At 36.5% G+C, this 72089-nt stretch overlaps 1 protein-coding gene across 2 annotated transcripts; it reads right to left on the bottom strand.

The window, feature by feature from the left end:
- Nucleotides 1-16249: 16249 nt before the first annotated feature.
- Nucleotides 16250-56403, bottom strand: fign (fidgetin). Of its 2 annotated transcripts, XM_044132405.1 has the most exons (3): nucleotides 56266-56403; nucleotides 55360-55394; nucleotides 16250-25074 (listed from the first exon to the last, which is right to left on the bottom strand). In XM_044132405.1, the coding sequence occupies exons 2-3, from the start codon at nucleotides 55382-55384 to the stop codon at nucleotides 22853-22855; spliced, it is 2247 nt and encodes a 748-aa protein (XP_043988340.1). In that variant the 5' UTR covers nucleotides 55385-55394; nucleotides 56266-56403; the 3' UTR covers nucleotides 16250-22852. The 2 variants fall into 2 exon arrangements, with proteins under 2 accessions (XP_043988340.1, XP_043988341.1); XM_044132406.1 differs by lacking the exon at nucleotides 55360-55394 and having other exon boundaries at nucleotides 56266-56393.
- Between the last annotated feature and the right edge of the window lie 15686 nt (nucleotides 56404-72089).

The following is a 72089-nucleotide window of genomic DNA, read 5'->3' as shown; positions in this document are numbered from 1 at the left end:
ATTAGAATTAGACCGTTAGCTTTTCTGGTGCTAAAACATGATATTTCCCTTTTTATTTAGATTTGGGAAGTTTGAGCAAAGTTGCTCTAGCTTGAGTGTAAATTCGGTTTATTACTCATTTGAAAGAAAACAAAAATGCTTTTCAGGAAATTGGTCATACTCTGACATACAATATACAGTTATTTCTCCACTATCTTTACTGTACACATGATTCAATAATCTTCACATTTTGCCCGTTATTGAAGATCCACTGAAATAGACATTGAACAAAATGTTGTGGTCAGTTTAGCTGCCCCGCTTTTAAAAATCCTCACCACATGGGTTCCACATCATTGTTGACTGTGAATTTTGCATCCAGGCATCCTGCAGGTTAAGAGAGGTGACATGTATTTAAAAATGCAAAATGACATCTAATGTTTAGTCTGGCTCCTTGTTTTCCAAACCCAGGGGTGGATCTGACCATCTGCTCCCCTGGTCAGATGGAACTACGCTTTTGGCAGTGCTTAGAGCTATTTCATTGGCCTGCATCTCAAAGGACTCCCAGTATTATCAGATTTCTCTTCCCTTGAAAAACTGAGACAGTGGCACAGTAACAATACGCTTAGCAAAGGAAGGGGGTGGAGGATAAAATGAGTAGAATGGAGGCAGCGGGACAACAATAACAACAAGTTGTCTTGCTAGCAGCCAGAGACCGTCACATTACAGATGGAATCACTTCACAAACATGGAGAATTAATACCCTAATGAAGCTTCGAGTGGCCATTAGGTGTGTGTAATGTGACTCCAGGGGGCTTGGATAGATGTCCAGCAGCTTTAGGCCCTTATTTGCGCACAGTCACCTCAGCGGTAGCTTTTATTAGGGTAGCATTAGAGGAAAAGGGAGAATGCCACAGAAAGATAGCATTTTATTACTCTAGTTCCCAGGGAGCCATGCTCTACCTGTCACAGGCACACAATGCATGCTGTTTTAGTTCATTTTACAGCTAAATATCTCTGGTACAAATGTTTCTGTCTGTAGAACAACATTTGGGCTATTATCACCAAAGTGTTGCAGCGCTGCCTGGGGATGAGTTATTTGGTGTAATGCTTCAAACAGTGTGAAAGGATTTCTGTGGAGACAGCTGTGAATATGAATGTCATTCATATTTTTCATTCACATTAATATACTCAATTCTTCCCTTCTGTCTCCCCCACCCCTCTATTTCACTCCCCTGTTCTTTTGACAGTCCAATTGCAAACCTCTGCTTCTTTTTTCTTTCTTTCTTTATCTCCTTACAATTTCAAGGAATGAATTGCTCTCCACTGTCACTAGGCTCTAGCCAAGAATTCATTTTTAGTGGGTCAAATGTTTCAGAGTGTCATTTTTGACAGGAACCAACTACAGCCACTATGAACACAAGAACAGACATGGTTTGCTATTGTTTAATCTCTCCTTGCCTGTATCTATCCTCTTGTAATGTTTTACACATTGTGCCACAATACAAACATGAATGTTGATAGATTTTATAAGGAGCGATAAACATAAATCAACATAACATTAAAGTTTAGGAAAATGGATGAAGCAGTTTACAAAAAAATCCTAAAAGTGTGGCTTACACGTGTATTCAGATCCCTTTTGTCAACATTTTGTGAAACCATATTTAGTCACAATTACAAGAGTCGAGAAATGACCTCAAGATGGTTTGCATGACACTGCACGTCACCTTGATCAAACAGTCCATTAGTGCTGTGAGGATGGTTTTCATTAGCAGATATCATGAAACTGGTCAGAGTTGATAAGTAGACAAATGGATCTAAATACAAGAAAACCTATTGGAGTCTGCAAAATCTTGAGATGGGTGCAACGTCCTGCAGGCAAGAACAAAAATCATTTGGTGTTTAGTTCTCTCACTCAAAATCCAAATCAGAATCTCTGGCAAGACTTGGATGTTAACTGATCTGATTGATCCTACCTTATAGATCTCGAGCTAAAATGCAAAGGGTTAAGGAGAACATTTATGGTCTACATGTATAATGTTGGTAGCTATGTAGTCCAGAAGACTTGCAGTTTTACTGACAGTAAAAAAAACAACATTGTTTTGTGCTGCATTGAGCTGTATCCATTTCCCACCAATTCATGCCAACTTACTTGTTTGTGCTGAAGAAAAGCATTTACACAGGATGAAACTGCCACCACCACATTTCACCATTTGGATGGGAGGTTTTCATGGTGACCCGGAGTTCTGTTCTGCAAACATGCCTGCAACACTGTGACAGACATACCCCAAAAGACTACCAGATGTACAGTACTTGCACTGAAAGGTGTTTCTATAAAGAAGAGTACATATGCAATATCAAAAAGCATGTTTGAGTTTATGGTTGTAGTGTAATAAAACATGAAAAAGCTCACTGGGTATGAATACTTTTGCACAACACTGTTGACATAATGCAAAGCAACCAAGCTATACGGAATACTGGCACAAATTGTCAGCTTAGGAATCAATATTGAATTAAAACACTCCCCACTCATGAATACAAAAAATAAAGCACGAAAATGAGTAATGGTAAGGGGCTATTGGAGCTGCAGGACTCTACAGTCAGCTAATGAAGGTTATGTTGCATGGCAGAATTCAGTAATTGCAACGCACAAGTGAGGTATTAGACAGGATGTAGCTAATGGAAAACAATCACATTTAACATGGCTCCTTGGTTCTAGCTGTTCAATAAGTGAGCAGCAGGCTGGCTCTCAGAAAACAGGAGGCGGCGGCGGGGTGAGGCGAGTTCACACAGCACAGGGTTTTAATGTGATCGGACTATAACAGACAATCTATTTACAGTGTGCTCTGGGGAGCTAATAAACAAATGTTGAGTAATTTCAGCCAGCAGTAATTACCCTTGCAGCTGACAAGGAGAGTGTGATACTCTCTCCTTCACCTCCGGCTCAGTCCAGGAGGCTCTTTGGAGCTTGGTCCTCTTCTGCTCATAGATGTGGCTCCAGGCCAGCAGTCAAAAATACAGGATCATTTACAGTACGCTGCTTCTCTCTGGGCACCGGGGGTGTCAGATTCTACAAACTATTATGCTATTTTCTTCTTTGTTAAAGCCAGGCTGATGAGAATATGATTAAAACCTGATAATAAATGTAGAGCTTCACAATTTCTACATGGATGTGTTGCAGTTGTTTCCATATAATCCAATTATATTTAAACCCCTGTTACCGGTTTGAGAGCTAATTAACATTTTCACATTTGGTTTCAGTAGCGCTTCTCACTTCCTATAACCACACGCCTATGCACACTATTACCCCATTTAGAAAGCGTCAGACGAGGAGAACAAATATTAAGTTTAAGAAGGAAATGAATTAGTTTGCAGGTTAGATGGGTGCCAAGGCCAAAGTCATCTTCTTCCAGGGAGCTCAGACTTAATCCCTTGGTTACTGTGAAATAGATTTTTATGCAAATGTGTGTATTGATTGCTGCATCCTTCTTTGATGGGGAAAAGTGTGCGTAATTAGATAGAGATAATCATTATGGAATAATCTATAATGGATCTTGTTTACATCAGCATAGAAAAGATTATCTGCTGGACACAACTTCTTTAAGGGATAGATTACTGCAGGCCATTTTACCCTTTTGGGCACATTTAATATTTTTTTCTGCTGTTGTATTGCACAGTTTTGTTTTCTCTCTATGAAGAATATGTGACCAAAAAATGGATATATCCCTTTGCATATCTCTGTGCATTAGCTCAAACTGTCTGGTCTTCCTGAACAGTATGGCACAAACAATGCCAGATATCAGATCCCTGCATTCTGTCCAGAATAACAAAAAGGAGTGGAGCGGTGACGTGCACGGTCCAGTTTGAGGGGCTGACAGACGGATAGTGAGCCAGCCGGTCCCTTATCCTCAGACAGGCAGATGTCCCCTCTCCCTGCGTGGCCGGCTGCTGACCAGGGGAGAGCCAGGCGGCTGCTGAAATGAAGAAACTTGAGAGCTCCTCAGGGGGTGAGCTGGTCATTTGATGTCCAGCACAAGGGCAGGGTGTGATGCTGAATGAGCTGAGGGAGAGAGGCAGCCTCTGCAGTCTGTTACAAAGGCCTGCTCAGATGGGTGGGGAAGAAGGGAAAATACTGAGCACACACAGAGTGTTACTATATTCCGAGCATTTTGAACCTGATCACCAAGTAGGATATCTGGGGATCAGATTCATAAATGTCAACTTGCAAAAATGCTGACTTTAGGAGGAATTGCAACACATAAGCATTTTTTAGTAATTTCATGAACTGTAGGATTTTCTCAAAAATGTTGTATGACACTGGACAAGCCTGCTGCACATTTACAGATCTGTAGTAGTTCTTGCGGACTTGTTGAAAGCTTTGGTTACAGTTGGCCATTATATGTTTGAAACATCAACAATATTAATAAAAACACAGTTACTAGTTAAAACATGTGTCCAACACATTAAATTTGTCCTAACAATGTTAATTTACATTTATGGGTTCCTCAGGAATTAATTCTTAAACATTTCCTATTTTAATGAGTCTATATTGAAAGGCTGTACTCTGTACACTGAGTTAGAATGCCTGAGAAACAACCTTGCCTCTTCCTTACATATATGCCCTGCTTTGTACTTATTACATATAGTGAACTAACATAGGGGTCCTAAATCAAATTACACCTCATGCCATTGTAGGCTTGCTCTGAGTTAGTCACATGATTTAGAATTGAAAAATTTAACTTTATTACATTTTAATAAAATCCCAAAACTATCAATGAAGAAAAGTATGTCCTCAAAATTTATCTAAAGGGAAATTTCAGTCTTAATTTTAATGTCTTCTACAAGATTTTGAGAATTGCTGTTGGCCTAAACAACTGCAAATTGCTTGGGACACTGAGGTAATTATTTTGTCAATAAATACTGTTTCTTGCCTTTGCCTTTTTTGTCAGTTACTGATCACTGTATTGTCAAACAAAATTATTTTGCTTGGATTTGCAACCACAACATAGATCGTAATTAAAATATTTACTCAGAAAGCTGCTATTTACAAAAAAATTATTTAGTTTGTAATTTTTATATATATAAAAAAGAGAACAAAACACAGTGGTTTTTATGACAAAAGAAAAAAAGATAAAATATTCCTAAACATTGTAGGGCATTATTTGTAAAAAAAAAAAAAAAAAGGGTTCTTCAGAACTTGCACTATCAAAACAAAATTTAGTAGCATATAAATGTGTTATTTACTGAAGTGATTTCCAAGGACAGCAACATTGTCTTCATAAAATCTATAAAACAATTTTATAGATGGGTTTTTTGCATATATTTGTTAGCAATGTTTTTGATTGTGTTGTCCACAGTAAGTTATTATTGAGATGTAGATACCTTTGTACATTTAAATTCCTATTTAATTTGATCTTTTTTTTTGACAATTGTTACTCCAGCTAATAATGTTGAGATTTAGAATGTTTTAAGTACACCTAGACTCCACATCTTTCTGTTTAACTGTTTGTATATTTAAGAACTAAACTAAACTAAACTAAACTAAACTAGATTGTTCATTGCACACTAAAAACAATGATACTTACACAATCTACAACTGAAGTCCCATTGAAATACATAAAGTACAGTCACAGTGGCACTGTGGCGCCTTTCTCACCTGGCCTAGGTTCATTTTTTCAGGCAGCAAAGAGCCCCTTTGAAGGCTACAGAGACAAGATGAGAGGAATCCCTACCTGCAGAGGGATCAACTATGCTGAAGTGCCAGCACCACAGTCCTGTAATTAATCGCCAGCTATGGCAGCCTCAGTCTTACAGCTCTGCTCAACTTTTCCCTCACGACAAAACCTGCGGTCAAGAGATGTTAGGCAACATTAACTGTCTATACCATGTCCATTTTTCCTAGGGGAGGGGTGCATGTGTGTGGGTGTGGTGGTGGGTCTGTGGATAGCACTGCTGTGGGAGCTCAGCGAGGAGAGCGATGGTGCATAAGCCATGGCTCTGTACCTTTCATCTTGGAGGAGATTTGGAGAGGTTTCAGACCACAGAGACTTCTTAATTCTCACTAATTCATTTGCGTTCCAGATTCACTGGGCTAGGGATAACCTGAGAATGATAATGAACTCGCAAGGGGAGTGCATGGTCCCTTGTCTTTGAATGTGCCCAGAATAGACTCAGATAATCTTTCCCCGTGAATCTTTCTGGAGGAGAAGGATCCTGTTAGTAGTGATTGCTTGCCATGAGTTGTTCTCAGAATTGGGATATTTAGCTTGCCGACAAATAAATATGAGAACACCTATCTTTGCTTTTAGATCCAAATTATACTTTGAAATAAATATTTATTTGCAAGATGCATGATCTGCAATCAATAATTTCTACCCACTTGCTTATATAAAATCTAATTTTTCTCCTATAGAATTCAAGTTCTGTCTAAGCAACCATTATCATTACAAATGAGACAGTAGGCTATTTACATTTATGGATTGAAGTGCCTCATATTCAATGCAATACACATTAGGGACATGTGTTTAAGTCTTTACTGTTCTGAAGTTTTTGTACTGACAAACAAAATGTTAAAAGTTCTGAGCTTTCTGTTGATGCCAAAAGCATCGAAACAAAGAAAAATAAAAGAAGATAAAGTAATTTGAATGTTGGCACTCGCCTAACAAGATTTATTAGAAAATAGGCCTTAAAGTTTCAAAAAGATTTCACCCAAACTTGATAATTTACCTGGGGAGTTAACCAGGGCTGTTCATTTACTTTACTTTGCAATAATAAAACCTTCCAGCATCGACTGACAACAGAAGTGATTGGCAAGGCATGCAAACGAAAGTGAGCTTTTGTCTGGCATATCTAATTACAAATGTTAGAAGTTTTCATCCTTTGACATCTGTGAACCCTAAACCTCAATGGTATTAAACCATGCCTAAATGCAACCTGTTTTCTTTCAGCCCCAAGAAAGCCTGGCATAAATAATTATTTTGTTTTAGGTGTGAGTGCTACTTTATGGAGATAGTCAGTGCTGTACGCACCACTGCTCATGCAAAACCCGTCTGGTCACTGTCACATTGCATTCAGCACAGCGGCAGCAGCACAATGCAGGGCCAGGCAGGCCTAGGTTTCTAGGAGAAGTGATGCAGGACATAGCTGAACAGAATAAAAACAGTGTGATGGACATTGAGGCCTATCGAGTCTATCATATTACGCTGCAAGTCTTGAATGCATTTCTTAAAAAAGTATGTAACCTTAGGTACTGTCATATTCTAGAAACAAGCAGCATTCATTAAAACATGTTTATGCTTTGTTCCTTCTAAAAGCCATGAAAACATATTTTTGAGCTAAAACTCATCCTTTCACACTTGACATTCACAAGCAAACTCTGTTTGTCCTTTGCAGTCAGACTGACACCTGAACTGAAGGAATTTTCCATATGCTTCTTTATAGTAGGCTGACAATGAATAGAGAGATTTTCAAGAGATTTATAGGTCTGTGGAGTTCTGAGGGATAGATTGAAAACTCTTGTGGAAAAAAAAAAAGGAGGGAAAGCTGCCTTACTTCAGGGCCGGTCTCATCTTTGGTCAAACAGAAGTGAGCTTAATTTGTGGGCCTGCCTGGGGAATATCAAAGGAAAAAAAGCTTTGAGTGACGCCGAGCTTGAGCTCCCTGATGTTAGTGAGATGAATGAAAGCAGGGTCTGCAGGCTACAGGCCTTCTCACTCTCTCACATTAACAAAGGTTCTTTAAGTTTTCATCAGTCATTTTCTTTAATTGGGTAGAATGCAGTTAAATGCAAAACAGTGATGTAAAGAGCTGTGCAGGAGACGTTTCAAATAAAAACAGTTTTGTTCCGCAGCCAAAACTTGATCCAACAACTGCTTGTCAATATACCCATAAACATCAGTTATTTTTCTCTACAGACTTGCTGCACCAGTGCTTGTCATAGAAGGTGTGGTTGTTCTATGTGCAATTACAGATTGACACTAATTATCAAAGCTACATAAATCACTTTCGAAAATGCATTTGTCCCACATGTATCAAAAAGTATAAACATGATTGAAAAGTTGATTTATATCAGTATTTCTATTATATTATTTAAAGCTGGATAATTTAAAGATTCATTCATTTACACAGAATGTTAATTGGAAGTGTTTATTAGTGTTAATAAATTAATACATAGCAGATAAATTGTTAGAATGTAATAGATATTGCAGTTACTGTTGTTGACAATCATGGCTCAGGCTTCAAATTTATTTTTTCAGAAAATGACAATATGAAACAACACCTATAAAAACTGATTTTGAATACAGAAATGTAAACCAATTGTGCAGATTATATTCTTGGTTGGGTTTCTTTAGCTTGAATTACCCAAATGCAAAGTGGCATGAAAGTGAGCCTTTTGTTTTGCTGAGGTGTGAAGGAAGCACAGGATTCTTTAATAGAGAACTTAAGTTCATGTCCATTGTTTTTGTTCCATCTTCATCTTGATAATACTACAGGTAACCTTTGGATTATTCCAGTAAAATCATACAATTGTGTTGAAAGCTGGTACGTTTGGCTGTACAGGGAGATGTCATGTCCCGCTAATACAATACAGCAACATTTTCTTAAAATTTGTTTGCACTAAAACATCCTATTATTCACTGTGAAGTTTGGAGTTGATAAAAACGCAACAGACAAACACTAACAGATCTCACAGTTCCCCAGATCCAGTGTAGACACTTTTCTTGTATCTTCAGCAACTTTGATTTTGTGCCTCCTGAGTCTTTCTCTAATTTCTGGGATTTTTAGCAATAAGTTATGGGGGGAAATATTTCTCTCAATTATGTAACATTTCTGGGAAAGACATTCCCCCTAATACACATAACAGACATAGCATTTCTGTATTAAAAAGATCATTTTATTTGCATGTCATATTCAAATTTTCTGAGACACAACACTGTTGGGTTTAATTTACAGCAAGCACCAGAAATAAATGTTTGCCATAAATCGCTTTGTATGAAATGAATCTTGTACTTTTGTGTTTTAATTTCTGAAGTGAATTACCAAAAATAAAAAAAGCCTTCCAATGATATTGTTTTTCATAAGGTGCACCCACAGAAATCTGGGATTGTTTTTCTAGATGTCAAGCAGTTCTTTATTCGCTCATTAATTCTTCTGAATATGATAATCATTGATATAATAAAGCTCAAGTCAAAGAGGAGAAATAATAAAGTTCTAATCTGTGGTATCTTGTGGTAAATACAACAATTCAGTCTCTTTCCCTTTGAATGTTTTCAGACAGAGGACTTTCTGTGCTATGTATGGGCCTGGCTAACCCTGATAGGATGACCTAACATTTTGACAAGACAAAATATAAAGCTGCTCTTTATTCCGTGTATAACTCACTAGATGCGGGCATGGGAACTGCTTTAATCAATAGCAATGTGGGTGTACAGTATGATTTATTCCAAGCTTTGCTTTCTACACAAAGAGACCTCGAATATTGCCACAAGAACTGGCTGTAACGAGACCCACTCAATTTTCCCTGAAAGCTTGTGTTGCGATGGTTGTTGCAGTGGAGTATTTACAAGTGGTATCTTATGAGCCTCTGAGGCTTGCCAACTAGACAGATGATTAGGTATGGCAAACAAGCCTCATCACCAGCTAAAACTGATGACTCAATGCTGGATGACTGACAGCTCTCTTTGTAAGATAATGCACTGACAGTGTTGCACCAATCAAAACAGAGCCATGGCTGTGTGTAAAGAAAGGCATTTGTAATATCATTAAATCCAGATATGCCTCTCTTCACATCTGGCAGGCAGCCATGCGTGTGAAGGAAGGGGGTTAAGGGACAAGAAGAGCAAAGCAAAGCAGAAAAAAAAAAAACAACAAAAAAAGAAAAAGTACACCACTCGGGGCAATCATTCCTGGCAGTGTGCTGGAATCTGCAGTGTTTTTATTATTTTTGTGTAATTTCAATATGTTTCTCTGCACCTCAAGCTTGGGTTCAGTAACAGCTTACAGATTGCTTATGTCATACAATTTTTGACAAACTTCTCAATTACTTTTGACCCTCATCTTTAGCCATCTGCTTTATTCTCTCTCTTCCTTATAGTCTCATCAGTACTTTAACCAGTAGTAAATTTACGTAGTCAAAGGGATATGTTTGGACATTAAACTTAAAGTCATCTCTGACTTGTTTGTCTCTTCTCAGTTGTAAAAAAACAAAACAAAAACAACAACAACAAAACATGGCCACTAACCTTCATACAGTAGCTCATTTGTGAGTTCTGTAAATATGGATAATCTTGTAACATGGGTTTAACGTTCATTAAGCAGAAATTCAGTCTCTTTAATGTTCGGATTTAATTTTCACAAATAAGTCTGTATAACAATACCTGCTCCATAACATTTATCCATTGTGTTGAAAAATTAAGTTGATGGGAAAACATAGGGCAACATAGATCCATAAGCATTTTTAAAGTCAAACCTTATTTTTATTTGACTGACTGGCAAAACTTTGAAATCTAAAAAATTAAAACGCTTTTCGCCGTCCACGTTATTTTGTTTTTAAAGCGAATCTGTATTTTCAATAGAGCTTAACCTTTATGAATCAAAGTTAAATTTTCTTGTAATTGTTCATCACTTTGTTCACCAATCAGCAACCATGTAGCTGATTTAGCTCTTTGATGCTTGTGGTTGAGCAAGTTATATGCTCTTGCTAACAGCTACCGAGTTGTGAGAATAGAGATCAAAAGCAATGCACTGACAAACCATAAAAACAAATTCGAAATCCATTGTTAAGGTGCATCATTTGTTATTAGTTTATCATCGTAAGCAATTTTTTTTACCTTGAAAAAAATCTATTTATAACGGCTTCAGGAAGATAGATCACTTTCAGAGCCCACTTCAAAATGTTATTTTATAATATCATACTACAATGTGAGAGCTGCTGTTGCTGTTTAATCATCACATTCATTCATTTTAGCTTGGTTTTTGTAACTGTGGTGTGAGAAACCTGCTTATGGCCATTCAGATCAAAAGCATAATAGAGACCTCTTGAATTGTAAACTGACAATGTGGCATTAAGGAGTATCTTGTTTTATGATCCGGTGATCAGAGTAAACAACACGTTTCATATAACACTGTCAATCCACAGTTTGACATTTCCCTCTGATTTTCATATCTTTTCCTCAAATGACAGTCTGTGTAACATGTGGAGGCTTTAAAAATGCCATGGCTAATATGAAATCAATTTGCATTTCCCCAGTGCCTGGATAACATGGCCCTGTCAGAGGGCCCAGCAGATCTGTGGGAGATAATGACGTTTTAGAGGGTGACTTGCACAGTGGAAAAGGATGAAATTGAAAGAGTGACGCTCTGTGTTTCCCATGATTGCCTTGACAGGGGAACGAGTGGCTATTGGACATTTACTATTCTGTCTTTGCTCCCCATTAGGTCTTCTTGTACCCTGCCAGCGGTTAAGACAGTCTAAAGAGATTCACCAATCTGGCCAGCCAAAGCCTTCTTTGGTAAGGCTTTGGCTGTGGCAGTGTTTCAGAAATATCAGCTTTCATATGTTGGTGAATAATATACACACCACATGTTGCATTTCATTGGGACTTTCGCAGTTTATATGACGATATGGACCTGCTTATTTTCACCTCAATACATGATTAGGAAGACAAAGAGAAAAGTAAATTATACAAATAGTAATAATAAAAAAGTCTGCAAAGAATCTTACGGAAAAGCTGGGTTGAAGATCTTCTTGCCATCAGCTTCAATTCTCAGTTTCTCTGTCAGGTTCAAATTGAGACTGAAGCTAATTCTCTTCAAAATGTTTACATAAAAATTTAAAATTAAAAGATCACTTTAAGCTTAAATCTGCCAGTGTTATGAATATTTTTGTACTTAAATATATCTACTCATTTGTGGTGAGTAACAGTAAATTTCTGAAAGCTGAAACGGATGTGTATCTATCATCACATGTAGTTAGTCCAATATTAACATCCTTGATCAGTATATTGACGTTTAATAAACCGATGGCTGATGTATTATTGTTAATGTCATGAAAAGCATTATCCATCATTTACTATTGGCACTTTATCCTTCCAGAGAGCCTGTGCCTATTTTTAGCAGTCATTGGGCAGGACAGCAGGTTTCTACATGGAAAAACAAGGAAATACATGATAAACAACACAGTAAGTGTAAGGGAAGTTCAACATTTTCCATCAACTCTAAACCTAATTTATTTATTTTTTTATTTTTACAGTGAATGGAATCTAGAATAATTTGGAAAGTGGGGTATTTGTATGCCCCACTTGCATACAAATTCACACAAAAGACCTCAGCCAGACTTTGAAATCAAATTTCCTAGAATGACTCTGATGCTTTTTGCATTTTCTTAGTATTAATATTTGTTAGCCCACTTCTTAATTTTGGAATTAAGTAGATAGAGTGTAGCTCCTCAAAATAATAACAGCTTACATTGCCATTGAAAGAAAATTTGCTTAGAATATATACTTATATATTCTGAGATATATTGTTTTTTTCTGGCTCACAGTTTGACTTGTGAATTAATGTATATATATATATACTCTCTTTGTGCACCTCATTATTTTTTCAAATCAGTATTGAATTGCTTTGAATACCTGGGGACATAACAAGGTCACATCATAATAATCTTAGAGTGTATGATGCTGGGATCTCTGAAGAGCAAAATGTGATGTTTTTCTTCTTACTACAACAAATAAAAACAGCACACTTTGTAATCACAAGTGGCTCAGTAGGTCCAATGTCTATCTTTGACAAGGTGTTGTGTATATTTTTGTTGCACTGATTTATACTGGAATGTCGCAGGTATATAATGAGGGGTAGACTTGCAATCTTTGATAATGAGACATCGTGGCTCTAATCAACCTTATAAAAGTCTACTGGGGAGGAAAAAAGGGACTGTCACCCCAATAATAATTTTCAATTAATAAAAGCATCATTTTGCCTAGTCTCTCAGGATTGGGATAACTTAAGGGCCTACCTTCCCTTTTGGCTCCAAAACCATGTGAGACAAATATGTAGCTGATCGCAATTTTCCTCTCACACACACACACATACACACGCGCACGCCAACACGCACATGCGCAGACACACAAGACAAGAATTTATACTTGTCTGTATGGTTTGTTAGCACTCAGGAGATAAAACTTTACATGTTGCTCCCAATTAGCACAGCAGTGACCGTGCACTGTCTCCCGTGCTCAGCTTCCCTTCTGAAGAGGCTCTATTTATGTAAAGACTCACAAGGATGTGAGAATTGAGGCGAGAGAGAGGAGATATGGACTGTGTGAGATAGAGGGTGTGTGAGTGTGTGCGTAAAAGGGTGAGAAAGAGAGTAGTGAAAGAAAGCGATAGAGAGAGAAAAAGGGAGAATTCAAATGGCTTAAGCGTTCATTTTGAGTGGAGAGACAGGTCCTATTAACGTTTAACAGCGTTTGTGCAACTTGGTGCTGAGGTTATGATGCAAATGAGGAGGAATTAAAACTGGCCAGAGGTTTGTCATTGATGGATTGCAGTCTGGCAGTGCTCACACTTCCTAGTGTCCATCAGAAGCGATTACTGTGTAATTAAACCTTATTTCTGGACTCTCTAGTGCATAATTACTTTGTGAATGTAACCATCATCTAAAAGCTACAAAAAAATGCTTCACCATTAGTCTAGCAGTCAGTTTTGTGGGGCTTGTGTCAGATATAGCCATCAGACGGCGCAAAAGAACTGTCACTTTTAATAAGAGGCAAAAAATTAAATGAAACAGTATGCTTATTGCAGAAAAATTAGGCTTTCAAGAGTCCTTTCAGATATTTGCATAATTTATCCCCCTACCCAACTACCACCCCTGCCTAACCACAGATCCACACACTGCAAGCTTTAAGCAATTTCCTTCACATTTAAATAGATTGCACATTTAAGGCTACTTAAGGAAAATTATCACTTTGCATATTTTAATTGTTATGAAGGAAGTGATTTGAGAGAGGTCTGTGGCTCATCCTCTTGAGCCAAGCATTTGTGGAGCTGTCTGATTCGGCTGCTCAGCTCTGCGGCTCCACAGATAACCTCCGAGTTCACACACATCCACTCCAGTTTCATCAGAATGCAAATGAAGCCCAGAACACTGGGACAAGTGGATCTTTGATATTTACAAAATAGGCCACTAATAACTCAAGTGTAATTTGTTTGACTCAACTTTATTTTTCTCTTATCAGTCCTGATTTTATCTTCAGGTTGCTTTTCCCCTCTCTGTGTTGTTGAATGACTGTTTCCCTGGTTGGTCGGAAAAAGCAAAAGCATTTTCTATGCAATATTTTTTAGTCATGAATGGAGAAAGAATGCTCTGCTGTAGCTCATATCCACGATGAAGTGTTGTTTTACCTGTTTTGTTTTAATGTGTGTTGATCTTTATATCAGTCATTAGTACGCATCAGATTTGCTAAATGAACACATGAGGTTTTAGTTATATCTCATTGTCCCTTTCTGTATTTAAGCTTTTATTTAATCTCAAAATGATTAACTGAGATCAAAGATTTGTTTTACAGGAGACTCCTGGCCAAGATAGGCAACAGGGAAAAAAAAAACAAAAAAACAAAAAAAACACAATTTCACTAGTTAAATATTTTACATCTAACAATCAAAACTCTGCAGACATAAAAAAAACAAAAACATGAAAGATAATGAATAAAGACAAAAAACAACCTGGAATGTGTAAGAAATTACATAATGTAATGCAAAAAGTGCCTAAAATTAACTTTAGATGCCAAAGTTTTGAAGAAAACAATATACATTCCACATTATTATTTTATTAATTGGTTCGCATTTATTTTACTTGTTTATTTTTTAAAGGAAGTGGAAAAAATGGTCACAATGCGTTATACATCCATCCATCCATCCATCCATCCATCCATCCATCCATCCATCCATCCATCTTCTTCCGCTTATCCGGGGTCGGGTCGCGGGGGTAGCAGCTTCAGAAGGGAGGCACAGACTTCCTTCTCCCCAGCCACTTCTTCCAGCTCCTCCGGAGGAATCCCAAGGCGTTCCCAGGCCAGCCGAGAGACATAGTCCCTCCAGCGTGTCCTGGGTCTTCCCCGTTATACAATTTAGTTTTTCACTTTAGGTTGTTTTCTCCGTGGCCCATTAAATTATAGCAATTTTCTTGAGAATCAATTTTAAAATTGTTTGAATACAGAGAAAAATATTTTATTATAAAACGATTAGCAGTAAAATACAATATTTTTATGAAATTTACCTATGAAGCTTTACCAGAGTATTGGATTAAAAGCGTTATTACACATAATTGTATATATTATTTCAATTGATCAATAAAACACATTCGCTGTAAACCAGTTACAGCTAACTGAAACTGGTACACCTGCAACATTATGGATAAGAATATTACACAATACCACCTTTAAAAAGAAATTATAATCCAAAAACAAAATCAAAAATGTCTCTGTGGATAGTTGCTTAGCACAGTGCTGTATCAAAGCTTGTCAATAGAAAGTTGAGTGGAAGGAAAAGATGTTGTAGTGTGGCCATGAGACGATTGTGAACCAAAGCCATTTCAAATGTTTAGGTCAGATTCACAGGGTGTTAATCTGGATTCTTTCTCTGTTTTCCCCCTTTTTTGTACATGATGTCACTTATGCTTTACATATGAGTGTAAAGCATCCATCCATCCATCCATCCATCCATCCATCCATCCATCCATCCATCCATCCATCCATCCATCCATCCATCCATCCATCCATCCATTTATCCATCCGTCCCCTAGTGGGGGTGCTGGTGCCTGTCTCCAGTAGTCAATGGGTGAGACGTGAGGTACATCCTGGACAGGTTGCCAGTCCAGCTGTCTTCATTCCTTTAATTTAATTTTCCAGCAAATAGATTTATTAAAAATAATTTGATTTGCATTCAACAATCCACTAGTGGTTATTTAATGACTATTTTGAAGTGATGCTGCTCTTAAAGTGGAAAATGATCAGTCCATTTCAGGAATGGGAATCAAATTTCTTTTTAAAGTACCTAGTTTTTAACTTACTGATTTGTACATTTTACATGGATACATAAGTTTTATTTTTCCATGTTTGAAAAAAAGTATATTTAGCAGCTTTTATAATGATAAACTTTGACTTTATATAAACTAGGTTGCTCAGAAAGGAAACCAAGTAAGAGTTAGAGATTAAAACATCAGAAATTAAATGGTGACGTAAGTTACAAAACAAACCGGAGATCAGGCACAGAAAAAGAGAGCGAAAACAACTTTATTCAGTTTTTCAGTAACCTTTATGTACCGTGAAATTAAAATACAATTAAGTTGACTGTACTGTAAATATGGCAATACATACACACATATAAACAGTTACATGGTGCTTTTTTGTATGTATGCTGTATATCAGTAGCAAATGTACAATATATATACAGCTATGTGCAAGTTCATTTTCTGTACACATGTATGAAAAGTAAAAATTCAGAATGTTCACATGTTAACTTTGACTCCTCTCACTTGCATGTAGAATTGCCAGTGCACGTACATACACATTAACATGGCACTACACAGTCCACAGAGAATTGAAGCAACTCACTTTTATTTATTTATTTATTTTTTTAGGAACAGAGTTTGCGTTGAAAAAACTCGCAGAAAATACTGACAACAACACCTCAATGAGAAAGTGTTATCATAAATAAACTGTATATGTCAGAATGTGCAGGTAAGGTTCATCTTTGTCTTAAAGGTGCAGTTTTTTCTTCTTTTTTTTCCTCTGTGACTCGTACTTGACAGTGTAAAGACAGTCTTTTTGAGGTAGACTGCTCAGATTCAAGGGCAATCTTTTCTTCGTTTTTTTTTATTTTTTATTTTTTTAGAATTTTTAATTCACAAATGCATGACATTCAAAATGAAACAACATAAGTACTACAAGTACAATATGCAGCAATGAGGTAGAAATGGTTTTAAAGGATGCACAGCTATAAAACTAGGATGGGAAATACATTAGAAGCAATTCTCAACATTAAACTAATTACAGGAATACTGAAAGAAAGTGATTTAAGTCACCGAGTGTGTATCGCTTGGAAACTCGCTGTGCTTGTCAAAGGCCCTGCTCAAGTGTCATCTGTGATCACAGGTCCTTTCATTTTACCGCACTCCATAATGTAATGTATCTAGTTTTCTAAAGTTTTAAAGATCAAAAAACATGTGAAACATATATCAGACATTTTGAAATGTTTTTTTTTTTTTTTTCTTGCAAAAACGCAGAACTATTGTCAGATTGCTATTATATTTAATTTCATGCAAATGCAACATTAGGTATAAGAAAAACACAAAGCACATTAATGGAAATTAAACCAGATGCCGGCGTAGAGGGAGACACACAACCCTTTTTAACCACTGTTTGGCATTTAATCAAACTTAACTTTTGCTCTTTAGGATAATTTAGGATCACCAAACATTTCAATTTATTAGATCCCAAAATATTAAGGAAGACAGCTTATTTTTCAAATAAAGTGGTTTATAAGATAATTGTGCAACTTTACAATATTAGTAAAATATCTTTCTAGACTGAAAGACCATTCAGAGAGGAAATAAACCATTTGCCACTCCTGGTGCGAAGTACATGAGTGGGGGCATCGTACTGTGTTGGTATTTTGTAGCTGGGGGTAGTGGCACCCTAAAAAAAATCGGTGACATCATGAGTGAAGGATATTATGTATGAATATTATAAATGGACAATGACATCACCAACTCTAACCCTAAACACAAGGCCAAATTCCTTATGGAGCAATTTGAGAACGACAAAATCAAAATTTTGAAATGTCGATCAAAGAGATACTTCCTCAGACCCAGAGAAAATTTGTGGACACTGCTCATTACCTACTAAGCTGACTCAGTTACAGCAGTCCTGTCTGAAAGGAATAGGCCAAAATTTCATCAAACTGCTGTGAGAAACATGTGAATGGAAACCCAAGATGTTAGAACCAAGTCATACAGAATAAACAAATCTATGCAAAATAAATTAACGGTGGTGTGAAAAAGTAGTTTTCCCCTTCCTAATTTCCATTTTTTGCATGCTTGTCACACTCACGTGTTTCAGAACATCAAACAAATTTAGATATTAGTCAAAGACAACACAAGTAAACACAAAATGCAGTTTTTTAAATGATGAATTATGTGTATTAATAAAGGAGAAAAAATTTCTAAAGCTACATGGCCATGTGTGAAATATTTTCCATAATGATAAAGAACTTCATTTAAAGACTGTCTTTTGTGTTTATTTGTGTTGTTTTTGACTGATACTTAATTTGGTTTGATGTTATGAAACACTTCAAACATGCAAAAAAAAAAAAAAAAAAAGCAGGAAGGGGTCAAACACTTTTTCACACCACTGTATGTAAACTTAGAAATTTTAAAAAAAGTTAAGAAGAAAATATCTTTAAAAAATGTATTTCTCACTCTCATTATTCTGACATAAAATTAGCAATTAGTTTGATAAACCCAGATACCCAAAGAAAAGTTAAGTGTGATTTAATGTCAGACAGTGAAAATAGGTTGTGTCTTTTTATGCAGTGTATGTAAACTTCTTGTTTTTACTGGATGGGACCAGATCTTTAAATATCTATGATATCACCCGTGATTGATATATTTTACCACACATCTCTGATTCACCACTGAGCTCTTGAACCAGTAAGATGTGTGCTTGTTCATCCAACTCATGGTTTTAATTCCCAATTTTAAATGAAATAATAACCTCACCTATTATAGAGGGGAAGTTTGTATTTTTGGACATTTTCTGACTTATGTGCCATTCATGCGTTTCAGTTTGTGCTTAAATACAGAGCTGTAAACTGTGGATTGACATAGAGAGTTATGTTTTTAATAACCGTCACAAGTTTCCATTATTGATAGACATTGCTAAAAATTGTAGCATTTTTTGAGAATACACAAAGGTAACACTGAGAATTCAAGAACACTGATTCACAAATTATTAAAAAAAAAAGTCATATAGGTTCTCACCATATAGTTACATTTTCTTCTTTACATTTTCAAGCCCTTGCAAATCTTGGGATAAAATGACCCTTTTACTACTAGACTGTTCATAATGATCACGGGTCAATTTGTGACCACTACAAATCTTATTTAGGTAATGCTGTTTTAAAGCTACAAGTGGTAAGTCATTTTAAACAAAACCAATTAGAAATATTTGCATTCATACTACAGTATTGTAGAGTTATCATATAGATAGGATGTGTGTGGGCTACTGCAAGAAAAAGTGAACATATAAATTCAGTAAGTAATATTTACCAACAGGGGGTTTCAAAGAGTTGTTGTAGTTTAATCTAAAGTTGCATTCCATCAGGTTTAATAAGAGTCAGCCTGCTCAAATGGTGATGATTGTGAATAGAACATAAAACATCTTCATATTAAACATAATTGAATTTTAATTCTATGCAGGATTCAGGTGTATTCAGTGTTATGATGATTTATCTTCATTGTTCATGAAAACACAAAGATACAATCACAAATAAATCATCACCTTGGTTTCAGTGCATGGGTACAGAATATAGTAGTATCTTTAGTGGTGTAAAATGGGATGAAATGGAAATGAGGGTGCAAGCTGATGAGGAGGCAAACAGAAGAAAATAAAGGATTTTACAGGTTAAAAATAAAACAAGAAGTGATAAACTAACGTTCATCATCTAACTGGAACCATTGCCATCTGAATGTTTCAGGATGATTATGTGTCTACATGATTTCTGAAACAATTTTAACATGTGACTCTTCATGACATAAATCAAGAGAGTTTATTTGTGAAAATTTTGCAATGTGATTCTTAGCTCACAAAATGTGACTCAGCAGTAATCAGGACTCAAATAAATGACCCAGACCCTTAAAAATGAATGTAGGCACTCGATTCACACACATTTGTCTTTTCATATACAGACTTATAATATTACAGAGGACTAAAACTTGTGCAGTTTTAAATATAATGCAACAAAGATATTGTAACTGGGAATACAGATAAAGCATTCAACATAATGTAAAAGTAGAGTCAAGTATCAGTCTGGACTAAGGAATAACTTTCTCAAACTGTGCTTTTGTCGTGGAAAGTCCAGAGCTTGAGAAGATATTGGTTCCAGCCATGTTTCAATGAGAAAATGCTTAATATTTGATAGAAAATTTAAATTTGGTAAAGCATCAAGAAATATTGTATTAAGACACCTTCTTAGAAGAAAAAAAAAAGTCTGTCAGTGCCTCTGCAGTTTCTATATAAATACCCTGACCAGTGCTCTCTTCTTCTCCTCTGGCATGTTTCAGTGTTAGTGTTTTGCTCACATTATAATACATTCAATGCTTTTACTTGCCAATTAAGCTTTCACACGGACTCATATTTTGCTGGAAATGTACTATGGAAATTTATCTATTATTGGCAGAAAACAGTATAATAAGACAGCAACAGTTTAAAATAGGGGAGAAAAACAATAAGTGGCATTTTGTACAAAAACTATGTGAGATTAGAATATAAAGAATGCGACTAAATTAATGAATTTGAGATAAAGAAAGGTGTAAAATCACTTGTGTAAACTTCTTATTGAAAGACTTTAAGACAGAAAGTATGAACACAGAATCACTAGGGTTTCTGTAACATCTCCTTCTGACTTTGCAGGTTCAGGGGTAAAAAAATGTGCAGCAACAACACCAGGCACTGAAAATAGGATGATAAAACCAAATTGTCCTAAGGCAAAGGCATAGTGTGTCATTTAAAAAAAAAAAAAACAATCTATCAAAATGTAAAGCATATAGATTTTACACCAAAAATACTTTTAGTTTTTAGCTGGGCATCATCATGAAACAAGATGGGCAAGTTGTGACATTTTGATGTCACTGCGAATTTGTCTTTCAGAGATAAACATAACAAGGTACTAAGCAACTTACACTGTACATAATCCTTGCGTTTTCATGAATGATAAAACGGGAACAGGAGGGGGAAAACATAGCTTGGATCAGCTGTCTCGCGCAACCTCGAGATGTTTGTCTGCACTTTTAAATTTCTCTCGGCACAAGCTGAACACTTTAATCTCAAAGCTGGGACTTAAATAACGGGATCATTGTATCTGTTGTAAATGAGGGTTTCTGACTTTGCAGCTGGCAAGAAGTAAGAAAAAAATAATTCAAAAATGTAAAATGTATTAGCTCAAGGCTGCAATTTCACCCACACAAAGGGGCTGTTATTTCCAAAGGCAAACCCGTAATTGCAAAAACAAATTCTATTTAAAAAAATAAATAAAAGCTGAGAATTCTAAAAAAATTTACTTTTAAGGTTTGCAAATAAACCACAATTATCCCCTCATACATTCACTGCAGGAACCTCCTCGTCTTGAGATTCTTGAGTTATCAAAAGACCTTTTGCATTTTAATGACGCAATTTTAAATGTGAGGCAAATGTTTATCTCATGTAGTGTTTTAATACAAGCTTGAGAAGTACATATTACTAACACATTCCTGAGTTTTCAATTAGAAAACAGAAAATATGGTGCAATTTTTCTGTGTGAATTACTCTTAGTAAATAGCTGTAGAAATATTTTTAGGAATGTCACAACTAACAACCTCCAAACTTAAAGATGTGCAAAAAGCCTTAAAATAAATACATCTTGTTATGTAACTGCATAATCAAACACTGCACAATGTAGAAAAGTCCAACTGTTAATTTGAGTAAATTTATTTTGTCAGTCACTTTTAAGAAATTGTTGTTTTTAATAAAGTCCCAACCCTTATAGTGAGTTGGATCCCTAACAACAATTTTCTTCAAAAAGGATGAATATGTGGGGAAGCACCACAAGCCAAATGTGGCATATGGTGGAAAGCCTGCAATGCTTTGGATCCATGTTAAGGGTAACATAGTTAAGTACTAAATACCTTAAATGAACATTTGATTGACTCTGCCAGATTTTCACAGAACTACAGAGAAGAGCGGCCCAGGACAATGCAAGCAATAAAACAGGAGGAATCATAGTGCTCTCCTGTTGGCAAATTTGGTTAAAAAAGTAATATAAGATATAGGTTTAGGCATCAATAGCAGTGATGTTTTAACACTATTATTTCTTTTCATTAAATAAATGTGCTCAAAATATAGGGTGGCATCTGCAAAAATATTTCATTGTCATTTCAACCTCCTGCAATAAAAAAATATATTAATTTTAAAGCTTTTAACACATCTTTATCACAAATGCTAAAAGTTCTAGAGGGCATTCATTTAAACTGAAATCACATTTAACAATTTATCCTCAAACCTACTGCAACCAAATTTAAGTATTTAATGCAAATAAAATTTTAAAGATATGTGCATGTCCATTTTGATAAGATTAAATAAATTACATGCACATATAAAACCTGTGCAAGGTAACGACGCTCAGGGAAAATTCCGCCTATCAATTTAACTCAGCTGAAATTAACCACAACAGTTCACGGAGAGCACAAAACAGACAAAGCTGAACAACACTTTTGCAGTAAAAAACAAAGGTTTGTTTAACATTGTAAAGCTCTTTTATATAAGCACACCACCAATGAAGATTGTGAGGCAAAAAGAAACTTAAACAGCACCATCTCAGGCACTTGATAGCAACAAAATCTCAAAATCAGCATTATATCTATATATATTTGTATATTTATATACAAAAAAGTGGGGCATCCTTTCAAATTTACTTTATAATAAGCACATAACACTGTGTGATGTCCAGATTGCTTCCATAACTCTAGATAAAATGCTGATATCACCACTGTTTTCTTATTGTTTAAAAAGAACCAAACACTGCTTTTACCCAGCATATTTCAAGGAAACTGTGTGATTGGTTCCATTCATTGACTACAGCCAAACATTTTATTCCACTCAGTGTACACGTCAAGCTCTTTTTGTGATATGCTAGGCTGGAATTTGCAAAATACATTTTCAAAGTCTTGGTACGTGACTGGTCTCATCTGACTAGGGTGGATGTTGGGAAGGTCAGCCCCAGGAATGCCATGGAGAGAGCCAACAACAGCCTCTTGACACAGCTGGACTACATCCAGTCCAGAAAAACCCTCTGTCCTCTGAACCAATAATGAAATTTCTTTGTCACTGAGACAATAGTTGTGCTGCGAGAGAAGTTGGCTGATTATCTGATGGCGTGCGGTTCCATCAGGCAATGGGATGAGCAAACGCTTAGTAAAGTACCTCCGTAAGGTCTCGGGTATTTCTTCTGGCTTACTGGTGGAGCAGACCACGAGAACATGGTCCTCCGCAGAGGTCAGAATACCATCGAGCTGGATGAGGAGCTCAGCCTTGAGGTGATTTACAGGGCTCTCCTCAGTAAGCTGGCCAGACAACAGCATATCCACATCGCTGATTAGGACTACTGCTGGTTGGCGACAGCGTGCTACAAGGAAAGAAGCTTGGATAATCTTGCCTCCTTCTCCAAGCCACTTGGTCACCAGTGCTGAACCACTCAGCCGCAAAAAAGCGGCCCCCAGCTGGCTGGCCATGCAGCGCGCCAGTAGCGATTTACCAGTTCCCTGAGGTCCAAACAATAGCAGACTTCGAGGTAATGTGGAAAGTCCGCTAAACATGTCAGGTCTCAAAATAGGCCACAGTATCTCCTCTTTAATAGTTGATTTGGCCATATCCAGACCTGCAATGTCAGTCCAGTCTACTGGAGAGCCTTGTTGAAGGATTTCCGTGTTGACCATTTCCACCAGGTTGGAATCACTGTTCTTTAATTGTTCCTCTGCAGCATGGATGGACGAGGTAGCCGTTCCTAAATCAGGCCCTGAAAGGGAGTGGGAGAGGTGCTGTCTGTGCTCATCAGTTTGCTCGCTCATGATTGGAGACCCAAACTTGCTGTAGGGCTCGCCAGTTCTTAGATCTCCTGTAGAGTTTTTGGTTGATCCGTAAGATGGAGGAGTTAGCGCTCTGCCAGAGTGCACATTAAATTTTCTTTGTTGATCAGAGGCCAGTTGCTGTTTGGTTGGCTTAAAAGCTAAAGATGATGGGTCTGTGTTTCTTTCAAAGCCAGTGCCCCTGTTTGAGTCTGAGACACTGCTGTCTGCTACTCTGTACATAGGGCTCTGTGAGGAGCGCTGTTGGTTGTAGTTGAAATTACCATAGCCAGAGTCCACATCTCCATGTCCGCTCATGTAGAAAGCTTTTCGTTTTAATGAGTTGGACGAGCTGCCATTCAAAGGTGTAGGTGTGATTGGTGTGTGATTATGAGACTGGTAGGCGTATCCAGGCAAAGTGGAGGGAGGTATTGGAGTGGGAGCTGCAATGCCAGACGGTAGATAAGCAGAAGGTGGTGGTGGTGCTCCCCCAGGGCTATAACCAGGACCCACGGCAGTCTGTGAAGCATATCCTGTTGGAGGATAACTGTAGTTGGGAAGGTTGGGAGACCCAGCATTGTAGCTTGGCACTAAAGCAGGTGGAGGTGGTGGGGGTTGTAGAAGCCCAGCACTCTGGAGGGGAGAGGGGTGAGGGGAAGGGAGGGCGGGAGTGCTCTGGCTGCTATAGCTGGAATGCAGGTAAGAGCCATTGTAACTGGCAGTATATTCCTGAGAGGGGAGGCCCGAGTGAAGAGTGGTGGCTGGATGACTCCCACAGTTACTACTTGAGTAGCTAGGCTCAGACAAGCTGCTTGCCACCCCTGGGGAGCTTCCTATGCTTGCAGACACGTCTGTAGGGGGGAGGGCAGCTGTCATTCCAGCTTTGCTCACAGATATAACATCTGGAGCACAGTTCATTGGGTAAATCCCCTCCTGCCAGGACTCATTCTCCGACTTTCGTCCACTGGAGCTATCGGAGTAGGCACACAGCAGGGCTCTTTCATTTGGGCCTTCTAGGATCCCAGAGTACTTCTCTGCATATTTCTTGAGCAGATTGGAGGCAGTCAGTGCAGAGATGTCATCGTTTGCCCACGCATACTGGTATGTTCGCTGCAAGTGCCCCCGATAGGCCTCCACTTTGTGTGCTGGGGAGCGGGTAGTGGATGAGATGTCAAAGTGTTGTTCTGCCCATTGTGTGTGCTCCGGGGTCCACTGCATCTTTAGACCTAGACAGTATGCATAAGGAAGAAATATGTCAAAGTAAGCATTATTTTTTTTTTTACAAAGGGCATGAGTGGGTATGAGATTCTCACAGTATGATAACCTTCAGCAGAAATACCACAATTTATGATATTTTGATATTTAAGCAGAACGATAAAATGGAAATCTATAGATCATCAAATTAACGTGAAATAGAAAAAAACAACACTTATACCAACTGATGCATGTATCTATATTTAATAATTGTTCCTTTGATTTTGATGAATTTACCTAATACAGTTCTGGAAAAAAATATAGACTGCTGTTAATTTTCTTTTTTCTAAAATCAGGATATCTAACTGTATGATGGCCTTTCCATTCCAGTGTCTGTTGAACTATGCCAAATGCTGATATCTGAATCTTTCTAATTATTGTGTTGTTCAAAGATGGAATTGAAATTGCTTTTTGGTGTGTAAATAGTAGTCAGTAAAACATGAAAAACACTGCAGTCTCTGATTAATAAGTATATGGATAAATTAAATTTAGAAACAGTGTATTTTTAATGATTGTTGAGTATTTTACTATACAGTTAAGGCAGAGTATTAATACTCCCAGAAGGAGTAATCTTGAATTTGGTAAATAAATAAATAAATAAATAAATAAATAAATAAATAAATAAATAAATAAATAAATAAATAAAGAAATAAAGAAATAAAGAAAGAAAGAAAGAAAGAAAGAAAGAAAGAAAGAAAGAAAGAAAGAAAGAAAGAAAGAAAGAAAGAAAGAAAGAAAGAAAGAAAGAAAGAAAGAAAGAAAGAAAGAAAGAAAGAAAGAAAGAAAGAAAGAAATAGTTGATTTGTAATGCAAGAAGCGGTTTTTCAATTGATTATGAAGAGTATGAATAATTCTCAATGTGCCATTTTCAAATTAAATGGCTAATTAATAATATAGAAAACAATACTCATTTGACATTGTTTTATTATCTTTTGAGAAATGTGTATTTTATACCCTAGCCAAAACATGCTGCTTAGTTGTATGAGTATAATTAAAAATTGAAATGTGTATTGATAACGTTGGTCTCATTTGTTTTATATTGTACTTAATAAACAGTTTTATTAAACTGTTTCAATATTTAAATGGAAAAAAAAAAAAACTGTAGGTTGATAATTAGTAGCCTTTGTGCAGTAGAATCGTTCTTATAGTTTGTAGTTGCCTTTAACTTGCCAGCCATAGTTTTTGCTTTTTGAGATGAACAATTATTGCAAACAGCCAAACTAGTTGTTTTAGGGAAAATTGTAGCCTTCTTTACACAACTTGACCCACAATATGCAGCAACATATTTAGGAGGGTAGAACGTGGTTCTACTCCCAAGCCTATTTAACAATAAGACAATTAAAAAAAAAAAAGAAATATATTTTGTTTTTCCCAAGGTGTGGAGATTTAAACACTAAGAGCTGCTGGAGTGCATTAATTTTAAATCTACAGACAAACATACAAAATTAACTGGATGGTCAGCATGAGGATATTGGAGCCAACACCTGGTTACCATGGAATAATCTATCCAATGCAGAGCAGAATGACACAGACATTGCAGGTCAGTCTATAATCCAACTCTCATCTGAGGCATTCTGAGACAGTTTCAAATCTGCTTGGAGGAGAGCAGCAAAGCAATCTTCCTTGGCAGCGCTCTGTTGCTTTCATCACACAAAGCCCTCAGCCCAGCATGAATTACATCCACATCGAGTCTGCCTACTGCTTCCCACCCGACAGAGTGAAGAGGGAAAAAAAAAAAAACAAGCTTCACTTGTCTTTTTCTCCGCAGCTTCGCTCAGCCTCTCTATGAGGCCTAAAAGGGATTGAATGAGAGAAATAATGAAGTTAAATCCTTAAGTCGATTTGCAAATAATAATAAAAAAAATCCTTCTGGCTGTGCTTCTTTATTCTGGGATGATGGGGAAAGATTCTCTCAGAACATAGTTTGCGGGAGATTAATTCTCAGAACAATTTGAAATAGTGAGCAGAGTCTTGTGCATCTTTCATCAGCATTAAACTGAGTGAGATACGCAGACACATGAGAGAGAATGATCCAAACATGTCCCCTCTCTTTATTCTATTGACACCATGACGCTATAATTTATACTTCAGCGGGTTAAGCAGATATCAGAGGATTCAAACTAAAAAACAGCTAGTGTCCAGAGGCAGATTACAAACGCATGGTTTGTCTGTGAATTCCCTTCTGATTCCCTCCCAGCCATTTGCCAACCAGCCACACTAGACACCAGCAGCTAATTAGCAGGATGATGCTGCACTAATTGTGTTAATTTACAAGGTTTTAGTCAAAGAGATCTGTGCTGTGGCTCACATGGTTGTCAACCATCCAAGCTAATGACTGAAGGGAAATAAGCCTCAGGCAATAAGCTTGTGAGGAAAAATAAGGTGATCAAAATACAAAAAAAAAAAAAAAAAAAAAGAAAAAAAAATCCTAATGGATTGCAACTGAATGGAATTATTAAGAAAATATCATAATCTGTAAAACAAAATAATTAATATTATAAATGCATTTGTAACAAATTTATGATTTTTCCTTATACATAAACTAACAGTTAGAGATGCACCAATTAGGATTTTATCCATCCATCCATCCATCCATCCATCCATCCATCCATCCATCCATCCATCCATCCATCCATCCATCCATCCATCCATTTTCTGTAAACCCTAGTCCCTTAGAGGGGTCAGCAGGGGTCCAATTAGGATTTCCTGGCAGATATTGATTTCTGGTTTTCTTGGAGGGATAATCGGCTGATACCAATTTTGATGGATTCTTTTTTTTTTTTATTCCAAAGAACATAACACACAAAAGAAAGAAAAAAAAATGAATGCATAAAATAATGCTTATTGCATTGAAGTATATACCAAATCCCTTGTTAAGATTTTTCAGCCAAAACTGATCTAAACAACCAAAAAAAAGGTTTTTTATTGTTAGAGCCAATCTCGAATAGAACAAGTAGAGTTAAGTGTCTGGCTGATTGATTGGTGAAACTCTACTTCTCCTTTTAATTAGTATGTTTCAGAAATATTTATGTTAAACTGAACTATTTCTAAGTTAAATTTGATTAATTTAATATTATTTTTTTTCCTATGAAATAAAGAAAAGAACAAAAAAAAATCTTCCAATTAATGCAGAATTAAGGAAACAGCGATGAGTGCTGGATTGTCTGCCAAGAATCTAAAGCGGTGGTGACACTGCAGCGAGAGTAGTGGGATAATGGATTTTGTAAAAATCATTCAGTTGAGTTCCTTAACACTCAAGGCCCATTTTGTCAATAGCAAAATTGCACACAGCTAACACCGAGAGAGATTCTTCTATTACTGCAAATCCTCTCTGAACAATTTGCCACTTTGGACAAATCAAAGAGGAGCTACTCACAAAGTGTACTTGAGCTCACTGAACATCAGGTGTTTTATATAAAACGGAGAAAATCGAAGACAGTCAAAATAGAGCTTGCAGCTGAAAACAGACTTTCACTTTTTGTTAGCTTAAAAAAGATACTAATCAAGGTAACCAACTTAATGCAAAATATAAATACTGCACACACTCGTAGTGCACACATTTTATTTCTATGCAGTATTACACATTGAGGAAAAAATATTTTCAAATAAGATTTGCTGCATGAAAAGCACAAACTGTATATTACCTTATATATATTTTCCATCAAACCAGATGATATAAACTCTAAAAGAATTCTCCCACAAAAAATTACACAGAAATACTTCATATGTTGAAAAGTATACCGACACACACAACAATCTGGCGCTTTGGATACTAGAGTAAAATGTTGCCCTTTATTCTACCTGCACCTCAAAAGGAGGGAAAAGCATCTACAGTTTCCTTTGTTGTTCTCAAATAGCATAATTAGAGACCGTTCAACTAGAGGAATGTTCTCCATGCCTTAGGACACGAGCTCAAGTTCCACTGATCCACCAAAAAAAGCATCTTTGTTTTCCTTTTGAATTAGTCAATTCTTGGGTGTATTTAAATTCTGAGAAGCCTATTTTGCAAAAGTTTTTTTTTTCCAATTTTGGTCATGTTTTATAGGTGCCAAAGTCAAATAAACTGTCTTCTAATTTATGTGAAATCTAATTAAGAACCACACATTTCTGAAAGGCATAGTGACTTCTCATTATTGGTATGAGCTGGTATGAGATTCTCACTCTATGATAACACTGAGTAAGCATGAACACAGCTTCAGGGAATCTCAGTATATGTACAAAAACTTTTAACTGAAATGTATTAAAAGACTTGATTTTAATTATAAGAAAAACAAACAATTATTCCTGCTTCTTCTAAAATATTGACACATTGATTATTGCAGTTCTGACACCTATTTATATGAGTTATTCACTATTTTTATTTTATATATGCTTAAAGAAGTGTAAAGAATAAAAAATATGTAAACCTGGCTATTGCATGGAATATTTCGCCTCTTTTCCACTCTTCTTTTTATAAAGGAGCACTATAATCTACCAAACTGATATAAACTAGTTAATTAGTAGGACTATCTGCTCTGGTAGTTGACCATCCAGTCAACACACAGGCTGTTTGTAGAAGGCTTGCATAATCTATTACAAATTTAGTCATGGGACTTAGCAAATACCCACTTAGAAAAACTCTAGCTAAATATAAATTGTAAGCAATATACTCTATAAGTATAGTTATAGTTGGTGATGCTATAAACAAGCATCACCAACTACATTGGCTATGTTTTGTAGATGCCAAAATAGTTGGTGTTGCTTGCTGTATAGCGCTGCAGAACATGTCTAGAGGGCAGGAATACTGATAAATTCAATATGAGGATGTGCTGACATGGAAAAAAGTTGTTTTACTGACAGAAGAGTAATTGTAGCCTGATGCAAATAGAACTTTCCTGATAAACTATATTTGGTTTGTAAGGAACACATTTTTTAATTTATTCCAGTGTGTAAATAACCGACTAACTGAGATCCACATTTACAAATAACCTAGAGCAATATGATATTTAAACTCTTGCTTAAATTATTTACTTATTTATTGGAAGGGATATTGTCATGTCAACATTTGCCATCATTGTCACATACTAAATGTTTCCTAATATTTTGAACGTCTCCCCACACATTTTTTAAACTATAATTTAAAAATATTTCCCAGTGGGGTAATTTGCAACTGGAAATATGCATAAGGTGATGAACTTGCTTTTTTTTGTAAGAAATGGATTAGAGAAAATTCAGAACTCTCCACCACTCTTCCTGGCATCTCAATAAAAAGACTAAACTGTAGGAGGAGAATGACAGAAAATTTTAGGAGATTTGAAAATAATGATTGTACACTTTAACATCTCATCATTATACTCATCTCTATGACCAAAGAGTTATGTATTAATTACTGCACATAAATGTCTTGCTCTTCAACAAAAAGAAAAGAAAGCATTGATGGAAGGCATCTAGCAAGTGGTAATGCAATGGTGTCATTTGGTGCCGTGCTGTTTAATTTCTGGTTGAGTGATCGTTGTCGATGAAACAGGGACGCTGACCTTTTTGGTAACTATTAATTTGGTAAGCCCTATAGGCCGTTTTTAAGCAAACAAGGCTGGGGCCTCCACTCTGTCCATCCAATTTCCTAGTGCGTAAATTGGCCCACCGCTTGCACAATTCTCTATTCATTACAGTGCTGCTGAAAGGAAGCACAGAGGTGGCAGAGTGGTTTTCTTTTTCCCCTTTCTGTGCATTTGTGCACAGTTTGTGTGTACGAGCAATCGGGTGAGGAAGAGAGAAGCAGAATGGAAACGAAATGCCTTCCAGGAGGTTCCCAAGCATAAAGAGCTGGACCTTCCTTTCGTTCTGTTGCTCCGGAGGGGGCGGGAGGAGAGTAGAGTGGGTGGGTTGAGGATCGTGGTGGGGGAAGTAAAAGCTGTCGTAATTGAAACGCAGCCTAATCAGACTCATTACCATTTTTACCAATTTGCACCACCAAAGATGCTTATTAGGTAACTGTGTTTAATAAGCTGCTCTTTAGAAAACTCACTGTAATGAGCTCTTTAAAGTCAGACTTGAGCGTGATTACACACTGAAAGTGTTTTTGCAAAGCTGAAGCAGACTGGTGCACTAAACCATGTAGGATGTCATAATTAAGCAACACAATCTCAATGCTTCACACCAACAATAGCCGGTGCTAAAAAGTATTCATCGTTACTGATCATTACAATTCAAGGATTTTTATCACTGGATATAAACTTAATTATGGAGATGTTTACTTTTATTCTGCATAGACAGAGCTTTTTACTTGACAAGCACACAAATATAGCTGACAGCCAGCAATTATGTTTATAAATAAAAACACTCTCATGCTTACATTCACATTCACTAGAGATAGTCAGAGTAGGGATGGGACGAAACACTAATGCAATGTGAAATGGTAATCGGCACAGCTACGGACAGTCATTCATCTTACATATCAAGTTAAGACAATTTAAACTCAATTTAGGTCTCCGTGTGGCAGTAATTCTCTTCTTTGGATAGCAGGGTGCCATTTAACCCCTCATTTAGAAAAGACACATCTTCCTCTGTTACTGTCTTTTCCAGGTCTACTGTCCACACATTTTACAGATTGGCCACCCATGGCAGCAAATTACTGCTCTTCTCTAAATTCTTCAGAGTCCACTGATCCAAGCAGATGATATTATCATCAAAGGTGGAAAATGACCGTAGAAGAATGCTTTTAGGGATTCTAGGCACCAAGTTGAGCAAACGTCTTTCAGTGATGAGAGCTTTTGTTTGCAATCACAATGACAAACGCAGAAGGTGGATTTGAAATCTATAGCAACAGAGTCACACTAGCTATAGTTAGTCATTTCAATCAGCTGTTCTAAAAGACTTTAAAAAAATCTTCTAGAGTGATTTTCAGTGATAATCATCATTTTAAAATGGTGACCAATGGATTGAACATTCCTGTTAATTAATAGTTAATGATTATTCAAATTTGAAAAAGCATTATTAATTTATCAAACAATCTAGAGTCAAATACTTTATTTTATGTATATATTTCTAGAGGATTTAATGACAAGATCAACCTGGATGTCAAGGTAAGATATTCTAAGGTCTTGAACTATTATATATCTGATATTATATAAATCAGATATATGTAATATATCTGATTACATATAATCAGATATATTATATGTATATAATATATATATATATATATATATATATATAATTTAAATCTATTAAATCTAGTCTAAATTATTGCCCACGCCTGTTTGCAGACATTTGTATTAATAAAAGATGAAGACCTTCATTTTTTTAATAGTCTGATGTATAGATGTAAAAAAAAAAACAAAACACCTCTGTCATTTTCCTCAGCGAGATTTCCATTTACTCTGTTGGACAGCCTGCTGTAGTGACTTGCACAATGGACCTTGTCACTGCTGGCTGCACCCGTTAAAGCAAACAAATGCATAAGATGATTATGTTAGAAACATAATCACAAAGTCAACAGATTCTTCCACTTGTTATAGGACTGAATGTATATGGTAGAATTAAACCCCTTCCAGACTCACCAGTCCTGTTTAAAGTTTAATATCACATCAAAAGTTGCAATTTAAAGCATCTAAAATAAATCTAGCTTGGATCACAATTTGGACAAAGCATATGTTCTTAAAGTAAACTAGCTCCATGAGAAGCAAACTCACTTTTTCCTCCCTACACAAATTTACATATTCCTAAGCTAAGACAATTCAATTTATACACTGTATAGTCTGAAGATTTATTACTGAAGTCACAGCCTCATTACTTATAATCATGATATATAATTCTTACTTAAAATGATTCCTAAAGTTTTATCAAAAGAGTAATTTAACTTCAAACACATTTTATACCTTGCTTTTATCAATTCAATTGACCAACAGCAACCATATTGATGTAGCAGGAGTTATGTGAAGTTCAAATTACTGAGAGTTCCCCCATAAGTTCACTATTAATGTTCACTATTAAACCAGAGAAAGATATACTAGAAATCTTTTCTTTTAGTAAGGGTTTATATTTACTGACTCACTTGAATAAGTCAATAAATAGTTCAGGAGGAAACATGTGGATGCAAAGAGCTTAACAAATCATTGCACCAAACTCATAAGAGTATGGGTTCTGCAGGTTGTAGATTTATTCCAGTCATATTTCTTCAGGTACATGGAGGCCTTGTATAACAGAATTATTATTTATTTATATAGCTTTATTTAATTAAAGTGGTCATCTTATGGGTTTAGCAATTTTTTTTATGTTCTAAGTGTGATAGGCCTGTGCTTGTATTCACACAATTCATTTCATTTTATTTTCATAGTACAGCTCTAAGCTTAGATCTACAGCGTTCAGGTCAGCCAAATAAGAGGTTTTTGTCAATTTCCTACTTGTGAGGAGAAAAAAAAAGAAAATAGATTTAAGTAATTTCTCACCAGAAATGACAGCAACTATTTTGTTTTTGTCATACCTCTGTGATAAATTGTTTATATGCGTATGAACAATCTCCAAAAACAGTATTTTCTCAAAAATCATCTTATTTAATTATTTTTAGTGATTTGACACAACTTTTTTCCTCTATTCTGTATTTTCTGCTACCCTGTGAACAACAGCTTTACTGTTGTTAATGTATTGTCAGACACACTTTATGTGTGGTCAAAAAGCTTTGGGCTGCACAAGGTGAATAACACAGAAACCTGCCAGGCTCCCATTTGAACAGTTATTGTAACATTGGTACCAAGTCTGTTTCAGTTTAAAGCTCTTTGCTATTTCAGTCTTCAACAAGGGAGTCATTTTTAGAAAATTGTCATTATAAAAAAAAAAGGAAAAAAAATTACCAACTGCAATTTTGTTTTTGACTGCATACTGTTGTTCTGTGATGCATTGTTGTCCTGTTCAGGTTGTTCCTAGCAAGAGATAGGCACAAGTTCCCCTGTGACTCTGCAACAATGGACAGGCAAAAACCTGTATTGATGGATTATATTTTAGTTCAAATGTTATTTGTTTGAATGAAGTTGTTGAATCAGAATACTGATTCAACAGTATCAGTATTCTGATACTGTTGGAGAATACTAAAGGGGCACTATTATGTAATATCAACTTTTTTGAGCTTTACTTCATGTCACAATGTTATTCTGTCATCCAAAAACATACCTGGAGGGTTGCCTCAATTTTTTCATGCATGTTTGAGAAATACTTTAATCTCCTGTGGTAACCACTCAGCTGTGCAAAACGCCTGGGTGCACCCAGCACCACTTTCAAGATGCAGCTCCTCCTCTGAGCTGCAGCTTCCAAGCTTTCGTACTTCCGCTTCACAAACCACCCCTTCTCCGCGACTTCGCCACTCACAGCTCCTATAGATTAGACAGTGGCAATTAGCAAGCACCTGGTGGAACTGTGCATCACCTGACTGCATTGTATGAGCTACTTCTCAGTAACTCTGGTGAAAAAGATTTTACATGAGGACCACTGTTGTGATAACTTCCTAAAGGCAAAGTTTCAGAAAGAGAAGGAGTTTTTAAAGAGACAAATGCCCAATTTCAAGATGTTAAATTACAAAGTCAAATTTCTTTTAAGTCATATTTGATAAATATAGCATTTTTACAACAACTTAAGTTAACATAGTTACTTGATTGTGCAATAAAATGGAACTGTGCCTGTAAAATATATTATACTGTCCCTTCTGTATCTTAAAGAGGCTCTGGGTTTTGAATAAAACGTCTTATAGCAACTGCTTAAATCTTCATAAATAGCATTCTTTATCTGCTTATGATTCCAGGAACAGAATTTTGTATTTGACAATTCTAAATAATTCCTGCTACTGCATCATTGATATTAAATGTTTTCTGTTTTAATTGAGAGGTGACTAACAGAAATGTTTTTTTTTTGTTGTTGTTTTTTCTTACAATGTGTATGTGGTTTTGAATGTAAGGACATAAGACCTCTAAAATCTTTGCAGTGCCATTTCTCAAGGCTGCCTGTCACATAATTTTCCCTCTGAAAATACCCTGTCAAATCTTATGGGATGTGTTTCATTTATAGTAATAAGACATTCAATAAAACAAGCTGATATTTTACTGCTCTTTACTTTCATTAAAGAAGACAAAAGCATTGAAAAAGGTAATGTATTTTTTATATAATCTGCACATAAAACTGCTCCAACCATTTAAAAAGACACTAGCCAACTGTTCCCAGTGATCTTATATCACCAAGTCAAATACTGGAACATTAAATGCATCAAATGTAAAAACTCCATAATTGGTTCGCTGAACACATTAACCAATAGCTTGTATTTTGATGGTGTTGAACTGAATAAAACTCAGAAAAGATTTTAAATGATAATAATAAAATAAACATTTGTTTTGATATTTTTGTATTTCATATTTTTCAATATAAATTTAAAAACTTGAATATTTACAAAAAAAACTAATTTTATTTGTTTCTAGAACACTTTCAAAAAATACAAAAAACTAAACATAATACATTTCAAATAGAGTAGTGTAATGGTGTTACCAATAAACTTGACAGTAAAATTACTATTTTTCTAAGAAGGGTCCCTGAATAAATTCAGAGTAAAATTTTCGCCAAGGCTCCATTTTATGTCACATCAATTTTTTTTTTAAAAACAAATCTGCAATAAACTCCATTGGCTTTCCACAAGCTGTGTTTCTCATTTTGCCCACTAATTCAGTAAATTGTGAGGTTGAGCTGTCATTTCTTTTTCTCAGCTTAGCTCATTAAACTATGACTCTTCAGGCCAAAAGGCCCCAAAGGCAACATCTTCCATTACTGCCCTAAGTACAGCAAAATCTACACACATACTGAAAGAATGGACCCGGCACAGTGCAGTGGAACGTAAATTCAACTCCTGGAGACAGCCTTCAAAGTCTTACTGCAGTGCATAATATTTAGGAATACTGCAATGGCTTGTTAGCTAAAAGAACACAGGGATTTAATGCAAGCACTGGGTAAAACATATTTAACCTTGCAGCACAAACATAGTAAAAGCTGTAATTTTATAACCCTCTGTGTGCATAGTTACTTCACTTTTTGAGAGATTACACACTTCGAGAAAGAAGAGAAGAAGATTGTAACCCTACTATGAGGGTTCATTGACCAAAAGTTACTCGCTAACATCTTTATAACCCAAAGGTTCAGTTGCACCAACAGTTTTAAAGCTGCAGAGAGAGAGTCATGTGATTTTCACACCAGCAGGCCCGCTGGACATTCACAAATTATCCTGTTCACTGGACCAGGTTACAACTGTGATTAATTCCAACCATTAGACTTTATAACTGTAATAATCTGATTAAGAGAACACAGTGACATTATAAAAATGTCCTAATTCACAATATTGGGAAACTCTGTTTTTTACAAGAAAAAGAGCCACTCAAAATGGATCATAATCCTTCTCTATCTAATGACATTTGCTAGACTGATTTAAATATAAACAACTTGATTGCTACTAATTTTTAAGAATTTTTGTAATTCTATGATACCATGAGAATCACAAACTTGCCTATGTATTAAGGAAAACGGTAGTTACCTTATAGTTATATTTTGAAGTTACTGCTTAAGTTTCTGACTTTTAGTGAGTCTATAATAGACGGATTGTTGGAAATGAAAGAAAAATGTCTAGCTTCCACTTCAGGTCAATACTTCCTGACATTATCATATTTTCACATCTATTAATGACCAACAAGGAGCAAGTTTCTGATAGTAAAAGAAAATTTAAGCTTTTTATCCTTATGTCAGAAATTCATCACGTAGAAGGACCTGTAAGGTGATTTCATGAATTGATTCCACATCTGACCTTCAATAGCTAATTTTATTTAAACGCCATCAAGGCTATTTATTACTTCAGTAACAGTGTTCCATAATATAAAATTCTAACTAAATTCAAACTAAACCCTAATTGAAAATACCAGAGTGAGCAAAAATAGGCTGCTTGTCTGCAATCGCTGTCAGAGACATTGTGAAGCTTTTTGTGGTTTCGACTGCAAAGTCTCAAAGAAGGTCACTTTTCCAACACAGGGCAGACAAAAGGTGAAATGAGACAACTGAAGCAATCTTAGGTCAATATGAAATAGAAATCTCTCAGCTATACTGTAATAAAGTTACTGAAGTGAAGTAGTGAAGCCATAAAGGGGAACTTTTACAAGGAAAGAGCTGTCGAGAAGATTGGTTCGCCTACTGGCAAACACTGCCTTCAAGGAGCTAAACTGGCATGGCGAACACAGCACCAAGAAACTGAAGACAGCATTTCACTTTTAACAAAACATTTGGCTTTAAAACAAATGCAAAATTATTTTAACTAAGAAAAGCCCATGTAAATAAATTCTTTATACTGTATTAAAGTGGTCTTTAGGAGGTTAAAAATAAATAAGATGAAGAATCTTTACCTGCTTAACATTGTGATGCTTAGTGTGACTTTTCCTGACTCTGCTTTGGATGTTTTAGAACAGACAGAATTTTGGTAATTTAGAATGTTTATACTTTTATTTCAAAGTTCATCTTCCTGGTTGTGTTTTGGATAAAGAGTTTCACAGTATTTGTAGGAAAAGGCACTTAAGGCTTTATTTAATACAAGCAACAGTGTTGTATGCTTGATAGTTTTAATTTGAATTCCAAAGATAGAAAGAGAAAAAAGTAAATACCAGTGGTAAAAACATCTATCCAAATTAATAGATGGTGATGGCGTTTGTGCAATCCTGAAACTAGATATCTGTTTACTCATCTGCCACTTCTACTGTACGTCTCTTTGGCACCATTGCTGCCAGACACCAAAACACAAGCTAAACAGGAATGGGAAGTGACTGAGCTTACAAAGATCCAGTTTGACAGAGACAAAAAACTGTACACTCTAATTCTGTTGCTCAACAGACTCAGTCAAGTGTTCTCAAGCACTTTATGATGCCCATGTCCACTTAGAAAAAGGGCCAGGAATTCATAAATTCCCCCAAACTTTTAGCCATTAAATTCTAATTAAAGGAAATTAATTAGCATTGTGCTTAAAAAGCGAAAGCACGACAATTTGCCCCTTCCGTCATTACGATATACATTTTACATATATTGTTTTATGTATGGATGTTGTTACACTGGATAACAACATCCATATAATGAGGACACTGTTCGTTTTGGAAAGTTTTTCTGAATTTTCGTTGGCTGTTTTCATTCAGTCGATGGACCCTTGTCATTTCACCCACTTTGTTTGTTTGCAGTTTGGCTTGTTTTGTACCAATTAAGGATGTCTTATTAAACCTGAAAAAGGGCAACATGTCCCTGAGCAGACATCAGTGTATACCTGGAAGCAAAACTTCTTTGCTTTATACTTTGTCCCACTAATTTCTAAAACAATATGCTAAAGGTAGTATAAAATGTCAGCAGTGTAATGAAACCCTGATTTACAGAATGCTCTCTCAAACATATGCTGTGAGGTTACCTCAACTTCTATTACAAAAAAGAAATCCTAGAAAAAGGTCAAAGTGGATATTTTGAGTGCATTTAAGAATAATTATTATGTGTTACACCATGACCAGAGCTTATTTTCAACCTGTTGCAAACACAAGATCAATGAAAAACTATTGCTGGAAAACTGAATTACCTATTCCTTTACATAGTGTTGTAAGTACCATGTTACAGCAAGATGTCACAAAACATGTGTATAGTAAAAAAAAACAAAAAAAACTGTTCAACCTTAAAACTGGTCATGCCTTCAGTAAATTGATATGGAAAAAAATTTAAAAATAATAATAAAACTCAAAAATATATGTATTGCCATAGCTCTGACACTCATATGGTGGATACAAAGGGTTTCAAAGTTGTGATCCAGAGAAAATCATTGAACAAAAGTTGCATAAGTCATTGTGGTGACTGATGCAAGGACTAGTCACTCCACTCATTCAGCATTAGCTTCTGCCAGCCATATGAGCAGATAATGGTTTCAGAAATAATTTCAATGTGAATAGAAATATTCTGACAAAGGACAACGTTTCAACATTTGTAGTGCTTACTTTAAAAACAACAATTGGATAAAAACTCTGACACCAAACACAAAACTGTGGACACTTTTCAGTTTTTGTGTAATTCATCTCATAGCATTATCTTATATGGAAAAATTAATTGGAAGGTGATGCAGAAAGATAACTGACATAACAGGCGTAATGCACACATGACATGTAATAATCACTAGGGATGACCTAATTCAGTCCCAAGAACCTCCTCATGCTCTTGAATAATTTTTAAATTATTGATATTGGAGTAGCTGCCTGCAGTCATCTTTCTATGGTTTCTTGTTAGATGCACCACATACTCTTGAGGCCTAGGCACACTGCCTGCATGTAACTCTTCACATCCCAATCAGATTTTTATTTATTTATTTTTTTCACATAGGCTCCAACTCAATTGTTTCTCTACGGACCACTGGACTTGTGACATTAGATATTCACGCTATAGTATACAACAGAAATCCTTCAAGACTAAACACAAGTAGGTCAGAGAGTAAACTCAAAGCTACAATTGCTGCTCACAAAACACAAATAAGATTATCATTTTACCCTTTCATTTTTCCCCGCCTTTTGGAGCTGCTGGATGAATGTTATCTTAATGCTAAATGGCTAACACAGCTGGAATACAAAATGGTTGTCATCATCTACCAGATGTTTTAGTGAGTTTTAATGATTTTAGTATGTATACTTTGAGTTTGGTTGTGTGCTTGAAGTCGCTGCTCAACTGACAGCACACCAGACAGATTCCCAGGTTTTCCCCCAGTATATTTTAAGGCCTTACCTGTGTCCCCACCAAGCTAAGCATTGCTTATTTTTTAAAGTCATTTTAAAATATTTGCACTTTTTAAGACTTTATAGTTGGTGTTCAGGTATTAATCTTCCAATCTTTTAATAACACATATTTATCAAGTGATATTTAAAAATTTCCTGCCCACTTTAAACAGGGCCTCTGGATGAATGACTGCCCTAGCGCCCAATTACCAGGCTTAGCACGTTTTCGGGAGGGAATCTTGGATTCCTCATTGATCAAATAGTCATAGTTATCTTGTTATATATCTGGTTTATGCGGAGTAAACCAGAAATGTTATTTTAATTTAACTTTTACTGCTTTGTTTTGTTTGACCATCGTTTAAGTAAGCAATATAACTTTTCCCATTTTTAAGTTATGTCTAACATCTTCCAGCTCTATTGTGTTGATTGTTGTAACTGCAGGGTGAATCAAGTGCAAATCTTCTTTTATTTAGTCTGTAATAAATAAATGAACACAACGTAAGTCACGCATTCCCACTTGGCTGTATGTATTGCATGTATTGCAGGCCTTATACACACGCCACAGAAGCCCGAACTTGACTTGACCATCAAGCAAGTCATTTTGGCCTGACCCAGCCCCAATTTCGGGTCGAGCCCAGGCCATAAATCTAAACTCTAACTGTGAGAGGTTGAGAGGAAAAATGTTTTACTCTGCCTACATCCCCCAGAATGCCGGACAGTGAAATTCTAATAATTGTATTTTCATTGATATTGATGACATATCAACATATGTTACGAATTATTAGCTGTAAAAATGCAGAGATTGAGTAAAGACCTAAGATTGTGACTCATGAGAGCTGTGTAAGTGTTGCTATGATTAAAAAAGCTGATCAAGATTAAATCACTTTAAGTTTTCTCTGCATAGTGAAATACTTTCAGAACAATGACCAAACATTATGATGAAAAACACTTTCCAAAGCAAACTGTGGTAAATAGGAAGAGTCAGACTGAACCAACTTAAGGTGGAAGAGAATGGGGCATGCTGTGGCCCATTCTCATTTGGAGGCCTTGAGTTCTTGACGCAGCCGTCGAAGGTTCAATTCCCAGACCTGACAATATTTGCTGCATGTCTTTCCCCCTTTCCTGTCAGCCTACTTTCATATAAGGGACACTAGAGCCCACAAAAGACCCCCTGGTGGGGAGGAAAAAAAAGGTGGAAGAGAATGGGGATAGATAATATGAATTATTTATTTCTTTTAAATGTTAATTTCTAAAAAAAGTAAAAGGACCATAAACCGCCATAAACACTTCATTATTTTGTTTCGTTTAATAATACTTTTTTGACAAAAACTATGGGAGCAGTTTAATAAATGTTTAACTGATTAAGCAACCTGACCCAATTTCAATTGCAGATGGAAATTGCACAAAAAAGAAAAAATATACAAACTCAATACAGAAAGATTCCAAAGTTGAGAATCAAACCAAGCCCCCTTTCACTGTAAAACATCAGTGAAAACAGCTGGGCCACCACACTACCATTGGTTGGACTATGTTGAAAAAAATCCAGAGACAATTAAAAACTAGGATAGCAGAACACACAAGTTGCATTTGACCTTAGGAACTCCATAGTCTTAACAATACATTGTAAGGAGGCAAATCGTCCAGCTTTCTCGCTGGAATTGAAAATATCTGAAACCTCGGAAGAGGATGGAAAATAAAGAAATTGTTACTTTAAACAAAAGTAACAATTGTTTCATATTTTCACACAGCAGACCCTATTTCCAATCAAGAACATGACAACAGTTTTTTAATAAAGTTTGATGTGATTTTGAGAGTACATTGTAAAACTTGTACACAAATGTTACTAATTTGTTGTTCTGATTTGGTCTTGTGGTTTTTTCTAATTTTCCTGTTTCAGATTTTTTTTGTTGCTTTTTGTGTGCAGTTAATTTTGCCATTCAGGAAAAACACTTTTTTTAATCACATTAAATATTTTTGCAATTAGTGTCCTGGTGTGTTGTGTAAAAAGGAAGATGCATCTATTTCAGTTTTAATCTGGATTGTTGACATTTTAGCAGTAATACACAACTAAAATGTATCACTGCTATGGAGTGTGTCTGCGTGAGTTTGTCTCGTCACTGTTCTGAGGTTGACCCGACAAAGATCCAAGTAGGAATGAAAAGTTATCAATGAATGCTGCACAGTTTAAATGTGCAGGCTCCTCTCTGTTCACATTAACTTACCATTACATTAAGATTATCATTACACAAAAAAAAAAAAAAAATATGTAGTTTCACCTTTAATTTTTGCTTTTAGTGGCTACTTCAACTTTTCCTCACAGTGCAGACCTGGCTGGTTGCAGCATATTTAGTTATTAGCAAAACGTATATAGCTCAGTGGCATAACTGTTATCTACCTGCAGCATTATTTACCAATATGTTGGAGTCTGCAGAACAAAGCTAAATAAATAAATAAATAAAATAATAATAATCTATTTAATATAACAATTCTGGAAATTCCAGGAAATGTAAAAACATTTTTTTGAAAAGCAAAAAATATATGCAGCACTTACTATTTAAACTTTGTTGCAAAATGTATTTATATATGCTGTACAGCTGATGAAAACTGTACAAAGAGGACAATAAAAACTGTACGTCACTGTGAGGCAGCCAGAAAAGAGACCAGCGTCTTCAGAGAGTTCAGAGCCTTCACACAAATGAGAGATGTGCAAAGAAAATTATTCCGCAGCATTCCTTAATAGATTATGAAATGAAGGAAAGAAAAAGGGTCAATTTGTGTCACAAAGCAATTGTGAAAAATAAATGAGATAATTAACAGAAATCAAGAGAAGCACATATCAAATATGTCTGTTTTCTTTGTTCTACACAGCCTTTTTGTAATACCCATCCATTTCTCAGGTAAGACTCAAAGTCTCGCACAAAATTACAAGTAAAAGAACGGATTTCCTGCTTTTCATTATGTACAGTTCTTTAAGTGGTTTTAAAAACATGGCAGTTCCACAATGTGCTACATTTGCATGTTCAGAATTCAGCCAATTAAAAGCTAATTAATTAGACACAATTCTATTAAGAAACAAATCCTAGTCATCAATATACACAACCAAGGGTCACCCATTGCTTAAATGCGAATTGGCTCCTTGTAACACGTGGACTAAAGAATAGCACAATAGCACTATTGGAAGTCACAATAAACAGGGTGGCATGCATATATTTGTTGGAGCATGAACTCATCAGTGCTGATTGATTTTACTTCCATGGATAGAAAGCTGAGCCGTTGCTTCGACATACAGATCTCTATCAAGTGGCCGCTTCTAGGAAAGATCTTAATTCCCCCTGGTGATTGTCATGTTATGGTAAACACTCTTGTGAATTCTTCCTGAAAATCATCCTATTGTGTAAGAAAGAGAAGGCACACACACACTCAAATCCTGACAAAATTAGCCTGATATATTAGTTTTCAGCCAAAACCGTGCACTTCACTGTGCATTGTGTATTTTGGATTTGATGTTTGTATAACAGCAGAGATGAACTCATCACGTGTCAGTGCTCAATCTCACAAAAAAAAAAGCAATTTTGAGAACCTCTGATCTTACTGAATGTCTAATACATTGTTGAAGAATTTATTTTCATATGGAATATTTAGAAATATTTTTCTTAATAAACATTGACAATAAAAATATAAATATATATTTATATAGCTATGAATATATATATTTGATAATATATTAGTTTAGAAATGTAAAGTCTGTTTTAGGGCTGGTAGATAGGAGGAAGACAGGAAAGAAAAGTAATATCTAAATGAGCACATTTGGTCCTGCCTAAACCACACATTTAGGAATAAGAATAAGTGTAAACAATTGAAATGATCCCCAGATAAGTTGAGAGCTGTAAGCTGGGCGGAGGTCTCAACCACTTATAAATTGTTTGTTTGACATAGAAAGGCAAAAAAGAAAGGAACAGGGAAAATATGAACAATTTATAACTGCAGAAATACCATAGTGCTTTCAATAGCTGCAGATCTCAAAGTTACCATCTGTTTTGATGCTTCCCATTGGTGCCAAGGTAAATTTTGCAGTCTTATGTGCATTTGATCAGCAACAGCTACATTTTTGTTATTCTTATATTGTTAATTCTACATCAAAGTGTCTATGGAGTACAAAGTGCGCTTTTTGAGATACTTTTCATTTGTGAAAAAAAAAATCTAAGAATCTTGGAATTACACAAACATAAAGAAGACAATACAAAATATTCAAACTAGACTGGACTCTTGTCTAAAACATGCATGTTTTAAGGGTTTGATTGATGTAATGTAGATATTTTTACTGATCATTGAAAAGAGGCACAAATAACATTTGAAGTCCCATATTGGTACAAAGCCAAAGGTTAAATAAAAACAGATCAACTATTTTCATGCTGATTTCTAATAAGAAACAAATTTTTGTCTTTAAAGCAATTTTGATTTTAAAGCACGGAAGAAATTTTAGTTTCCAAATAATACTGAAAAATGTTCAGAATCTTTAACCCAATATCATGAATCATCTCATGTCATGAGCAACATGCAGTGTCAGACTCCTAATGCTTCATGGTGTCTCATTGCACGACTTGTATGTTTTCCTTACTCTAGCCTTGTGTCTGCCTTGCACTTGGCAGCTTTCCCCATGATACGCTGAATGTTTATAAAGGAAAGTGGGCAAACGGCCTCCTGGCAGAAAAATGGCAGAAAAAAAAAATCATTTATTCCTCTGTTTATTTCTTAGGTTTTTGCCTTTGTTACGAGTTAGGTGCTTACCGTTAAATAAACTGCTAAATAAATCTGCCTGTGGGCAGTGCATGCTCCCTTGATGAATTGTGAACAGCCAAACGGCGAACTGAAAGGATACTCATCCACTTTGTACAAGGCAATTCATGCAGCCTCGTTCATTTGGGTATGCATGAAGAAACAATATCCTACTGGGAGCACTCTGAGTTTCAAACACTCGGGGTCAACTGCACGAGCAGATTCCACATGTGTAGCCTGTGGCCGCTGAGGTTTGGAATCTACCTCCCTCCTGGCTGGGTGACGTTGCATGTTCTATTTCCAGACCAAGGGGTGAAGTGAGGCTGCAGGGAGTGTAACACTGACCTACATGACCTGTGGCCTAGAAAAGCAGCCTGAAGCACTGCACACTAAAAACTCCTCACTCCTTTTTATGCAGTCTTACAAAAGATTCAAAACCTTTTTTTTTTTTTTGGCGCATAGCATATGTCTTTTGATGCCAAATGATTTGCATCCTTTTTTTATTCACATCTTTGACTTGTCACTGCACACAGCCCAGTTGTCGGAACCCGATGCCCACTTGCTGAAGTCTCAAGTGGGAAGATGGAAAAGAAAGCCGAAGAGGAAAAACTGTTTTACTTTCAGGCCCAGTGTCTACAGGCCACATGTCTCCAGTCATCTGTCACTAGTTTACATACATACTATGACACTTCCCCTCTCAGTGGGAACCCGTTGTCACCACTCGCCCGCCAGCGAGGGCTTACTGGGTGCTAGATGGGTCTCCCCCAGGTACCTCGGGGGAGCCGCATTAGGCCTAACTGACAGACTGACAGCAGCACGCAGACACACATGCACACAGTCCATCCCTTTTTTCCTAACGGCGCTCCCTCCTCCTACAGCACAACAGCTCACATTCTCCCAAGGCACAGCACACTTTGCATAAAGCAGTGACTTTGCTTTACATCAATTTTTTTTCAGACTCAAAATTATTTTTCACCCCTCTAGCCTCTTCCTCTACGTGGAAGTTTTGAAATGAATAATGGAAACAACAGAGCTGAAGACTCATGGGATCCATTTAAAGATGTGGGAGAGGCGATGCAGTCAGGGTTTGGGCTTGCAAAAATATCACGCTCCGCGTAAATGAGTCTACAATTGTTCTGCGCTTTATAGAACGGCTGCTTTAAACCATGTGCAGAGCAAACAGTGCCGAGAATGATGTAGTATAAACACATTTTCCCCTAATAAAAGAGAATATTAGCAAGAGAAAAAACTAAATAAAAAACTAACTAAATGTAATTAAATTGTTTGACACAGTGAAAAAACAAAACAAAACTGTGACTTAACTGGCCAAGATGCACTGCAGAGCTGTCTTACTCTGCAGATTTAATGCTACATGCTGGAGAACACACAACATGCAGGACCGGTCAAGAGGACAAATGGATTTATTTTCTCCATGAAAGCGAGAGTTTAAGCTATGTTTAAGTCTTCTCAGCAAAAGCCACAACTTAGTATTTCCACCCCGGCTTCCCAGGTCCTTACAATGGAAGTCCACAGTAGCAGCTATAACGGGCCAACACAACTCCCTGAGATGATTTTCTGACCATGAACACAAAAGAAGTGTCGACCCTCACAAAACCCACTGATGACTTTAAACCCTCCAGTGCTCATTTGTGCCCCATTTTTTCCCCTCCATTAAATTAATTAAACATGGGGTGGACACTAAAAGAGATTATCAAAATGACATATTCGGAAATGATTCAAATACACAAAAAACCGCAGCACATCACCGGAGATGCAATAGTCGGAACCTGAAAAACACTATATTTCTCGGATCAGTCAACACAACTTATCTAACCACAATCAGACCTCAGAAACAATACTCTTCACTTTAAATGCTGTTACTGATAGAAGACCTGTCAACATTGATTTTTTTTATTTTTTATTTTTCCAGTTCTGTTGAGGTGTTTAAAAATGAAGCCAGAGGAAGCATGAACAGAGAAACAAGTTCTTTAAAGCAAAATACTATTGTATGTTACTCTGTAACTTATTTAGGTTATGAGCAAGAGAACAAATCTTTAAAGGGGACATTTTATAGCACAATCAAGTAACTATGTCGACATCAGTTGTTACAATATGACTCAAAATAAATTTTACTTTGTATTTTAATGCCTTGAAATGGGCCCTTTGTCTCTATAAAAACTCCTGCTCTTTTTGAAATTCCATCTTTAGGAAGCCATTACAACAGCACTCCTCGTTTAACCCTTTAACAACATTATTACTAGCATTGCACTAAGAAGTAGCTCCGATAATGAGCTCAGCTGATGCACAGCTCTACCAGTTGTTTGTTAATTGCTGCTGACTGGCTAGTCTGAAGGAACTGAGCAGGAGCATCGCGGGGGAGAGCCGCTCTGTGAGGCAGAAGCTCGGAAGCTAGGAAAGTACAACTCCGAAGACGAGCTGCGTGTCAAAGGCAGCACTGGTTCCACCCAGGCGTTTTGCACATCTGAACGGCTGCCAAGGGAAATTGAAGGATTTTTCAAACATGCATTAAAGGATCAAGGGAACACTCCAGGTATGTTTTTGATAAGGGAATAACATTGTAACATGATGTAAAGCTAAAAAAAGGTCAATTTGTACTCCTTCAAGCAGAGAACAGGAAGGCTAAATGGAGGACACAAAGGTTGCTCCATATAATTTTTAGACTCAATTTGTAGATGTTGCCAGACTTTTGGTAATATCAGTGAGTTCTTACCAAAAGTAATAACACAATGAGGTTTTCAGTCTGTTTTAAAACAAACTCTTAAGTGTATAATGCAAGTTTAGGTCAAATGTTTTTCTGTAGTCAGGTTTGTGTTTAATTACGGGACGTGGGAAAGTAAGCAAATAAAAAATGTCGTTGCATTTTTTTTTCATAAAGTTCCAAACAATTATCAAGACATCTTCTCAAAATAATTCAATATAAATCTCAAATATGTCTGCGTTCAATAAAAATTGAACACAGAACACAGAAAAACACAAAAATTACGTGATTTTATTCTCTACTTGTTTAGAATATCATGTCAGCTTGTATTTACATTTGGTACTCCCAACCCACTCACAGTGACCAATAAACAGACAAAAATCTCACATAGGGTTTGTACTGTATGCTTTTGGTTTGCTTGGAGTTTTCTGTCTGAAAAAGAACTAAAAACACCCAAGAAAGTTATGTTAAACAAACTTATGAACTGATTCATAACAGTTTAAACAAACTATTAACTGGATGTTAATGTACGCATTTGAAATCTTTAGGGAATCCACAGGGAACCTGCTCTTTTGACTGTGATAGGCTGCACTGACAGCAATGTTTGCTTCCCTTCTCCTTTTGTTTTAAAATAATTTTGAAAGCCTGTTTTATTGCAACTCCTGTCTTACATAGCACCATGATGTGGCCATAAATATTTAATAACATCACTGCAGGAAGGCAAGAAAAAAATTTTTTTGAACACTAATTGCATTTTCCCTTGTAACTCGGAAAGAGAAATTGGAATTGGTTTAAATTGGTACTGGCATGTCAAAGTTTTAAATAAATCCGAAATTGGCAAAAAAAAAAAAAAAAAAAAAAATCTTAGTGGGTCATCTTCATTTCTGAAACTTATTTACATATGGGTATACCTAACAAAAAGCAAAAAAAAATTTTTTCTTTCTTTATCTACATGCCCTACTGCCCAGCCTTTCTTCAGCACAGACTGGCATGGTCATGTCACCATGCCACTGTAGACACCAGCTGCCTCGCCATAGCCTGACACCTTAAACCTCCATGATGGCACACAGAAACACACACACACACACACACACACACACACCCACACCCCTCTATCCCTCCCTTTACACCCTCCAGGCATCCTCGTCCCCCTCCTCTCTACACCATCAGGCAAACCCCAACCCGTCCTCTCGTCGCTGGCACTTGAGGCTCCCTCTGCTCGCGCCTGGCACGGTGCCAACCTGTCAGCCACCCAACACCATAGAGGATGAATGAATCACTAAGAACTTTGAGAAAAGCACTGATCGCTCACATCTCATCTGATCAGCGCTTCAGCTAATTGTCTCAAATTGATATTTAAGACAATTAGCGGTGGAGAGGGGGAGCGGGGGGGTTAGAAATCGGAGGAAGAGAACGAGTCAAAAGATGAGCTTTTATATTCACACGCATGCTTTTGAATGTCGATGTTAAAGTTAATCCAAGCATGTATTTTAATACATGAATTATAAGAGTATAATAGACTATTACTAGAACCGCAAAGTGATTCAGTGTAATGTGAAAACAGTATATTCAAAGTGAGTTATTATTCCTGTCTAAATTTTAAAGGAATCAAAGACCGCTCTCTCAAGTGTCCTCATAAATAAAGGAGATACTTTGAAATAGATTAATTTAAATTTGCACAAAAGAACAGGTATGTTCAAAGAGTCCATATAAAAGCTAACTGGGCATGTTATGCAAGTCAAATTCCCCGCAAGTTTCCACTATATCGATTTATATTTTCAACTCCCACATCTCCTTTACAACCTCTTTGAACTGTGCCTGCACACTGCCGGTCAGCAGGCTGAAAGAAGGTTTCTATATTTATTTCCTCATGCAAAGCAAACAAATTTGGATGCTGTGGACAAGTGGTGGTCATGGAGGTGAAAAAAAAAAAAAACACCCCTCATCGGTCTCACTAAGTCGATGATGTTTTAAAAATATAGTTGGCAAGCTATGACTAAAATTAGAATGTAGTTATCCAATATTCCTTAATAAAAACAGTAGAACTCTAATATGTTGCATCTCTGTGCTTAAAGCTGTCAGTTTATGTTTTACATTTTGGTTTTAATGTTTTCTGTATTTATTGTGATATCATGAAATTGTGGTGCTTTTACTTAATGTTATAACATAAAAATCATCTGCTGCTAACAAATAAATTTCAATTAATATTTTTTTAACTCACTAATTGTACATGGTTTATATTCAGTTACCACATTAATCAGACAAAGAAGATAAAATAATTTTTCAATAACCCTCCTATGAAAGGCTTGCTTTTTCACAATATGAACAGTTTTTACGAAAAAAAAAAGAAGAAACACCTTGAAAGAAGGACAGGAACAGTGGCCTCTCCTCACCAAGGTTATTCAGTGATAAGCAACAGTACTCAGGCAGACAATGACAGCCCAAAGTGGGAGCTATTTTCAAAAGTCGCTAAATTGTAGAATTTGTTAATCATACTCTCAGAGTGTTGGGTCCTTGCACCCTAAGAGTGACAAGACGTTATCTGTTTAAAGACGAAAATTGTAGGTGTGGAATCAGATTTGGACATGTAGTTATTTCATACAGGTGAATAAAATGTTCATGCTGTCATCCTGAGCTGTCGACAGCTCCTGCATTCAGTTCACGCACATGCAACAACTTACAAATGGTCCTATCTGCCAAAATGTACAAACAGGGATTATAAAACTATTTAAATAGGATGTAATAAAAGGCTGCCATTGCAAATTATGAAATATCTAAAATAATCACTCTTAATTATACATTGAATACACATTTGAACTGCAGTTTTAAGCTAAATAAATACTTATAAATGCCCATTTATTTTGGTCACTTGACAAGAAAAGAAAAAATCTAGAACTTTGCATCACTAATTAAAATGTAAACAGTGTAATGAGGACATCAGTGATTTAGGCAAACGTCTCTCTGGCTGCCACAGGGGATATGATAATTACAGAGACAAATCTATGAATGCACATGAATCTCCTACAAGTCCAGATTAAAAGCCTTAGTGCTAAACCTAGTTTGGTACACCTGGGGATTGTCTATTCTAGCCAATCCCCAACAGGCTCTGAGCTGCCTCGTCTTCTTATGAGTGCAGAGACACCTCAAGTGAGGGAGATGAAACAAAGCCTCTGTTTCAGCATGTTGGAAAGGGGAAGGAACAAGGTGTTTGAGGCAACAAATGCAGCGCTTTGAGTAAATAATATGCCAGCCAATGGCCTGAATAAAGCAGCCCTGCCCATGCAACACACTTTGTGGTACTGTTGTTATAATCAGTTACACAATTAACCCTGTATTCTATAAGGATGCTGTTTTCTTTTAAATATGGGAAATATATGATCACATGTGTGGACTATTTTTTTAAGCAAAGGAAAGCAATGGTGACCATAGTTGAACTAGCTTGGGTCGGACATTATGCATAAAAGATTATAGAAGTTTAAAACAGTTAAACTTTTCCAAGACCTTTTAATGAGATGCCAGAAAAAGTGCCACAGTGATTAGAATGTCACCTTCCACACCCTTTCCTGTGTACTGCAGGTCAGCTGGCTTAGAAAAGGACTTGTATGCTTTTTCCTCACTTGCAAAGACAAATTGGGCTGTTTGGCCGACGTGGAAATCTCAACCTTAAGGAAAATGTCTACTTCCTCTCAGGAATTACAAAGAGGACTGCTGCCCACCAAGTATGGTAACTGCTAAAATAATATGCTAAACACAGCTTAAAATGTCAACTCTGCAAAAACTGTTTAACATTAACTGCTCTCACACATTCACACAGAACTGCTGCTGAATCATCTGCTGCTGTGCACTGCCAATAAGCTGGGTGAAAACATGCTAGTGCAAAAAGCCCTGTTTTGAAATATTTTGGGATGAGGTAACAATATATTAAACCTACAGCTGGTTAGCCACAAACACTATTGGATTACGCAGCTGCCTGTAGACAGACAACTCGAACAGATAGCACAGTAGTTTATCGGCTATCAGGTTGTCACATTTGTGTTATTTTGTTAAAAAAAATATCTAACTTAAAAACTACAAGTCATTTTAGCAAATATTACAACATTTTAGTTAAAGCCTGTTTGAAGAAAGTACAAATAGCCTGCAAATTACAGCATTATACATTTAAAAAGACAATATATTTTATCTTTACAACTTTATGAAAGTTTTCTTTTTAAAACACATTAAATAAGCCTGATATACTTCTTTTCTTCTTCTTCTCTTTTTTTTATTTTTTATTTTTTTTATTTTACATTTTTGAGTTTTTACCATGAAACTTTGGAATTTACACACTCTTATCCTAACTTAAAAATCTCACATATACCCCATTTCTAAATCAAATCAAATCAAATCAAACTTTATTTGTATAGCACATTTCAGCAGCAAGGCATTTCAATTTTTACTATATGATACAATAATATACAGCTCTAAAAATAAATTACAGTGGTTATTTCAAATTTCTGGTTTCCCCTATTTAATTTTTTTTAGATATGTGTTTCAATTAGATAATCATTTTTTAACTTTCACATAAAAATATAGAAATTTCTGGCTTTCATTTGCAGAAAATGGGAAAAACTATGGAAATCTAAAAAAAGCACACTGTTTTCAGAGGATCAAATAACAAAAGGAAACAAGTTCATATGAATTTCTAAACACAAAAGATATATTTTCATTTTGAGAGAGTTAAGAAATCAGTGTTCAGTGGAATAGCACAGATTTTCAGTCATATTTTCAATGTATTTTGGCAAACTGTCCATTTATTGTTAGCATTGCTGCTGGTTTCAGGTGACCACCTTGACTGTATGCCATTAAATAGGAAGACATGTGCTTGTAATGGAATTCAGCAAATACTGGAACGGAAAGGCTTTCATACACGTACTGTTGCTAAGTTCAGAAATTTGCAGCGTTCTCCTACTTTTTCATTTTTTTAGCTGGATTCTATAAAGTTCTAGCAGGCGGAACAGATTTTAGTGCTTTATTATCCAACCTACAATTACTTGCCCTGTAAAATCAATTACATTTAATTTGTAATTTCTTTTTACTATAAGGAATGAATTACACGACAGACTGGTAGCTACAAGCAGTCAAACGTAGGCACGTGCATTTAAAAATGTCTATGCCATATGCTGTCACTCAGAGGAAAAAAAAACAAGTCTGAGCAGACAGTCACTGTGTCTAAATGAGATGGTGGTAGGAGGAGGAGGGGAAGGAAAAGGGAGGATGTCAAGGATTCATGGTCCTTCATCTTTGCAGTAGAGCAAACACGTCCCTCAGTATAGCAACAGACAGCTGCCTCCACCTTCTAATGCAGTCCAACTTAAATCACTGCGAGAATTGTCAGTGTAGAGAGAAAACGCACAAAGATAACATAGCAGGCTGCCATGAGGGAAACGACAGAGATGTGGAAACAAGAAAAGGAGAGACATAGACAAAGAGAGAGGAGGGAGGGGAAACGTGTTGAAATACTGGAGTTTTTTTTTTTTTTTCTTAGTCTGACTCCTATGGGGTTTCTTGCTTTTTATACATAAAAAACAGCAAAGACACCACTTAACATATTTCTTTAAAGTTGACAATCCTGCTCTGATCAGATCTGATGTAGTCACTGACTACGAGGAGATTTTTGTTTGTAGTTACGGTTCTATAGATCCAAGTGTAAAGATTTAACATTTCCTCAATTTACAAAGCTTCTGCAATCAGCGATGTCAGTGTTAGCCTTTAATTGTTATTGTTGAAGTGTCAGGCCTGCTGTATACATTTTTTCCCTTAATTTTTAGGGACGTGAGATGCTGCGCACTTTAGAATATAGACAGAACACTTAGAGACGCTAAATTGCTTGGCAAGGGCATGTCAAGTTATCAATTCAAAGATTTATTTAGGACGCACATTTCTGACTTTTTCTGTTTGTACTTTGCTGCATCTGGAAATAATAGACAGAGGAAAGACTAACGTAATATTCTTGGTAGATAAATAAGCCCTTACTTGATTAAAAGTGAATGTTTAAAGTGTCAAATTTCACTTGAATATTTTACTTCCAATCTGACTATATAACACTGAACCAGAAAATCTTCTTTCAACAAGATTTTCTTTTGTTACTTCGACTGCCTAAAAGTAAAACAAATATCTTTACCTTGTTAATAATAGCCATCACTCTTTACAAGAAAATGTGACAAACATTGAAAAGGGTGACAGAAACATGGGGGGGTTCAGCATCTGTTGCCGGCGGTTTTTTCCTCTAAGGGTCATGTCAAGCAGAAGCTGGAATTGTTAACGCAGATGTTGTCTTTTCAGAAATAAACATCGCTGCCAGCGTTCTTTTTGTGCACATCCGAGGTGTCTGGGGTTAAGTAAGGATCTGCAAGAATCGCCCAACGCTCTGCAGGAGCTCCAGCGTGGAACCCTTCAGGAGATTGAACTCTGAAATATATGCTCAGACGCTTCTTAATTATTAGGGGTCAAATACTGAGGAGTGTGAGAAATGCCAGATTATATTTAACATGCAGAGATATTTAAAAAAATCTTGTATTGCTTTTTTTGTTGTTGTTTTTTTTCAGAAAACAATACTTGTCTCAAGATTTGATGAGAAACTGGAAAGTTGAAATACATCTGTTCCCATACTTTTGTTTTAATTAATTAATCCACAGAAAATCAAAAAATAGTAAATCTGCAGAGTACAGGAGGACAAACTAAAATATAAACAGGAACACATATGTTCCTACTGTCTTAGGAGCTAGTATCAAAATTCAGTTCAATAAAAAATACTAATCACACATGCATGGCAAAACACAAATAGGACGATACATTCAAAATACAAGCAACCAAATTTAATATCCACTTTACAAAAACAAATTACAACAAAACACTTACACATAATGAATGTGATGGTAATGTACTTTTTTAACCACCGAATGACAGATGCTGGAATGTAGTTTTTTTTTTTCTTTTTTTGAAGAGGAATGAAAACACACTTCAGCTCACTGATGGCAATGTTTAATTTCCTCTCAGAGCAAAACATGCAAATGAACTGCAAGAACACAATTAAGTGAGTTGTTCATAACTGGGAGGTGGAGAAAAGGTTCACACAGGACAAAGTGTTTGCAGGGGGAGAGAATTCGCACAACTTGTTACGTACCTCTCTCCCCCCACACACACATACACACGCACCCACTACCAGACTTTGTGTCCATTTACTGGCTTGTCACAAATAATTACTGCTGGAACAAAGAATGAGAACTATTCCTGACATATGAAGCGATATGTTTGAGCAGATCAGATTTTATTTCGACTTGTGTTTGAAAGACTGCTGAAAACAGTCGTCCCTTGCTTAAAAGTCAACTGTACTGTCATTTTTACTGTCATTTTTCTGTGTGTATGATAACTAATTAAACTGAAGTACAATAATTGCATATTGATAACTGTGAAATTGTAACAGTAAGTCTACACTCCATATAACGAGCCTAAATATTCAAATAGATTCTGAGCTTTTCAGTGTCATTAAACTGGTAAAATATGTATTAGGAACTAGGATAAACAATATATGATATTTATAGCATAAAGATGTGAAAGCAATCTGCTAGTAAAATCATAAAAATAATTTGGATTTAAAATGTGTTTATTAATGCAAATTTATTAGGTACTAGAAATGCATTCATGTTTTTAGATTTATGCATGCATGAAGGTTTCAAAAGTTGCACAGCACTTCCAGAAACTACAAGCAAAATTAAAATGAAGGTAACTGCTTCTGTGAACTCAAATTGAAATAGCTGAAAACGCTATTTGTCTGAAATCAATAACACACCATCCTCTGATATCAACTCTGTATTAAAGAAACTTAGTAGGATGAATCATGCACACAAAAAGACAATAAAAATACTGCAATGACAGCTTTTCTCCTCCCAAAATATAACAAATAACAAAGAAATATAACAATGAAGATAATTGCAAATTGAACATAGGCCTACCATAAATACTGCTGCTAGTGATCATGTCTTCAAGCCTAAAAACAAAAGGAGAGGGGGAAAAAACAGCAGAATCGGAATTTTCACGAGGTGGAATTCCAAAGGTTGCTTCTCATTACAGCCACTTTCTTCCTTAAGCTATCAGATTTCACAACTTTAAAAAAGAAAAAAAGAAGAAAAAAAAAAAGAAAAAAAAAAAGGCTCCGTTGTTGTTTGTTTCCTTAGGCGATCATTTTAGCCGAATAATTAAGGTTAAGCTAAAAGAAAAAAAATGAAATAAATTAAATAAATTTTTAAAAAAATCCCGTGGACAGAGACGCGAGTGTATGAGCTGTCACTTCTTGCGCTCAGTTGAAACTAGAGAATAGGAAGCATGTGAGGCACTGTAGATGACATAAAACACACATTCTTCAAGCCGCCCATTAAGAGGAAGAGGCTAAAGCAGCGTGAAGCCCCCCTCCTCCCTTTACGTTTAAAATAGATTACTTGCCAGCAGTTGTCCCACTAAGAGCGCAATGACAGCCCATCTTTCTATTAACCTCCCGCTGCAGTTGCAGTGGCCACTTTTATTCAGGCTGACATGCAAAAACTTCCCAATGCAGGAAAGTTATTTAGTAAAAGAAAGCCTGGAACCAGCCCTCAAACTACGCAGAGTGCCGCGGCAATAACAAAGTAGGTTCTAACTTCAAAATTATGTACCTCGCTTTTTTCTAATGGGTGCCATTTCGTGTGGGAAATAATAGTAAAAAAAAAAAAAAAAATTAAACACGCAGCATGAGCGTCCGCAGACGGACAGCGCTGCAGACCGTGCCTCTGATGCGCGGCACGGTCTCTCAGCGCTTCCACGGAGCTGCTCAGTTTCTCTTTCTATAATTTGTTCGCATCACTGGCAGACGGAGCGGGACTCACCTGTGTGAGGTGACAGGGCAGTCACAGCTTACGGGACCATCGATACGCGGAACGCAGGGACGAACACGGGATTCGCCGCGATCAAGCGAAGCTGCTCTCGATTTGAAACCATTCCAAGTTAGTCAGGGAAAGACTGACCACAGCCTCTGCCATGTTGGAATTCCAAATCCTGGACAGCTGCTCCACTGACTGAAGGCAGCACGCCGCGCCACTGCGCATGTTCCGTCCGGTGAGAGCCAAATTCAAAGAAAGTCACCCCCAATGGACAGCAGCTAAATATATTCAACAGTCCGTGCGTGTTGTAGTAATTTGATTTTGTGCGTCAGAAAACTAAAAAGGGGTTATTAGATTTTTCTAATAATATAGATCTTTATATATATATATATATATATATATATATATATATATATATATATATATATATATATATATATATATATATATATATATATATATATATATATATATATATATATACTTAAATGTCTTTGGATTATATTTTCAAATTTAAACAAATAAAAGCACCATCAAAAAGTTTTCCTCTCATATCTTGCCACCCTCCACATTTTACATACTCTTTTTTGTGTATGTTTGTAAAAATTGTTCACAAACTGTAAAGAAGTCAGGGCAACAGAACAACTGTACAATCAAACACAATCTTTCAGACATTGCTCACTACAAAATGCTTCACCTCATGACTTCACAGCCCAAAAGCTGATTTTGATGTGGGCTGCATAGACAGTACACATGTAGAGAAATATAACCTATTTGTTACTTATGCTTTGAACAAGTGTTGGAATTTCACACATGGAGTCAATGGGAATTTGCCACTGTTGTGTTGAGGTGGTGCCCACTGATAAATGCTGAGAATATGGTGAATAGGTGATGTGCTTTGTGTGGAACAGCACTCCATTTTAACCAATCCAAAAAATCGCAGATGTCTTCATGTGTTAAAGGGCACTACAATACAAGAATGTCAGTGGCTGTTCGTATTTTAAAGGAGGGTTTTCAATATTGACCTCACAATTTGATTTATAATGTTACAAGAGACCTCTTTGTCCAAATTCATCAAAATTACTAATATGTATATGATAAGAAAATTAAGTAAGTGGGACAATGAATCGAGGTTCATATAGAAAACAGTATATCCTACATTCAAAGCAATTGTTATTTACAGAGTGTTAAAAAAAATTGTGTTGTTTTTCATTTTTCTTTGCTAACAGGAAAAAGAAAATCCAAAATGAATGTCCTGCCTATTTGTTTTTGACTTCTCAGCAGAAGCATAACATGTCCTGATTAAGAGTTACTTTAGAATATTCAAAGTGAGGTTCCGTCAAAAGTTTGTCAGCTGTAAACTATTTTGGGATATTCATTAATATCCTTACTCTGTTACTTATCTGCCTGATATCCAGCAAATATGGTGACTCTGACTTTCAACCCTGATGCCACAGAATGCTTTTGGACATGCTCAAAAGTCAGTGCCTGCCAAACGTACTTGCGACTGGAGATTAAATGATCGATGCTTACGTAATGCATTAATTTTAAACATGTCCTTGCTCAAGAACAACTGATTCAAATGATTGTGTTCCCTCCTTGGCGTGCCTCCTAGTGTTGGAAAAGCCTGTTAATCACTCATTCATATATATCTGGTGTGTAGCAACAGGGAAACACCTAAACATGCAGGACAGCAGCAGCCCATGGGGACCACGGTGGGGGACAGTGGTCAGATACACAGCAAATGTATACAGGAACATTACTTAACAAAACCTAAAGAAAAACAAGACATCCAACAAATTATATGTTCAGGCAAAACATTAACATGTACCCCCCACTCGTGAAAAGTATGATTTTGACCTGGTGTTGGTTAATTAAAACCCAGAGTTTTTGTTACAGAGTGAGATATATATATATATTGTTTTATTATACTCATACCTTAATAATGATCATTATTGTGATGAATCTCTTTATTTTACTGAATACCTTGAAAGAGACAGCTGGTCCCTTTAATACATTAGGGAGACCAAAGAGACCCTGGTTTGACACATTATGTGAGGTTTGGCCCCAAAAGTTGCATTATGCTTCTTCATCTCCATACCCAAGGCTCTGGAAAAGATTCATTGATTCAGCCTTCAGCGCTCCCTTGGCTGCAACATGCTAATTCCATCTGCCCTAACTCTTTGGAGAAATCATAAGGCAGGACAGGGAGCAGCCACTGAACCTCACCTGGAAATGACACTTTCAACACATCCACTCAAGTCGTATTTTAAAGTACCAGGCAATTAATATTAGTAAGCTCTACAACAAAGAGACAGGAAGAGTGAGGGAACAGTTATTCTGCTGCTGGGCATTAGAAGACGCCAGCATTCATCAGATAATTCACATGCTCACATGGCTCAAGTAGAAGTGAGCGTCCGAGCTTGCAAAGGAACAGCCTGTGAAAATTTCTGTGTGCTGTGAAGGTCACAGGGAAAACAACAGCAGTGCATTTCCAGGTGTAGCCACGTCCATTGTCTCCTTCCTCATATGGGCATGTTCAGTCTGTGCCTTTGTCCTTGTGTCAGCAGGCAGGACATTCTAAATTATTTTGCTCAGCTGCCTCCCTGAACTCTTGCTACAGCACGTTAATACACACATCATGCAGACCCCGCACACACACACTCACACACAGCAACACGCCAACTCACACGCACACACACAGCCATAGGGAGCATAGTTCATGTCCATCACATTCTGGAATTTTTGACACATGCCAAAACCTTCAGAAAAAATGACATATTTCAACTTTTTGTTCTGTTGTCTTTATGATTTAAGATCAACATTTTTTTTCTTTTGGTCTTTGGTAATAAAAATTAACAGAATTGAAATTCAGCCCTTGAAGGACAGAAAGAAAACAACTGAATATATGTGCTTTCCTGTTGCTCACCCAGCAAAACTGTTCATTTCCCCCGGAAAGAAGCTAGGGGCCTACAAGGCATGTGACTTACTTTTTCCTTTTTTTTTTTTTTGACCCTTCTGCCTACTGAATCCTATTTCACGTGGGATCACTTCAGCAGCGTTGCCGGGCAGTGAAGAACTGACTCCGGAGAAACCATCAGCAGGCAGCGGAGCAGGCAGCGGAGCAGGCAGCGGAGCATGCATCTTCACGTAACCGTTTTTATTCCCCTGATCAGTGGTTTGTCGAGGTATTGACTGATCCTCAGCATAATCACAGCAGCTACACTTGCATCATGTTTCATAACAAATAAAAACATGTTGAGTTCTTGGCCTGGTCCTGAAACCTATAATGCTTTTTCATCTTGGGCCTGTGTTTATATTCTCCGTCATTACACAAGTTAATCAAATTCGATTTGGGGACTTTGATGGAGTGATGCTGTAAACAATATAATTTGCTGAGGTGCTGTACTGCATCTCTGGGCCATCAGAGTCAATGATTTCTCATCAGGAATAAAGATTGTTGAGCTCAAATGCACACTTGCTCTAGTCGAGTCACAACCATAAAACAATTTGCCTGAAGAGTACCAGATATTATGGTGAATAAAAGACAATCAAAATGCAATCATTTACAGACCAGATGTCGCTGATAGTTCTTCAAATGTTTGAGTCCTTGCACTAGTAAAATAAAATTTATGTGAAACATTATTCATTACCTGTTTGTAAATGTAATGTAGTAGATTAATTTAAGCAATACTAGACTAACTCTGGAATAAATCCTGCTTGCAAGCTGAGTTTCTTCAGTAGTTGATGCCACTGAAAGGTGCATCTGAAATGTGGTGATTACCGAAAAGAATTAACATGACTTCTGTTAGAACACATGTAAGATGTTTATATCAGCTAGCTTGACAATTTAGCAGCAGTGTTAATGCTAAATTCATATTTTCTAGCTAAATTTCTTAACTCATGCACTCAAAAGTATGCAGGCAATATTTCCCTGTCGCCACATTCTCTGGACAACATGTAGCAACAAATGCCTTTTTGTGAAGCGTCTAGCAGCAGTGTTTCTTATGATAGGGAAAATCTTATGCATGTTTAAAACTTGTTTGCACTAAAGGCAACCACTGTGAAACTCTCTCCTTATTACTCTGAAGTATTGGTTATTGATCAATTTGTGCTGATTTTGAATGCATGTTGAAGAATTTTTTTCTGCAATATGTAATGTCAGATACATGCTGTAATCCTTTTTTATGAACTGATTGCTCAAGTCCACATACAACATAATTGTCAGATAATAATTAATTTTATTGAATTCATTCTGAATTTATGTTTAAGTGAATTATTATGATCCAAAAATACTGATAGAGATCTGTGTAAATAAAATGCGTGCCAACTGTCACATCATTATTATGGGATAAATGTTAACCATTTAGTTAAATCAGTGTGCATATACTCTAGCTGAAATTCTGATAGGGAGCATCTTGAAGTGAATAGAGCCCACAAGAGAATAAGCTACTAAATCTCGCAATAAAGGCAATGTGATTTACAGTAAATTCCACAAGGCTGACAGTGCCACAGCTGAGGGCATAAACACTCCTTTCAGCTCTGTGCCTTAGTTCTGTCTGCTGTGAACTACAATCATGCAGGCATGCTGCTCAGTGGCAGTGACTTTGATAAATCACCAGGAAGTCCTGCTGTTGGCTTAAAACTAGCACTTGTTCAGTTGCAATTCTGCATTTGTCCCTCTTTAATGTTTATGGAAGTAGCTTTAGCAGTAATCTGTCAGTGATTGATTAGGTGGGGCTAAATCCCTTCTCCGTTCTCCTCCACCAGCTCGCTGTTCTGCTCCGGCTGTGTATTTACAGAAAGATGACTGTGTTGAGAAGGAGGCTGCTTATGTACCTGCAATGTAAACATAGTTACTTCCACTTGGGTGACTACAAGCTCAAGGATGACCACCAGTAAAGCTAGAAACAAGCAGTGACATGTGTTATTGTTGCCAAATTCATGCGCTAGTGGATAAAGAAATAGGCTTATAGACCTATGACAAAGTTGCTTTGGGAATAAATCTTGTTTAAAGCTGTCATCCATGTTTGGCACAACAGAAAAAGATCTGCTGATGTCTGAATGCAACACAATCGCTGTTTTGCTTGTGACGCATCTAAAAAAGCAGAATTGTAACAGTCTTATATGTAAGCATTAGAACATATTTATTTTCTTTGTGACTCAAGAGGTTGAAAAAGCAATTTAGAAAGGGTGTTGAGTATTGATCACACTTACCAGCAATCCATTTTAATTAAATATTAAGAGTGTTGTATTGATAACAACCGAACAGCAGTTGCTTTTCTTGATCAAAATTGGACAAACTGGGAAAAAAGAAGAGAGGCTTTAATACATGTAGTTATACTTGAAGTATGAACGCAAGCATGTGTTATATCTGATGCATTTTCTATTCATTCAATACTTTAGTTATTTTTAAAAGACGGTCTGAGTATGAACATGAATTTTAATGGAGATACTTAAATGGTAATTATTCCACTCAGGCTCAAACGTAGGTAACAAATGGAATTCAATCAGTGTCCGTGCATAATGATGGTCATTAGGAGAAAGAAAATAATAATGACATCCTTTCTGCATTAAACCTGCAGACACTTTACACAATGATCCCGCAGCCATTATTGATCTCCATGGAGATAAGCAATTGTCACTTTTCAACATTGTGCTTGGATGTTAAATACAGCTCATTTTGTTTTTCTGCAAACTATTTCAGCCAACACCAAATTTTCATTTAATTTACTTCACTGTGTGAAATCCTTGTCTTGTATGACATGATTGAAATTTAGGTTCATTGTCATAGCTGCCTCCCCCCCTGCTTTTCCCCTTGTTTTTTATAAAGCGTGTGTAAAATGAACATTGTACTTAAATGTGGCTAGACCGGTACTGCGAATGTGATTGTAAATATGTGAATATGTGCATGCAGATGCTAAACTGCAGTCAATCTAAAATGTACACCACTAAAAGCAAGAGTTATTTTTTCTTACTCTGCTAGATGTTTGCTATATGCTCGATACAATGCTCCTCATAAAACACAATCAGTTTTCATATTAGATAAAGATTGTAACAGTTGTGTACACATATTGTACAGTAGGCAGCATGCATCGAGTTGTATCCAAGACGACCACTTGGTTGAATAATTAAATAAGATCTCCAATCAAATGATCCATGATTTGCATGCCTTCTGTTGCCAACAAGCTCCATCTGTTTGGTTTTTGAGAGCTCTGACACAGTGGCTCGAGTGAGTGAAACAGCAATAATGTAATTGTGAATGTGACAGATACACCAGATGATGCCGAGACTGTTTGGAAGTCTGCTCCAAGGCATACTGTACAGCATGGTGTCATATGGTCGGCAAGAAAGCATGACAAAAACACTTTTGAGAAGACTCCGTTTTGTCTTCTGATTGTGAATAACTTTGAGAAGCTGCCACTATAATTCAGTCCAAATAACACATAAATCACTTGTATTTAATGCTCGCACCTAATGCGGGCATTATTACAAAGTTGCATTTTAACTGAGTAGAAAACTTGAGATTGGATTGTGAAGGACAATAGTAGCATGCATAGTTTGGCTCAGTGCCAGTGGACAGTGCAGAGCTGCAGTCAGCAGCAGGTTGAGTCCAAGTCCAAGTCCACATCAGGAGAGACAGACTCTGCTGCTTTGACGGATCTGTCATAGCAGCCATGGTGTGTCCTCTGCAGGAATTCAGATATTACCCACTATTAAAACATTTTTCTACCAGGTATGCCTTTTGTCTGTCTTCACTTATTTCTCTTCAGTTCTAATCAGTTCAGAAGACATATAAAATCACATTAACATTAAAACAGCTTGTTAGCACTCTGTCAAAAAAGTAAATTAGTGTGATTTTAACCCTAAAGAATTCCCCAGCAAGAGTTAATTTAAATCTAAAGACTTCAGTGCGTTGCAGATGACCTACACTGTAAGGTCACTTACATTATGTGTATAATTTTACTGAGGCTGATTAGTTAACAGTTAAACAACATTTTAAAAATGGTCAAAGATGAAGACATTAAAAGCCAGTAAGATACAATTTTCTACAGTTGTGTGCCTTTGATATTGAAGCACATCTGCTTATTTAAACAAGTGATGCCAGGGTCATTCAATTAATGCCTCTCCCTTTTTATCAGCTTCACTGGCTCCACAGTAACTGAGTGCCTCTTCGCCCATCACACTTAAGTGCTTTTGTGTTTATGTAAAAGCCCACTGCCATCACACTGTGGAATTTTTTTAACAAGTTCATGAACATGGATTTAAATAATTGGATGTCTTAAAAAAAGCATGTTCATTTTTGTTTCCTACTTTTGTGCAATACATATGGTATTTGTTTTATCAATGTATTGAATGAGAAAGTATGCAGCTGCAACATGGGAGCACACATGAGTGTTTAACTATGCTGAATTCAACATCATAGAGCAAAAACATTAATAATAATTAAAAAAATTATATATAGCTTTCAGAAATGTGTGATTGCATTTCCTCTGCTTATCTATTTTTTCCCTCTTTGCTTTAACAAGTTTCCAGTGTTAATGATACACTTAACATCCCTTCGGATTTTTCTGGTTGTTATCTGGTAATAATTTAAATTTGGAAAACATGTTTTTTGTTTTTTTATTCCATCATAGGTTATGTAATCTGCCTTGCATTAAATCCCCTATAAATTCAAAACTGTACTCATGTTCATATGAACATGAATACAATATTGCCTTTCTGTCCTTCTGATGCTTCAGTGCAAGTCATTTGATCACCACCTTAGCCAGGTTGTCACAGATTTGTTTCTACATGACTTTGTCCCTTAATCAAACGCTATTCTGTGCAGACATTGTCTACTTCAATAAAGACTCACTTCCCTCTGCATGTTGAATGCTTAGAAAGGCAGTATCATGGAAAATCAGCTTTACATAATGTTATGAGCATTGCCTTGATTCTTTGATGCAGGTTTGAGAAATAATTTAATCTCCCATGGCAACTACTCAGCTGTGCAAAATGCCTGGCTAGTCCAAGAGCAGGGGTGGGCACTCCTGGTCCTCGAGTGCCGGTGTCCTGCAACTCTTATGTCACCCTGGTCCAACACACCTGAATCCAATAGCTGAATCACCTCCCACGTACAGTCAGGTTCCCCAGAGTCCTGCTAATGACTCTGGATTATTTGACTCAGGTGTGTTGAAGTAGAGATACATCTAAAAGTTGCAGGACACCGGCCCTCGAGGACCAGGAGTGCCCACCCCTGTCCTAGAGCCACCTTCAAGACAAAGCTCCTCTTTGGAGTTCCAGTTTCTAAGTTTCTAAGCTTCCAACCTTCCACCTCACACAGGAGCTCTGCCACTCAGCTCCTCCAGACTAGTTAGCAGCAATTAGCACACACCTGGCAGAACTGCACATTTAATGAGCTCATTATATGAGCTACCAGTGCAACGCTGGTGAAAACTTTGTTATAAAGTTAATAGAGGAGTGATGTTGTGAAGACTTCCTGAAGGTGTAGTTTCAGAAAGAGCAGGAGTTTTCAAAGAGGCAGGCAAGGAGTTAAATTGTAAAGTCAAATGTCTTATAAATCACATTTGACTTATATAGCATTTTTATCATAACTGAAGGTAACATCGTTACTTGATTGTTCTATAAAATGGCAGTATGTGCCTAGAAATCAAATAGTACTGCACCTTGGCAGGGAAGTTATCTCTCTATTCTGATAAATAATATGATACAATATCGGTTTGAACTGATAAACGTGGCACATTCAGGCTTGGGGTAATGACTAAAAAGCTTGACTAAAATCTCAATTTTAATTTAGCTAATAATACGTAAAATAAATAAATGTACATGTTACAACAACATCATTGTATTCAGGATTACTCACTACTTAAGCGGGCCTTTTGACATTAAGAAGCCTTGTAAAGTTTTGTTCTGCTATAATGTAATCACATGCAAACTAAGTAACAAGTAGGTATATATTTTCTTCATTAGCATATTCTCATCAACACAGAAATAGACAGGTGTATGACACTGAAAAGAAAAATTATAAAATACTAATTTTCACACCAAGTGGTTTGTGGACAGAAACTTTGGCCATGAGGATTAACAATGAAGATTATATTTTTCTGCAAGTGGTCAGATATTTCAAATTAATTGTAGTTAGAGAATGAGTTTGACGACTCTGAGGCAAAGGTCAAGAGTTTGACGAAAAGAAAAGAAAAACACACTCTTAATTAAGGATCAGCTGCTGAGTCCAACACAAAGCAATATGTGTTTTACCATCCACAGGACAATTTTAGTATTTAAAGAAAGAAACAGAAGAAAAAAATGCTGTTTTATTTGAGCTTAAGGCAAAACTTTAAATCTTTTTGAAATAGAAAAATCTGTGCAGGAACTATAATTTTGTGCATTTTAAGGCGTTGACTTAAATAAAACAAATTGTTAAAAAATTACATACAAAAATCAGGTTTCTATATTAGTTTACTTCAGAAGTATTAGTGAATTAAAACAAAATGCTGTCAGTTTGACCCATTTGATTCCCTGAAGTCCCAGGCATCCAAAACGAGAGAGAAAAGCAGATGCTATTGCGAAACACAGTGCCCAGAGTTTGATTCATTTTGCAAGGCAATTCCTCTCCAAACAGCTCCAAGACTTCCTGATCGCCTGTAATCCCCAGCTTTCACACATAAGTCATTGAGAGCGATGGAGTCCCCTCTGTTTACTCACTCCAACCCAAATGATCTTTCACAAGTAGACCACTTCAGTTGTGAAATGGAATTTGCCAGGGTGTTCTGTCCCAAGTCTATTTCTCTGTACGCTTTACCAATTCCCAAACAGGGTTCAGCCGCTCGCAGATAATGTCTGTGTGGATTGAGCCTGGCTTCTCTGCTGTTTTAATGGCCCTCGGGAAAAGGTATTTGATGGAAGTAAAGGGGGTGTGGGCGGGGTATCTTGAGCACATAAGCAACCATCAATTACATTTTGTTTAGTAATGCACATGTTTAATGACTGTTAGAGAGAAATATAAAGATATATTTTGTGTGTAAAAATGCATTTGCTGCCAGAATTAATAAAGAGTAGAGTGGTAAAGGAAAATAATAGGAGATGATACCCATCTTACAGTCAGTGGCTTTAATATTTAATGCAATTTTATACAGGATGTAGTTGGGGGTTTTTTCCGGTTTGTTTTGGCAGATATATGCTTACACATTAGAGTTTGAAGAGCGTAACTGATGGCTCTATTTTTGCAGTAGTTGACAGTATTATTGCTGTGGTATGTAGTTATGATAAATGGTTGTTTAGGAGGGCCGCATTTACTTTGTGAAGTCATTATGAGAATATTATGTATGAGAAAACAGTCATTAATATTCATTATAATTGCAAACAACTGAGCTGAATGCTGATTGAGTGTATTGCCAACATGGACCTGACTCTCCTAATGCACCTCTCACCGTTTTTGTTCAGCAATCAATGTAGGTGTTTAGGATGATCTCTAGCTTGAGCTGACTTTTAGTTAGAAAGCCCAGAAATCCCTTTTGGGAAGCATAAATTAATATACTGCTCAGCATACTGCTATTTTCATAGGATAAATACAGTTTATATCATTTATATAGGAGAGTTGTGCTGTCTGGCATATTGTGGAGTTTTATTTAAAACATCCATGCATCTGTTCTTGTCACCAACATATATCCCCATGTAAAGCTTGACCACTGTAAAAATATTAGATTCAGTGTTGTGTGTTTTACACATAAATGTAAGCATTGGTTATAAAGGTCAGAGAATTTTGGGAACGTGAGTCCAGAAAAAATGCAATTGTGTCATCAAAAATGTGGACGAACCATGAATATAAGTCTTAAAATGCAAAATTTGTGGACCCACTTTTACCAAACTGTGCATTGCCTGCCTCCTGGCCTCTGGATGCAATGTTTCTATTCCATTTGATAAGGGCTCAGATTTTGTTTGTATCTGGTAATTGGAGCAATGTTGTAGTGCGAAGCACTGATACATTTCCTAGTCTACACGTGAATGAGGCTGGCAATGGAAGGGAAAGGTCAGGCCCTGGACTTGCCTTTCTCCCTCAGGGCCCTGAGCTGTAGGGGCCGGAGAACACCACAAACAATTAAACATGTTGCTTCTCAGGGCTGAGCGGCTGGACTCCTGTTGGTTAGATAAGTTTTTTTTTTTTTTCAACCTCAGTGGGTTGTTGTTGGTCACTCTTCAGAGCAATAATCTGCAGGTCTGAGCAATCAATACCACCACGACAGCTTCAGCTTCCATTAGCGCAGGCGTCTCTTGAGTGCCTGCGCATGAGGAGAGGAGCACAGACCAGGCATCAACAAACACATCAACAGGTGCAAACACATAGATATAGACAAACACACACTGACATATATTCAAGCTCATGCTCGGAATCACCCACTCACACATGTACACGCATTAACACATGGGCACCAACACGGTTGGCCACAACAGATAACAGTTACATTGTTACATGTTGAATTTAACTCAGTTAATTTATTTAGTAATATAGGTCAGATTTTACAAAAACTCACACATATGTTTCATTTGTAATTGGCAGAATTATCTTTTACACTTAATGACTTGGTTAAAAAGAAATTTTACTCTACCACAAACATCAAAATAGTTTGCTGGCATATTGGACCATTCCTTCTGACATCACTGATGTCAGGATTGCTTGTTCTTGCACACAACATTTCCTATGAAACTGAGATTAGGGGTTTATGATGACAACTCCAAACAGATTCAGTCATGAAGTCAATTAGTAATTAATTTGGCAATATATAGCAATTGTCCATTTTTAAGAGCATAAGCTTTACTTCCTGTTTGACGTCTTAAGGTGTTGCTTCAACATTTCTACATTATGCTCTTTCCCAATAATATTGTCGATTTTGTGACATATATTGGTCCCTGCTGCGGTATAACACCCTTACAACATGATGGTGGGATGATTTTATTAGCCTTATACCCTTTCCACATGTCCCAAAAGTCAAGTATCTGTTTCCCCTTCATCTCATGTCTACCTTATAAAAGTTCAAAATTGTCTCTCCGACTGCTAAAGCTCTGCTATGGTTATAATTGTAGCCGTGATTTTGTTCTGCTTTGTCCACCACACAGCTTGTTCTGTTTGTGTGGCGACCAGCTGCAGATTAATATTTGTTTTGATGGTATTTAAGGTACATGAGGAACTTGGAGGGATTGCTACATAGGACCACAGACTCTACTTTCATTGTTGTTAGCTGAACAGTAAATAACGGGTGTGACTTCATCATGCTTGCTATTCGTTCGCTTGTAAGTCCGTATATGGTTTTCACCACCATCATTGTAATCCATCACTCCATTCAATCAGTGACTGCGATGGCTTGTTTTATTTTAACAGATTAAAGCATTGTTCAAAAGGTTATTTATTTGTAATTTAGCAAAAGATTTGTGAAATATTATCAAACAAATCGCTCTTGTAAATGAGAATATCAGATATCATTTTGATGTGGAATGACATTACAATCTAGTACAAAGTAAAAATCTAGTAATCTAGTTTCATTTTAAGACTATTTTTGATTTTAAGAACATTTTAAGTTATTTTGCATGCAAGAGCTGTGGGACAATTTTTTAATAGTCTTTCATCATAATTGTAGTTTTTTTTTTAGAAATATTATTTGCATTTAATATACACTTCTGAATGAGAGTCATGATAAAATAACATAATGCATGCCTTTTCTTTTATACTGCACAGTATTCATGTGTGTAGTGCAACAGCTGCCAATCCAAGACAGGTAGAGTTGCAGCTATAACTGTTTACCAGAAGTCAAAGGCATGATGACTGAACCATTCTCAACAAAGCAGGGGTACTAAGACACATCTTGCTGAGAGCTACAGAGTAGTCATCTGTTGTTCCTGAATTGCACATAATAACAATGCAGTCATCTAAGCCTGTGAGGGAGTGATGTGTGCACTCGTGCAGGTTCATCTGTGTGCTCCTGTTGGCTTTTGGAGGAAGTGATGGACTCAACAAGTGGAACACATTTGGCACGTCTCCAGCAAGATGTGGCCTCGAGGTAGGCAGAGTAACAAAGGCGCTATGTCTATTCAAAAAAAGAAACATATTGATAAAAAAGGAGGGCCTGAGGGAAAATTGCAACATTTAGATGGATTTTCTTTTTCCAGAAATTTTCCAAAGTGAAAATATTAATTTGGATTTCAGGTTTTGCTGTCAAATCTTTAAAATATATGTAATATTTTCAGTAGTTTATATTTGTTGTTGCAGGAACCAAATGTACAGCTTGTGCATTGATGTGAATGTGTGTGTTGGAAAAATTGAGAGATATGCATTCAGCCATCATTTTCTGCAGGTTGAATTTCTCTTATGTGTTCTGTAACCTTAGCAATTAATTGATGAGTTAGTCTGCACTTGTGAATATCATCAGGTTGTAATCAACACAAACAAAAACAACCTGGGGTTGAAGGACCCTTTCCTTCATAAATTTGTATTAATTACAAAACAATAATCAAGCATTAAATGTCTAAAGGTTTGCACCAATCTTAGATGTACCTACTTAGAGTATAAATGAAACACAAATAGAATAATAAGAGTTAAAACTAGTTTGTAGACTGCTGTCCAGTAACTGTTTTCTACATAAAACATTATTTACAACTTGCAAACAGCAAGATGTAAAAAATCTTTACATCTTGCTGTTTGCAAATCTTTACATCAGCTGAAGCAAAATGGTACTTCAGCTGTTAACAATGAATGATAATATTTGTTTCAGGTGTTTAGGTTTAGAAAATTATCCAGATTTTCATATTTTTCCATTTGACTCTGATAGTGTAACTAAAGACATCTGGTATCCAAGTAAAATACAAAAATATAAAGTCAAGTAAACAAGTGGAAAAGTAATATAGGTTAAAAGTAATACCTATAAAATTAAATATATTTATATATATATATAAGGAAAATACATAATAGCAATAAACATAATGGAGGTAGAGTAATAATTGTTTCACTTCAAAGTTAGGGATATTGTTTTATAATCTTACCCTGCTTTAAATCTATCTACAACGTAATCCCTGCCCTTTTGGTTGCACTGAGTTTTGAATCAGACATGCATCAGAATAAAGGGTATTTGTAAAAAATAAAAAAAAATTGCTACATTTTTTTGGGTCTACTTTATCTTTTCTTTTCATTCACATGTACTGTAAGTATCTTTTTATGTCTCATTTTAAAAGATGTAGGAAATATTGTTTACTGAAATGAAAACTCTGGCCTGCTGTCAATTCTCAGATCTGAGTTCTGATATTCCTTTAAAGCCTCAATTATCAGAAGATTAACAAGTTCATGCTGCTTCGAAAGGATGCTGTGAGAATGAATTTTGGTTCCAAGAGCAGCTGGCAGATTGCCACATATGAAGGTGACAGAAATCTTGCCGATCTTGCACGACATTGAAGGAGGGTGGACGGAGTATGCTGGGTGGGGCTTAGAAACTGAAAGTCATTGCTGCCTGGGCTTCCAACCTGCCCTCCTTGCCCCAGTCTCCCAGATTGGCTTTACTCAGCAGAATTCTCTCCTGTGGGAAACAGAGCAGAGGCAGCAAGCAGCTGAAACCTGGCGCACGTAACACATGGCTGAAGGCTTTGCTGTTCTAATGCTAATTATTGATCAGGTGATTAGGGCAGATGAAGAGATGTTTTTGAAAGTGTAAGCTGTTAGTGTGCATCTCCAAGTTGTCTGGCTGGACCTGCCATAAGATCGATACTTCCAATCAAGCTGGAGAGCTCTTTTGTCAGTCACGCTGAGTAAGGTGATTACAGCTGAGTCTCAAGATAATGATGAACTTTACAGGACTTCCTTTGTCACATTTGGACTACTTGAAGCATTTAAAAATGTTCCATTGATGTCAGCAATGGTACCAAATTCCCTATCTGTCAGTGTGCAAGTGTGCAGAATAAACAACATGCAGAAGGTTTTTATCCATAAATCAGCTGAGAGGGTTACCCACAGGCATCTCTGCACCTTATTGTAATGCTCTAACTTTCATCATACACTGTTTTCAGTGAAGGTAATAATATAGAGAGGTGATAAATAATTGACTGACCTGTTAAAACTTTTTTGAAAGCAACTCAGGATTTTTGGAAAAATATTCAGTGGGTTGACAAAAGTGAAGTTTGTTTGGAAGAAGAGGCTCCTGTTACACAAAATTAACAAAGAATTTAAGGAAAATACATAATAGCGATAAACATAATGGAGGTAGTGTAATGGTGTGAGGCCACTTTGCTCCTTCAGAACTTGCTCATCTTGTCATCATTGATTGATTGGCTAACTGATTGGACCCTAAATTCCGATCTCTACTAGAAAATCCTGAGGGAAAGGAGCTGAAAAAAAGGACATTTAGGAATTCGTTTCTTTGGAAATTACTGGTCCCCAAACGCAAACACAAGCTGAAGAAATGATTCAGCAAAAGCAATATACCTCAAAATACAGCTTACACCTGGATGGTGCCATCATGTTGAGTAAAATCCCACACAATTGGGAAACAGTCTGCTTTTCTTTGTTGAAGTTTTTTTCTGTCTTTAACAGGCAGCATGTAACAGCATTCCTGTCTTCATGGCTGACACCAGCCTTTCAGGGAGCAGGTGACTTGTTAGTACTCTAAGCATCACCGGGAACAGATGTGTCCCTGACAGTGGATGGATGGTCAGGGTCCATCTGGTCAGTGCAGCCCTGGACAGGAATGATGAATACAGCTTCATCAGTGAATAGCTGTCATCAATCGCATGGCATGGCGATGGCCAGTGACAGTCACACGCCAGCTACGGGCCCCAGGTGTAGCGGGCAG

Source organism: Gambusia affinis, linkage group LG11 (genome assembly GCF_019740435.1).
Source record: "Gambusia affinis linkage group LG11, SWU_Gaff_1.0, whole genome shotgun sequence".
In the NCBI taxonomy this organism is placed as follows: domain Eukaryota; kingdom Metazoa; phylum Chordata; class Actinopteri; order Cyprinodontiformes; family Poeciliidae; genus Gambusia; species Gambusia affinis.
The sequence above is the reverse complement of the archived record's forward strand: the minus strand, read 5'-3'. Positions and strand labels throughout refer to the sequence as shown.

Bases quoted from the DNA above. Each gene is read 5' to 3' on its own strand.
- fign (XM_044132405.1), bottom strand. From the start codon at position 55,384: ATGATCACTAGCAGCAGTATTTATG. The intron at 25,075-55,359 runs GTAGGCCTATGT...CATACTGTCTAG, and splicing joins CACTAGCAGCAGTATTTATG to GTCTAAAGATGCAGTGGACC.